This window comes from Sapajus apella, unplaced genomic scaffold (assembly GCF_009761245.1).
Source record: "Sapajus apella isolate SASKATOON/1434 unplaced genomic scaffold, GSC_monkey_1.0 scaffold22, whole genome shotgun sequence".
Lineage (NCBI taxonomy): Eukaryota > Metazoa > Chordata > Mammalia > Primates > Cebidae > Sapajus > Sapajus apella.
The window spans coordinates 1998992-2063769 of NW_022436962.1; the positions used below are offsets into that span (position 1 = coordinate 1998992).

A 64778-nucleotide genomic window follows, 5' to 3' on the forward strand; every position below is an offset into this window, starting at 1 on the left:
TCTCTCTCTCTCTCTCTCTCCCTCCCTCTCTCTCTCTCTCTCTCTCTTCTTTCCTTTTGAGTTTCACTCTTGTTGCCCAAGCTGAAGTGCAATGGTGTGATCTTGGCTTACTGCAACCTCTGTGTCCTGGGTTCAAGTGATTCTCTTGTCTCATCCTCCTGAGTAGCTGGAATTACAGGCATCTGCCACCACACCCAGCTAATTTTGTATTTCTTACTAGAGACGGGGTTTCTCCATGTTGGTCAGGCTGGTCTTAAACTCCTGACCTCAGGTGATCTGTCTGCCTCGGCCTCCCAAAGTGCTGGGATCGTAGGCGTAAGCCACCATGCCCAGCCAATTTTCTTTTCTTGTTGTGCTTTGTCTTAGTTTGGTATCAGGATAATGCTGGCTTCAGAAAACACATTTGAAAGCAGCCCCTCCTCTTTAATGTTTTTTGGAAAAGTTTGAGAATAATTTTCATTAATTTTTCTTTAAATGTTTGATAGAATTCTTAGTGAAGCCATCTGCTTCTGGGCTTTAGTCTTTTTAGAGCTTTTGGAACACTTATTCAATCTTCTTACTAGTTCTAGTTCTTTTCAGATTTTCTATTTCTTCATCATTCTCTCGTGGTGGTTTGTATGTTTCTGGGAATTTATTTATTTATTCTAGGTTATCCAGTTTATTGGTATATTATTTACAGTCATCTCTGCTAACCTTTTTATCTTTATGGCATCAGTTCCAATGTCTTCTTTTTAATTTCTGATTATATTTATTTGAGTCTTCTGTTTAAGTCCAGCTAAACTTTGACAATCTAGTTGGTGTTTTGAAAATAATCAACTCTTAGTTATGAATTTTTCTACTGCTTTTCTTTTCTTTGCTTCACTTATTTCTAATCTTTTTCTTTTCCTTCTTCTACCTTTGGGCTTATTTTGTTCTTTTTTCTAGTTCTTTGAGATATAAAATTAGGTTGCTTACTTGAGATCTTTCTTTCTTTTTACCATAGGCTTTACTGCTATAAACCTTCCTTTTAGTATGTTTTTGGTGCTTCCGGTATGTTTTAATATGTTGTGTTTTCATTTTTTTTTGTTTTAGATTTTCCAATTTCGCTTTTGATTTCTTCTTTGACCTATTGCTTACTCAAGAGTGTATTGCTTAATTTTCATATATATTAGTTTTCCTTTTGCTCTTTTTAGTTTTAGTTTATTATGGTTGAAAAGAAACTTGTTATGATTTCTACCTTCTTAAATTTATTGACTTGTTTTGTGACATAACACATGACATTTCTTGGAGAATATTACATGTGCACTTGAGAATAATGTGTATTCTGCTGCTGTTGGATGGTTTGCTCTCTACATATTTATTAGATCCATTTGGTATAGCATTGTTTAAATCCTATATTTCCTTAATGCTGTCTATTCTTGATGTTCTATTCATTATCGTAAGTGGGTATTGGAATCTCCTACTGTTATTGTGTTGTTATCTATTTTTCCTATCAATTCAGAGAATGTTTGCTTAATATATTTGAGTGTTCTGATATTGAGTGCATATATATTTATAATTGTTCTATATTTTTGGTGAGTTGACCCTTTTATTGTTGTATAATTCCCTCCTCTGCCTCTTGTACAGTTTTTGACTTAAAGTCTATTTTGTTGGATGCCAGCATGGCTAATCCTGCCCTCTTTTCATGATCATTTGCATAGACTCTTGTTCCATCCTTCCACTTTCAGCCTATATGTACTTAAATTTAAAGTGAGATTTTTGTAGACAATATTTACAGTATAAGCTTTCCCAATTCAAAAATTCAGAATTTGAAAAGCTCCAAAATACTCAACTGTTTTAGGGCTGACATGATGTTGTAAGGAAATGCTAACTGAATCGCTAAAGACTTTGTGTTTTTAGATTTTTAATGCTTACCTGGTAAGGATAATGTAAATGTTCTGAAATCCAAAATAATCTCAAATTTAAAACACTTCTGATCTTAAGCATTTTGGATAAAGAATTCTCAACCTGTAGTTTCATCTTGTTTATTTTTATCTTATTATCTATTTAGTCACTCTGTATGTTTTAATTGAGGAGCTGAATCTATTTTCATCTAACATAACTGCTGATAAGGAAGGACCCATACTGCTCTTTAGTTAATTGTTTTCCCTGTCTTGTATTTTTTGTTCCTCTTTTTCTTTCTTGCTGTCTTCCTTTATATTTTGTTAATTTTTTGTAGTGGCATGCTTTCATTCCTCTTTTGGATTCTTCTATCCTATCTTCTATCGTATCTTCTGTAGGTATTTTCTTCGTGATTACCATGGCCCTTATAGAAAACATCTCATAACAATCTATTTCAAGCTAACAACAACTTAATGTCAATGCCAAACTCTGCTTCTACTACCTGCACAAACTTGATGCTATTGATGTTACAAATTACATCTTCTGATCTTACTGATGTTACAAATTACATCTTTTGATCTTACTGATGTTACAAATTACATATTGTGTACCATTAGCATATTTTTATAGTTATAGTTTGTTTTTCTATACCTTTTTCTTCTAACTTCTATACCATAATTAAAATTTATTTATACACTGCCAATACAGTATTACTGTATTCAGTATTTGTTTATGTATTTAGTTTTATTTATGCTTTCACATAGTTTTGTATAGCTGTTTAGCATACTTTCATTTCAACTCGAAGAACTCATTTTAGCATTTATTTTAAGACAAGGCTGGTGGTGATGACAAACCCCTAGCCCCTACCAGCTTTTGTTTATCTGGGAACGTCTTCATCTATCTTTCAATTTAGAAAGGCAGTTTTCCTGGATTTAATATTCTTGGTTTACGGTTATATTCTTTTGGTTCTTTGAATATACCATTATAATCTCTTAATATTTTCTGGCCTGAAATATTTTTGCTGAGAAATTGGCAGATAGATGTACAGGGGATACTTTGTACATGATAAATTGCCTTTTTCTTTCTGCTTTCCAAATTTGCTTATTTCCTTGATAATTAAATATCAAGGAATTGAAGCACATTCAATTATAATGTGCTTAGGTATTGAGTCCTTTCTATCTAGAATTCAGATGTCCATTTTCTTCCCCAGATTTGGGGAGTTTTCCAACATTTTTTCTTCAAATAAGCCTTCTTCCCCTTTCTCTTTCTCTTCTCCTTCTGAGAATGTATAATATGTATATTTTTTGCTTGATGATGTCTCATAAGTCCTTAAGCTTTATTTACTCTTGTTTTATTTTATTTTCATTTTGTTTCCCTGACTAGATAATTTCAAATGATCTGTTTTGTGATCACAGATCACTTCTTTCTTCTGGTTGTTCAGGTCTGCAATTGAATGTTTCTAGTGAATTTATCAATTTAGTTATTGTAGTCATCAGCTCTAACATGTCTGTTTTGTTCTTTTATATATATATTTTATCTCTTTGTTGCCATCTTGGCTCACTGCAATCTCTACCTCCTAGGTTCAAGTGGATATTCTCATTTTGTTTGTTCATCATTTCCCTAAGCACATTGAGCATCTTTATAATGATTATTTTAAATTCATTGCTAGGTAATTCACATATCTTTAGAGACAGTTTCTAGAGATTTATTATGTTCCTTTGACTGGGCCATGATTCTGGTTTTTGCATGCCTCGTAGTTTTGTGTTGTTTTTGTACATTAATAAAAACAGCCACCTCTTTCAGTCTTTACAGATTGGCTTTACAGAGGGAAAGACCTTCACCAATCAGTTTGGCTAGAGATTCTGGAGACTGCTGAAATCTTTTCTGTAGATGCATCTTCTCTACATTTGTGTGCATGAATTCCCAATTAAAGTGATTGGCTGGTTTGTTTTTTAGGAACTCATACTCACTTGCTCCCTCTGAATTCTGTCTGCAATACTGCAGATTCTCTGAAGCTATTACAAGCCAGTCAGCTCTCTTTGTTCTTAGCAGCCCCCAGGCATCCAGCATGTGCTGGGTCCTCTCAACATCCCAAAATAGGTGAGATAAAAACTAGTCCCTTGGGTAGACCCCTAAAACATGGCTATGTTGGACACATATTCCAACTGTTTCCCTCTACAGAAAGAAGCCAGAAGTGGAAGGTTTTTAAACCACTTATTCTATGCTCAGCTGGGGGAGGGACTATGACAGGTGAATGAAGGTTAGTCTAAACCATTACATTTGTTCTCAGAGGCCCCCAATATGATGCTGTTTTCTGACAGCACTTAGATTTAGGCAAGTTAGAAACTAGTTTCTAAGGCAAGACTCCTAAAAATTCACAATGATGGATGTGCAGTCCAGTCCTCTCTTTCCTTCCCTAGGGAGAAGCTGGGAACTAAGCATTTCTTTCCAGCTGTGCTACATTGTCACAAGGGGAAACTATGGCAAGTAAATGCCACAGATTTTCTTACTGGCTTCAATGTGGCTGCTTTTGTGCTTGAATCGGGTACATGAGTCTCTTAACTGGTTCTAGATTTCTCACAAAGAGAAATGGTCTCTGTATTATTGTTACTGTTATTACTGAGTCAGTGTCTCCACTGAGGAAATGAGAGTCTAGGACCTCCTAGTTCTTATCTTGCTGACATCACTGCCTTGTTTTAAGCTTCTTTAAGGACACAAAGTATGATAAAAACCAAAGTCAGTAATTAAAAATACATATCTTCCAATTTGATCTTTGTGCTTTTTAGCCAGCTGTTGGAACTGATACCTATAGTTTTATCTTTAGTTTAATCGTTATTTTTTATATTTTCTTTGAAATATATTATTTTAGTAATCCCTAATATCTTTTCATTATCTTCTGTTTAATTAGATTTTAAGTCTTTCTCAATTACAGTAAATCATTCAATAGAGACACTTCAATTGCCATCATTGACTGATTTCTCTGCACTATCAGTCGTCATGATTGAAACAAAGAATAGTAATTAAATGAAGCTTGTTTGCTTATATAAAATGCTTATTGTTTTAAAAATACCCGATGCTATGAAAGCTTTTCTATATGCACAATACATTCGTTTAAAATATCTATGTGACTAAATCGTGGCCTCTAAAGCTTTATATGTTGAAGCCCTAACTCCCAGTATGACTGTATTTGGAGAAAAGAACTATATGGAGGTAATTAAAGTTAAATGAGGTAATGGTGATGGAGTTTTGATACAATAAGATTAGCATCCTTTAAGAAGAGACATCAAAAAGCTTGCCCTTTATCTCTATGTGAGGAAAGAAAACGTCATTTGAACTCACAGCAAAATGGTGGCTGTTTGCAAGGCAAGAGAAGAGGCTTCAGAATGAAAGCTGCCTTACTGGCACCTTGATCTTGGACTTCCCAGTCTCGAGAAGTCTAATAAAAAATGTTTGTTATTTAGGCTATACAGGATATGTTATTTTGTTATGGTAGCCTGAGCAGATGAAGACAGGATCCATTTGTAAACAGTGAATGTTCAAGACAGAATTTATAATATATATATTTGAAGTTTCTTTCTTTCCCTACTGCTGTACCACTTGCCTCTTCTTAGAGGTTTCTTACATTAGTAGTGTATTTCTTGAGACTCCTGCAGATGGTGAATGGGGCAATACTACTGGAAACTGTATTTCAGAATAGATGCTCCAAGGATTGGGGGTTAACTTTTTAATTATAGCAATAGCAAAAATCATTTCTAAAAGATACCCACATCTATAGGTTTAAAAAGACAAGTATAAGTTTTTAAATATCATCCTATATTTGTGTTATAATGAACAAAATAATACTACAATGCTTTTATTATAGTACCATTTCCCAGAAGCCCAAAGCTTTTAAGAGAAGTGCTTATATATACCCTTTGAAAGCAATGGAAATGCTGAAGGCATGGCATTACGGCATTAGGGTGATACTCTGCTAGCTAAAAAGTTGAACTAGATATATGACTGCCAAGGTTCTTTGCCATGCAGCATGCCATGTCTCAAACAAGAGAGGGTTTTTTAATGTTGAGTAACAAAAGCTCAGATAAAGACCTCCTATATGTCAGGTACTGGTTGGCCAAGGGACAAAGTCTACTTTTCCTGCGAGGTAAGTTAAATTTATAACTATTTTACAACTTGTTTAAACGTAAAATTCATGTTTCTGGCATCTGTATATTTTTTAATTTATTTTTTTATTTTTATGGGTACGTAGTAGGTATATATATTTATGAGGTACATGTGATATTTTGATATCGGCATACAATGCATAGTGATCACATCAGAGTAAATGGGGAATCCATCACTTCAAACATTTATAATTTATTTGTGTTCCAAACATTCCACCTGCACTCTTTTAGACAATTTTAAATGTATATTAAATTATTGTTGACTGTAGTCACTCTTTTTTGCTATCAAATGCCAACTCTTATTCATTCTATCTAACTATATTTTTTTACCCATGAATCATATCCACTCCTCTCAACCTTCACTATGCTTCCCAGACTCTGGTAACCATCATTCTACTGTCTATCTCCATGAGTTCAATTGTTTTAATTTTCCTTCTCCCACAAATAAATGAGAACAAGTGAACTCTGTTTTCCTGTGCCTGGTTTATTTCACCTAACATAATGTCCTCCAGTTCCATTCATGTTGTTGTAAACGATGGAATATCACTCTTTATTATGGCTAAATACTACTCCACTGTGTGTATTTTCTTTATCCATTCATCTGCTGATGGACACTTAGGTTGCTGCCAAATCTTGATTATTGTGAATAGCGCTGCAATAAATGGAAGAGTGCAGATATCTCTTTAACGTACTGATTTCTTTCTTTTGGGTATTTACTGAGCAGTAGGATTGCTGGATCATATAACGGTTCTATTTTTAGTTTTTTGAGTTGTCTTGAAACTGTTATCCACAGTGGCTGTACTAATTTACATTCCCATCAAGAGTATATGAGAGTTCCCTTTTCTCCACAACCTCATCAGCATTTGTTATTGCCTGTCTTTTGGATAAAAGCCAGTTTAACTGGGGTGAAAAGATACCTCATTGCAGTTTTGATTTGCTTTTCTCTGATGATCAATTATGTTGAGTACTTTTTATATTCCTGGTTTTCATTTGTATGTCTTCTTTTGAGAAACGTCTATTCAAATATTTTGCTTGTTTTAAAATTAGATTATTACATTTTTTTCTGTAGAGTTGTTTGAATTTTTGGTTAACAAATTCCAGTTATTAATTCCTTGTCAGATGGATAATTTGCAAATATTTCTCCATTTTTTGAGTTGTCTTTTCATGTTTAAAATTCTTTCCTTTGCTGTGTAGAAGTGTTTAAAGTTAACGTGATACCGTTTTTTCCATTTTTGCTTTGGTTGCCTGTGCTTGTGGGGTGTTACTCAAGAAGCCTTTACCCGGACCAATGTCCTGAAGAGTTTCTCCAATGTTTTCCTGTAGTAATTTCATCATTTAAGGCCTTAGATTTAAGTCTTTAATCCATTGTGATTTGATTTGTATATGTGGTAAGAGACAGGTGTCTAGTTTCATTCTTTTGCATTTGATATCCAGTTTACCCAGCACCATCTATTAAAAAGACTGTCTTTCCCCGAGTCTATGTCTTTGGCACCTTTGTTGAAAGTGAGATCACCACATAGACAAGGATTTGTTTCTGAGTTCTCTTTTGTTTTATTGGTCTATGTATCTGTATTTATGCCAGTACCTTGCTGTTTTGGTTACTATAGCTCTATAGTATAATTTGAAGTCAGGTAATGTGACTTCTCAACTTTTGTTCTTTTTGCTCAGGATTGCTTTGGCTATTATGGGCCTTTTGTGGTTCCACATAAATTTTAGAATTATTTTTTCTATTTCTGTGAAGAATGTCATCAGTATTTTGATAGTGATTGGGTTGAATGTTTAGATTGCTTTGGATGCTATGAATGTTTTATCATGATTGATTTATCCAGTTCAAAACATGGATATCTTTCCATTTTTTGGTATCCTCTTCAGTTTCTTGCATCAGTGTTTTATTGTTTTCATCACAGAGATTTTTCACTTTTTGGTTAAGTTAATCTCTAGGTATTTAATTTTATCTGTGGCTATTGTAGATGTGATTAATTTTCTGATTTCTTTTTGGATTGTTTACTGTTGGCATATTGAAATACAATTGATTTTTGATGTTGATTTGGTATCCTGAAGCTTTACTGAATTTATTTATCAGTTCTAGCTGTTTCTTGGTGGATTCTTTACATGTTTCCAAATATAAGATTACATCATCTGTAACAAGGGGATTATCTGACTTCTTTCTTCCCAATTTGGATGCGTTTATTTGTTTCTGTTGTCTGATTGCTCTAACTAGGACTTTCAGTACTATATTGAATAACATTGGTGAAAGTGGGTATTTTTGCCATGTTTCAGATCTTAAGGAAAGGCTTTCAGATTTTTCTCATTTGGTTTACTAGCAGTGGGGACTGTAATATGTGGCTCTTACTGTATTGAGATCTTTTCCTTCTATAGCCAGTTTTTTTAAGATTTTTATCATGAAGGATGTTGAATTTCATCAAATGCCTTTCCAGCATCAATTGAAATGATCATAGAGTTTTGGTATTTCATTCTGTTGATTTGATGTATTGCACTGATTGATTTGTTTATGTTAAACCATCCTTGCATCCCATTGATCATGATGAATGATCTTTTCATTCATCATGTGTTATTAAACTAAGTTTTTTCATATTTTGTGTTATTAAACTCAGTTTTTTAGTATTTTGTTAAGAATTTTTGCATCAGTGTGTATCTGGAATATTGTTCTGTAATTTTCTTTTTTGGATGTGTCTTTGTTTTCGGTATCAGGGTAATACTGGCCTCACAGAATGAGTTTGGAACTATTCTTTCCTCCTCTATTTTCTGTAATAATTTGAGTAGGATTGGTATTAGTTTTTCTTTAAATGTGTGGTAAAATTCAGCAGTTAACCCATCAAGTTCCAGGATTTTCTTTGCAGGGAGACTTTTTTTTTTTTAATTATGGCTTCAATCTCATTAGTTGTTATTGGTCTGTTCAGGCTTTGGATTTCTTCATTGTTTAATCTTACTAAGTTGTATGCTTCTAGGAATTTCTCCATTTCTTCTAGGTTGTCCAATTTATTGGCATATAGTTGCACAGAGGACTCTCTAATGACTCTTTGAATTTCTGCAGTATCAGTTGTAATGTCGTCTCCTTTTTTATATCTGATTTTGTTTATGTCATTTTTCTGGTTTTTTAGTCAGTGTGACTAAGATTTGCCAATTTTGTTTATCTTTTCAAAAAGCCAACTCTTTGAGTCCATTTTACATTGCTGAGATACTACCTGAGATAGGGTAATTTATACATAAAAGAGGTTTAATTGACTCACAGTTCTGCATGGCTGGAGAGGCCTCAGGAAACTTACAAGCATGGCAGAAGGCAAAGCGGAAGCAAGGCATGTCTTACATGGTGACAGGAGGGAGAGAGATTGTGTATGGGAAACTGCCACTTTTAAACAATCAGATCTGTGAGAATTCTCTCAGTATCATGAGAACCGCATGGGGGAACCACCCTATCCAATCACTTCCCACCAGTTCCTTTCCTTGACATGTGGAGATTATAACTTGAGATAACATTTGGGTGGGGACATAGAGCCAAACAATCTCACCAACAGTTTCTTTCATTGATCTTTTGTATTTTTATTTTCATTTTGATTTCATTTATTTCTGCTGTGATGTTCATCATTTCTTCTCTTCTGTCAGTTTGGGTTGGGTTTGTTTTTTTCTATTTCTTTTATTTTCTCTTGTTAACACATCATAGCTTTATTCAATAACATAGAGTAGAATATTTAATACAGAAAAAATGAAGAAAAGTACCTTAGAATGACCAATGAGCTCACCAGCAAGTTGATGTTTCAGGAAAAAAAGTAATACATGACAGAAAATTCAAGAAGAAATGCATGATATGAAGAATGAAAACTTCCCTCTCTTTACTTTCCCCTACCTAGTAATCCCTCTCTGAGCATGTCTTTTTTTTTTTTTTTTTTGAGATGGAGTTTTGCTCTTGTTGCCCAGGATGGAGTACAATGGTGCAATCTCAGCTCACCATAACCTCTGCCTCCCGGATTCAAGTAATTCTCCTACCTCAGCCTCCGGAGTAGCCAGGACTCAGTCCTTCTTTTCAAGGCAATGAGTTCCCTTCTCGCCCAGGGTATGTCTAGAAATGTCAATCAGGAGCTAGAACCTAGAATAGGAGCCTGGACTCTGCCTGGTGCCCATTCTACTGTAGCCGAGATGGTATCCAAGTTATAAGACAGTTTTCTTTACACTTCCCTCTCCTCTCCTCAAGCAGAGGGAATAAATGTCACCCAGAGCTGTGGTTTGTGTTGCCTGGGGTTGGGGGAGGAGTGATACATGCACTAGCTTGGCCACCCCAGCTGGTGTCTCAGTAGGTCATGTGTACTACAAGTCCACTGGTACTGAGCCCAGCACAGGACCAAGACTTGCCTAGGAATTGCAGTCCTTGTGGCCTTGATGAATTTCAAGATTATTTAGAACCCCAGAGCACATTAACCTGCAGTGTTGGGGCTAGTCAAAACTTGGGTTCTGCCCCCGGGAGTGGGTGATTCACCTGCAGCTAGGGTTGGTCTAAATGCTTCCTCCATGAGTGCTGGCTGAATTCTGCCCCATGTTGGTTTCTGCTGTGACAGAGCAGCACTGAGTTCCAATGCAATGCTTCACAATAACTGTGCTGTCTCTCCTCCAAGCACACAATTCTCTCTCCACACCATGTGGCTCCTACTGAGCGATGGTGAAGGGGTGGTGTCAGCAACAAGACTTTTTCAACCATCTTTAGTGCCTCTTTCCTTGATATGATGTTAAAACCAGGCACTGTCATTGCTCGTCTTAGTTTTCGTTCTTAGGAAGATAGTTTCCTGTGTAGATAGTTATTCAGTTTGGTGTTCCTGCAAGGGAAGTGGTTGTCAGAGGCTTCCATTTGATCAGCTTGCTCTGCCTCCTTATGCATCTGTTTTTTACATTAAAAACCTTATTTTTATAGTTTTCTAACTTAATTTAGACCTTCATGTCTTTGTGGGAAATCACTGACTTGGAAAATGTTTATAAACTGTGCACTGGCTAAGTATATAAAAAGCAGCATATCTGAATATTTATTTAGTTTCACTGCCTTTTTTGGCTTTTCTTTCCCCTACCTATTTGGTGAAGGAAGTGAAATTATGTCTATGCACAAGCATTTGTTCATTAATTTAGTCATTTGTTCACTCAACAAATATTTTCTATATTTACAATAAATACTATGTCAGACTCCATTCTGAGGTGTATGGGGTACTTAATCATGAGGGCTAATTTTTATTTGCTGCATACAATGTATGACATTTTGCTGAGTGTATCATATGTATAATTATCTTTCACAATAATTCTATAAAGTAAATACTATTTTCTACATTTTTACATTGAGAACAAGAGTTAGAAATTGTATTGAAATAGAAAAATGGTAAATCTGGTCTTGGTAACTGGAAACCAAATCTTGATGTCACCACTGGATCAAGCTTCATCTAAACTGAATTTGATTGCTGGTAATTTTAGTTATCTTGGGCCAAGAAATTCCTTCTATCCTTTGAACTATTTTCAATGGGTTTTAATGCCACCAAACCAAAGCATTATAACTGATGCCCTTCAAATTCTATGTTATCTTTCCTCAGCCATAACCAAAGCTATATTAAATTGCTTCAAATTTCACCAAGCCCAACATGGTTCATGTCCTCATGGACCTTATAGTTTACTGAATAAAAAACTGACAAGAAAAAAGATTGTTGAAGTGTAGCAACAGGAAAGAGCAAGAAAATATGTATGACAGCGCATATCACAACTACCCAAACTGATGTGAAAGAAGGTGGCCCGCTAGGAGGTAAGAACAGGCAAACCGAGATTTTGCACATCTCCAGTTTTTATCATCATTTTTTGTCTCTTTTTTCCATCTTGCCATTTTATTGAAAATTTCTAGGACATTTAATTAAAATGAAAAGTTTGAGGGAAAGCCAATCTTCCCAGTTTTCCAGTGTGAACCATTCTTGTCCCATCCTTGCGAAGGAGCCCTTTACTCAATTACCATGCACTGCTCATGTAAAAATTGAAAAATAAACACCATCTTTCCATACAGCATCCTCTTTTTTTTTTTTTTTTTTTTTTTTTTGAGACAGGGTCTCACTCTATTGACCAGGCTGGATTACAATGGGACAATCTTGGTTCACTACAACTTCTGCCTCCTGGGTTCGAGTGATTCTTGTGTCTCAGCCTCCCGAGTAGCTGAGATTACAGGCACCTGCCACCACATCAGGCTAATTTTTGTATTTTTAGTAGAGCCGGAGTTTTGCCGTGTTGGCCAGGCTGGTATAGAACTCCTGACCTCAGGTGATTTGCCCACCTTGGCCTCCCAAAGTGCTGGGATTACAGGAATGAGCCATCACACCCGGCTTCACTTTTCCATACTTCTGCTAAGCAGATAAACTATTGGACTTCTGACTTGAGAAGCCCTTGGGGAGTGAGCCCTTGTGGTATCCAAGGAGACAGTGAAATTCTTCCAACAGCTTCTTACCATAGCTATTACCACATTCTGTAGTTGCTCAGATTATTTATGGTTTTTCCCTCTGATTCCATAATCTCTACCCATTTAACCTACTTTTCTTTTTGCTACACTCCTTTTCTTTACATTAATCAAACAAAGATAATCAAAACATGCTCATCTGTTTAATATTAATAGCTATCATTTATCAAATTAAAGTGCATTTTATGGTTCAGGCACTATGTAGGTAACTTAAATGCAATAACTCATCACAACCATCTTACGAAGCACATCATTAGCCCCATTTTATAAATTAAAAAATCAAAGGATTATGTTCTTATTGTTTTAGGTGTTGGATCTGAGAATCAAATGTGAAATTCAGCTCCAAAGCGTACCTTCCCAGCACTTTCCCTGACTGACTTTATTTAGATCTCATGTGTTTAGAGATTAAGGAGGATTATCCTTGTTCAGTTTAAACAAAATCAACAAAACTTGGCTTTGTTTTCAGTCCACTTCCACAAAAACTTGCGTATGATCTATGATGTTATTTTATCATTGACTCTGATATCGTATGCTCTGTAATTTTCCTTTAAACCTGTTCTTCTTTTTCAGATGACAACTCCTAGTGTTATGCAGTAAAAAATTAATTTTGGTATACATATTCCATGAACGAAAATTGCTCAATATATAGACATCTTCCATATGGAATTGACTTTTCTACTTTTAGACCAAAGGTGTTTATTTCCTTTCTAGTGGTCCTCTGTAGTGTTCTGTGTTCTTAAACTTGAACCTTCTTCCCTTAAATTAGAAATGTTTCTAGCCTATTCACTTCTGTCCCTCCTACCTCTGATGCACAGAAATCCTGTGGCTATTGTTCTGGCCTGATATAGGGAAAGGGAAGAACTCATTGCCGCGTCTGCAGGGCTGGATTTGGTGAGACTGTTCCTAGCTTTTGGAGTTAGAATTCAAAATTTTCACTTAAACGGTAGTTATATTACTAAGTCTTACAATCGTTTCTGAAAAAGCATGGACTCCTGCATCAGAATCAACAAGGGTGCTTGTTAAGGAGGCAGGTTCATGGACCTCATTCCAGACCAACTCAATTAATATCTCTGTGGATATTGTTCCTAAATCTACATTTTTAGAAGATAAATTTAAAACCCAGTGCTTCCATTCCTTCCTAGAATTTAAGAATAGCTTCAGCAGAAGGGGAGTTTTGTAGATTATCCTGAGAACTTGCGTAGTGTAAGTAGTTTAAAGTTGGGAGCTGGTTATTTAAAATCCCCCACTGCCTTATTAAAAGTTGACTCCTGGTATCTGCATAAATCTTTGCTGAGAAAAGTGATGGATGTGGAAATGTTATTTTTGGAGATAAAGCTGGTACTATATTTAATTATCCTTTTGATACAGGGCATATATTGGGGCAGGGAGTAGGCAGGGAGAGAGGGAAAGGAAGAAAATTCTCCAAGAGGGAAAAAGAGTAGGTAGCCGGTCTCTGTGTTATTGAGGGTAGCAAAGAATGATTGCTTGATGGAATAGCCAAGGAGATTCAGGGGACTGGGAAGAGGCTGGTGCAAAAGGGAACTTTCAAGTGAAATGCTGCATGTGACAGTGTGAATAATTGCTTTGACCCCATTGATATTCAGAAAAAGCATAAAGCCCATAATTCACTTGAAGAGGTAAGCTCTTTTGAGAAAGCTGGTGATGCTGTAAGATTCCTTCCAGGTCATTATAAGTCAAAACAGAGTCCACCTGCATATGTGAGATGGCAGCTGTACATCCTGGGGGGTGATCAATGTATAGACACTATGAGAATATATCATACACCTGCCAACCCTTCCAGATCTCCAAGCTATCTGTATTGTTTTGTATTTTGTGGTTGGGGGATGAGGAGAATCAGATAACAGCCTGGACAAGAAGGTATAAAAGGATTGTGAGGGAGACGACTGACCAGAAATTGGGAGCTGTGGTCAAAACGCTGCTGGGAACGAGAAGGTATAAAAGGATTGTGAGGGAGACGACTGACCAGAAATTGGGAGCTGTGGTCAAAACGCTGCTGGGAACGAGAAGGTATAAAAGGATTGTGAGGGAGACGACTGAACAGAAATTGGGAGCTGTGGTCAAAACGCTGGTGGGAAGAGGAGGTGTTGATTGAGTCAGGTAAAAGCAGACACAAAATTGAATTCAATAGGATTTGAATATGTTAAAGACATCCAGTGTAGTTTTGGTTTCTGCAGAGTATGACATGGACCTAATAATAGTTGGACCTAAGAAATGGATACAAACTGGTCTGGCTGCTGGTGTGAGCAAACCAAGATGTAAGTAAGCTCAGCCTGCTTCTGCAAGACGACTGACTCTGGTTCTCTCTTTGACTGATTCTTCAGAGTACCCACAGTCTTTTTTTCCTTCCTATTTCTCATTAATATTTTATATTCTTCAGCCTTCTTTTGGGTTCTCTTTTCTTTTTATATCCAGCCAGTTCTCAGTCAGGTCGGTTCTACCTGTTTGTTATTTCCTTCTACTCTCTTATCTCCATTGCTTCTGTAGATAAAGACCTACTCATTGCCCACTTGGATTACCACAAGATGCCCTAACAGATGCACTTGTCTCCTGTCTTGTCCTCTTTTCTCATCAATTGGCTGGTGTCTGATCATTGCATGCACAACTGTCATTATGTCAGTTTGCTGCGTTGAGTCGATCAATAGCTTCCCATTCATTTCAATTAGTTAACAAACTCCTTAGCATGGCATAAAGGAGTCTTCATAAATCACCCTTGTAACCTCTCCAACAGCAATTTTAGTCTTCTCCCTAAAGTAATCCTCTAACTTTCTACATCTGCAATATATTCTCTCCACCTCTAAGACTTTGTGCATGTTCTCCGGGCTGGAGGTAAACACACCCCTTCTCCACCATTCAACAGGCAAACCCCCATGCAGCCTCATATTTTGGGGTTCATTTGCCTTTCTGGCAAACCAGTAGAAGGTTCTAATAAATGTGTTAAGTTCTAACTCTATAAGATTCTATTGGCATGTTCATGAGAAGCTAGTCTTATATCATAATAACTATTGATTACTGTTAACATTAAGTTTGTTGAGCCAGGTGCGGTGGCTCATGCCTGTAATCCCAGCACTTCGGGAGGCTGAGCGGGCAGGTCAGGAGTTCAAGACCAGCCCAACCAACGTGGTGAAACCCTGTCTCTACTAAAAATACAAAAATGAGCTGGGGGTGGTGACACGCACTTATAATCCCAGCTACTCAGGAGGCTGAGGTAGGAGAATTGCTTGAAACTGGGAGGCAGAGGTTGCAGTGAGCTAAGATTGCGCCATTGCATTCCAGTGGTCCAGCCAGGGCAACACAGCAAGACTCCCTCTCAAAAAAAATTAAATTTGTTAATTAATCATTAACCATTACAATGTGCTCAGCATTAAGTTAGGCCTTGAGGAAAAGGATGAGCAAGAGATAGCTTCTGCCCTTGTGGAAATCACAGTAGAAAGTAATGAAAATGACTAAAAGCCAAGCAACATAGTAAGCGCTATAACAGAGCTCTAAAATCACACAGGAGGTAATGGCCAGGTTTCCTAAGGAGTTGGACATGACTTCACAAATTAGACAAGCCCTATACCCTACTATATTAGTCAGGGTTCTCTTAGAGGGAAGAGGGAAGAGGGACAGAACTAATTATATGTATATATATGTGTGTGGGTGTGTGTGTGAGTTTATTAAGTACTAACTTACATGATCACAAGGTCCCACAATAGGCTGTCAGCAAGCTGAGGAGGAAGGAGAGCCAGTTTGAGTCCCAAAACTAAAGATTTTGGAGTCTGATATTCGAGGGCAAGAAGCATCCAACATGGGAGAAAGATGTAGGCTGGGAGAATAGACCCGTCTCTCCTTTTCATATTTTTCTGCCGGCTTCATATTTTTTGGCAGCTGATAAGATTGTGCCCACCAGATTAAGGGCGGATATGCCTTCCCCATGCCACTGACTCAAATGTTAATCTTTTTTGGAAACACCCTCACAGACACACCCAGGATTAACACTTTGTATACCTCAATCCAGTCAAGTTGACAGTATCAACCGTCACACCTGCCTTAAAGAACTAGTAGGGTTTGTCAGGCAGAGAAGGAAAGGAAAGAAGTTTCCAGGCAAAGGGAATTAGCATATTATAAACACCAGCCTTAATATTATTGTTTTATTTTTGAATGCTGCTGCTATCACTGTTGTTTCAAATGTCTCACCATTAGCAAGGCCTTAACTTGACTTACTGGGAGTGGTGTTTGTTCATTTTTGCTAGACACATTCACTCATTTCATGGCTGGCGTTGTGTTGGTTTATATTTATTGCCTGATGATCCCTCTTTACTTTCTGTGGTCACACCCAATTTTGAAAGTCTTTTCACAAGCAGTGGTCTGTGCAAGTTTCAATCAGCAAAATCACAGTTCTATTAAACCTTGCTGATTCTGGTTTGTCACCATGAAAAGCTTCGTGCCTCTTTTGTAGATGTAAATGTGTGTAGTATTCAGTGCTCGTGGTTTCATTTGGAGTGTTTGGATATATTTACATTTTTGCTTAGGAAAGCATCTTTCTGAACTGTCACTACAAACTGTGAATTCCACTAGGAAACGGGTCTTCAGAATATTGGCAAGGTTCTCATGTTCACTGTTATCTCTATTTAAATATCTTTGGGGTTTGTCTGTGGAACACACATGCTCTTATTAATTGATTACACATTAATAAAAATGATAACAAGTTAACAGTTGTAGACACTTTTTCAATGGAAGTGCTAGCATGATGAAATGGGCTCCGTGAAACTTCTGTTCCATTGGATTCCACTTAACTGAACATGAAGAAACAGTTTAGTTACCCTATTTTAAAAATAAGGGAATTTCATAATGGTCTACTTAAACGGTCTGCAAAAAGAAATTATAGTGATTTTCTGGCATTTTCTACCTCATAAAGCCCTTCCACACTCATTTTGTCTTTAGATTAGCCTATTGGCTCAGTTCTTTTTCAACTATAATAATAATTACGATTATTATAGACGCCTGTATTTACTACTTATATATGAATCAAAATAGTCTAGACCCAGGGATGGTGATCTTAATTACTGTGTTCAACTATGTGTTTAATCACAGTATTAAATATTCTTTATGTTTACATTACCTATTACAGGAGTTTAGTTTATTTGATGACACAGAGAACCCCAATGCACTAAAAATATACCTTATCTTAAACTGGAATTGAGGAGCTGGGTTACTGGAAGTGGTAGGGGTAAAAATACAGGACTTGTCACTTTCAGTAATAGCCATGCCTGTATTTCTACTCCCAATCTCAAATGCCTGAGATCACGGAATTCAACAATTATGGCTGAATACGTGAGTAAATGAATAATTAATATTGCATGGGACATAAGGTCCTCCAGTCATTTATGTCTTTGATAAGTAGCTTTTTCAGGTGACTCTTGAAAGTAAGCAAACTCACTATGCTAGTAACTCCTTGCATTGCCAATATTAGGCAGTCCCAAGAGAGCTGAGATGGAAGAACAGAAAATAGGCGCATACAGTTATCAGCAGTTATATTTCTTCAAGTTGAAAAAGTAGAATAATTAATTTTGTAATGAACTCTATGCTTAGATTGCTATCTTTCTTTTTAGAGCTTTATTTCCAATAGCTTCTTTTTCTTTAAGTTTAGGTACATAGTAGTCTTACAAGCAGAATTATTTCAGTTCAACTTTAGAGTTAAAAGACGTAGGACAAAGGAGCTGATCTCAGGGCTTTGATGATGAGTTTAAAGGTGAAGTCAGACCACCTGCAACAAAGCAACTCACTATGACCAGAGACAAGCACACAACTGACTTAATCTCATTTTAAAAGTATGATAATAAATCTCATTTAGACATTCAATGCTGCTTGATAATCCTATTACACTTCCCTGGCATCATAATCTTACCTTCTAAAATGACCATTTTACCCTTTCCCTTCTCCCCTTAAATTACTCCTCATTCTCAGTTGATCGTTATCCTTGAATTGAGTTTGAAAATAGCGGTAATAAGACAGGACTTTCTCATCTTTCTACCACAAGATCTACGTACCTACTTGTATCAGTCCATGCGCGTGGTCATCTCCCTGTGAATGTGTCTCTGTTTGTGTTGAAGGCTAATTCTTCTGCTTGGGATCTGAATTCTATGCTTCCTGCCTTCTCAAGGACTTTGCTTCTGCAACAGTTCCCCTCTCTCTTCTTCATAGAAATTATTTCTCCTCTAGAAGAGTTTCAATCAGCGTATGATTATGCTGTAACATTTCTAGTCCAGACAAGAAACACATGCTTGACACACATCTCTCTCAAGCTGCAGCCCATTTCTCTCATCATTTTTAGAGTTGTATAGTTATCTATAACTGCTATCTCTTGCTTTTTCACCACACTTTCTCTCCTCAAACTCCTCCTCCACATAGGTAAATCTAACAGTCACCTCTCTGTCTTATTTTACTTGAACTCTTGGCAGCATTCAAGACAGGTGGTCACCCTTTCCTTTTCAAGGCAATACTCAATCTGTACAGGAGTTAGCTAGTGCTTCATAATGCATCACCCTAAAACTCAGTGGCTTGAAATGTTTACGTGTGCTCATGAGTCTGTGAGTTTTCCAGGTGGCTCATAAGATGTCTTCTTTGTTCATGCCTGTGTTCATGGTCGTCGGCAGGTAACGTGGCTGTGCTGATTTAGGCTGGGCTCTGACATGTTGGGGGTTGGCCAGATCTAGAATGGCCTCAGCTGGGATATTTCAAAGATGGCTGCTTTCCACACAATCTGGCCAACTCTCTTTTACTAGCTCTATCCATCTACAAAGTAATGGCTGTGAGGCACTGATGACAATTTTTGACCTTGTGTGTATTTGTGTGCTAATACAGGGAATAAAAACCGAAATCCTTGTATTCCTTTGCAAGTCTGTAAATTGCATGGTTTTGTTTTTAGGTGCAATGGAAATGAGTAAGAATTCAATGGAATAATTTTTCATATTGTAGTTTCTGATTGTGCAAAGGATCAAAACAAGGGTAAAGGACAATTAAAAACATGCTAAGGTTATTACATTTCTGTTTGGAGATCTATAGGAGCAGAAAAAGCCTTTTAGTATAAGTACATGTACAAAAAAAGTCAACTTTTTTATGTGACTGAGAAAGCTATCATAGATAAGCGAGCTAGCTCTGAAATACATAAAACCTTTTCATATGTAAATAAAGTAAAACCTGGCAGCTCTACCATCTGTGAGGGTGTGAGAGTTCTTGGAAAATGACTCATTCAGTTAGGCAAAGATGTGAAACAATATTTGAATATAAAAATATGCAAACTACACAGAATCTAGGATACTGAGGACAGCAATAGCACATACAGAGTATTTAGAATAGACGTGAGATTGTTGAGAAATTGACAAATACTACAGTAATGAATGAAAAATCTAAAAGTAATAAATACTGCTTTTGAAAAATTCTTCTGACTTAGTAGGTAAAAATAAGTGTTAAAGGACCTGCAGAAATCGTTTATTTCAACATCATTTTGCAGATTAAAGAACTAAAAAAATCTTCGGCCCAGAGAGGTTGAGTGAATTGCCTATAGGACATAGGAAGCCTGTGGCGCTGGCAGGACTGATGCACAGTGTGCTGAGACCCAATTCTCCTCTTCTTCATCCAGGCCTGGAACCATTTTACTTCTGAGAAAATCCTTTACTGACTTTAATGTGTTTCTATAGTATTTAGGGCCTAAAAGATTATCCTTTCTTTTGTTCAGGCTCAGGAATTTATTATTAACTCAAGTGCTCCATATCCAGAAAAAAGCTTTCACATCCAGAAAACTGACATCTTGATGGTTTTCATGAGAAAACCATTTTCTTATATAAGGCAAATCACAATGCTGTTTTTCAGAATGATTTTTTCACATGATAACTCCCCAAATGTGCAATTTTACTCATTATTTTAGTCACCTAAACTCTGCAGGATATAGTGATCGAATTCTTCAATTCTGTGCTGAGTGGAAATCCTCCAATGCTGTGGTAATGTCAGGGAGACAACTTTAATTGATGCCTTCCCCGCCACTCCCTCAAAAAATGGGAAACAATGTTCCTAAGAATGTTTGGTATCTTTCTGTTCTTTAATTGGGAATCAATTTTCATTCTAGTAAATAGGGAAAAATATGACATAAAACCAATACACTGTTTGATTTTCCTTGCCCCAAAAGTTGGGAAAATGGGGAAACAAATAGAATTCAAATTTTCCTCCATTTACCTGACATGAATGTAAAATTGACTATTTCTGAGACACTAAGATATGGGGTAAAATTTTAACTTTTTCTCCTAAAAAGAAACAATGATACTGGTAATTTAAAACAGGGTCCCCAATGCCTGAGGCACAGACCAATGCCCGTTTGTGGCCTGTCAAGAACTGGATCGCACAGCACGAGGTGGTGGTAGCTGAGCGAGCATTGCCACCAGAGCTTGGGCTCCTGTAAGACCAGCAGTGGCATTAGATTGTCACTGGAGCGCGAATCCTGTTGTGAGCTGTACATGTGAGGGATTTAGGTTGCGTGCGCCTTATGAGAATCTAACGCCTGATGATCTGAGGTGGAAGAGTTTCATCCCAAAACCATTCTATCCTTGGAAAAATTGTCTTCCATTAAACTAGTCCCTAGTGCTAAAAAGGTTGGGGACCACTGATCTAAAACAATGATCAGTTAAAATCATTTCAGTTTATAATTTTAATTCCAGTCTAAACAAATATTAATTATTGTTACTAAACTATACATGTCATCGAAGATTCATATAATTGAAGATTATGTGAATACTTTGGTAACAATAATTAACTTTTCTCTTTTTTTTTTTGAATACTTTGGTAACAATAATTAACTTTTCTTTTTTTTTTTTTTTTGAGACAGAGTCTTGCTCTGTCACCAGGCTCCAGGCTGGAGTGCAGTGGCGTGATCTCATCTCACTGCAACCTCTGCCTCTCGGGTTCAAGCAATTCTCCTGCCTGAGCCTCCCAAATAGCTGGGACTACAGGTGCATGCCACCATGCCCAGCTAATTTTTGTATTTTTAGTAGAGACAGGGTTTCACCATGCTGGCCAGGACGGTCTTGATCTCTTGATCTTGTGATCCGCCGGCCTCGGGCTCCCAAAGTGCTGGGATTACAGGTGTGAGCCACTGCGCCCAGCCATTAACTTTTCTTTAGGCTGGAATTAAAATTTATCTGCATATATTACATGAAAATCCAAGATTTTATAGCACCCATGTTCTTACTAATACAAATATAGGAACAGCGCGGGTAAGTAGTTCGGAGAGAAATGAAGAGTGTGAAGACTGGAGTCACATTGCCCAGCTTGAAGCCCCGGGCTGTCACTGTTATCCAGGCGTCTCCAGGCAGGCTCCTTTGTCTTTGCCTCTCGTTTTGTAAAACAAGAGCACTAATAGGGCTCTCGCAGTAGGACTGAGATAATTTATGCATTGCACTAACAAAGTACTTAGTATTTAACAATAATTTAGCTTAGCTGTAACTAGGAGACTGGGCTAGTGGCACAGTAACCTACTATATTTCCTAATTTTCTTTGTATTTCTTTTCTTTTGTTTCTTTTTTTCAAAGCTCCAAAATCTGTTATCAGCTTATCTATCATTTACTTTTTTCTCTTAAAAATAATATCAGTTTAGTTGAGGTCAGACAGACAGAATGATTATAAAACCCATCTGTGTTTTAAAATGGCTATATAACCCATAATTCTTTATTTCTGTCTCTCTGTCTTACTGGTTTCCTCATTGCTTACTGAAGTAAATAAAACCCTTGACATATTCATTTTTAGATCTGTTGAAAAGTCATAAGCATATCCTGCTTAAAGATTATCTTTTAGCAAATTACCTTTTAACAGAATTGAGTGTGTTTTCAAATTGATGAAAAGGAGAAGAAATAAAAAAACCCAACACCCACTAAAAAGCTGTCATGACCATGTTTTTCTTGCAAGTGTTAAAAAGCATGTTCCTCTTCTGCATTCTTGACTTATTCCAAGTTAAATTATAAGGTCATAATTATTACTAGAAAGATATAGCAACAGTTGTATTTTGTTTTGTTTAATGCCATGCCAAAGTATGAGTTATGTCACATTTTCTGTAAATGTAAATTTAAGATTTACATTTCAAATTTCTTAATATAAAAACATGAAGCCATAAGCAACTAGGTGGCACTCACACACCTTTTCTTTTTCCTCAAAAAATATGATGTACATTTACTTGGTGGCTCTGTAGTTCACATGGATTTCTGGTTTCATGTCACAGACCATGCTCAAGAGCTGTTTCATCACACATTCCATACACTTATTATAGTGTCCATTAAGTTCTTGTATCTTCCTTAGTGTTTGTTCTTCTATTTCATCTGAGAGATTACTCTGAGAGCCCATTATCTACCAAAACCAAACAGAGAAAATTCACAACGTCATAACACAATTTATTGTTTTACAAGTTAAATTTGTCTTAGCCTGTTTACTGATGATTATCCTATGGTGCACAATTATGTACTCCTTATCTAGAATTTTTTTCAGAGAACAGACAAGATCATCAATGCTGTGAGTGGGAAGGATGAACTTTCATAAAATATTGAAGCTGGTCATAGCAGATTACTTTCACTTTTAACCGACCTCTACATGGTACAAATTGAATACACATTTATAAGCATGAAACTATGCCCAGAAGTCCTTTTCCATCGTATTTTTCATGTATTTATAACAGTTTCCATATCTTTCCCATTATTTACTTTCTGAATTATAAATGGAAAATATAGTTGAAAGATACCATTAAACCCACTTTTGCTGTTTTTTTTGAGTGAATAACTGGTTTTTCTATTTTTAAAATACATTATCTGAACTGACCATGTCTTGTTTATCAGGAAGACAGTCACAATATGCCCTATAAGATACTTTTATATTCACAAGTGTATTTCCTCCTTATTTTTTTTTTTTTTTGAGACAAAGTCTTACTGTGTCACCCAGGGGATTCAAGCAATTCTCCCACCTCAGATTCCCAAGTAGTTGGGGCTACAGATGCGTGCCACCACACCTGGCTAATTTTGTATTTTTAGTAGGGACCGGGTTTCACTATGTTGGCTTGGCAGGTCTCGAACTTCTGACCTTGTGATCCTCCTGCCTTGGCCTCCCAAAGTGCCTTGGCCTCCCTCATTACAGGCATGAGTCACCGTGCCTCACCGTACAAGTGGATTTTTTTGGATAATAGATATTATCATGAAAATTTTAGTGTAAGTTGTGTTTCTTTCAAATTGAGTATGCTTGTTCATTTAGTTACATTATAATTTTAGACAGTGTAATATATCTTTCTAATTGCTCTTTAATTGGCAGTGATTCTCAGTCTTTTCCATTATAAGCTCTTTCCTCATAGCTTCTTTATCCAGAAATGATTTGATCAAAATATAATTTCATCAGGGGAGTTAACAATTTAAAGGAATTCTGCAGTGAAACACTTTGAAAGTTAGCCTTTATTAAAGCAAACAATCAACTCCTAATGTATCACCTTTGTAAATTCAGCCTTTCTTAAACATGGCATTTTAAAGGCAAGAAGACTGTTTTACGTTTGTTTGCTTTTTCCTTCTGTGAGTGTTTAGGAAAAGTATGCATTTAATTTAATCCAAGAGACTCCACTGACTTCTACTTCAGGATTGTTAAACTATTCTAAATTCTAAAATCTGCATGATCTTTTTGAGTCCTAGGCTTGAAATCAAATGCCTCTGAGGCTCTTGGGTTCAAGTTCTTTTCTGTTTACAGTCCAGGCAACAGGGTCTTCTCAGTTCAAAGAAAATAATTTTGAGAAGTTGCAGCTTCTAAGACATCAAATAACTTTTGCAGAATAACATTTTGATGAGTGAGTATACAAGAAGCAGAAACATATGGATCAAATTTCCCTTGCTAAGAAGAAATTTTAAAATAGAAGAGAACTACTTATTGAAATGGTTCTACCAAGCTCAAAATTTTTCTTCTAAATTTAGTATCTTAAATGGGATTCTACCAAACTTAAAAAAAAAAAAGATTTTCTCTAAATTCAATGTCCTCTAGTGGCAAAAAATTAAAAGCAAACTGTTGTGAAACTATTAAAAATAGTTGTCATTAGGACAGTATTAAAAATAGTTGTCATTAGGTTAATTTAGTGTAACCTTTCTGAATGACTTTGGAAAAGTTAATCTCAACCTTATTTTCTCTATTTTTTTCTTAATAGGGATAATATCCCATTTGGTAAGATACTGTAAAATGCAAACCAGATTCACTGGTAAGTGGGCAGAGCAGTTGTGTCTAACAAAATTATAATATGAGCCACAAAGGCAACTCATATACATATCATTATAAATTTTCTAGAAACCACATTAAAAATGTAAAAGAAATAGTTATAGTTATTTTAATATATTTAACCTCATATTCACATTTTAACATACAATCAATTAAAAAATTATTACATTCTTTTATTTCATACTAAGACTTTAGAATCTGGTATGTTACACTTGCAGCACATCTTGATTGGGACTAGCTACACTTCAAGGGCTTAGTAGCCACATGTAAAGTGGTCACCATTTTGGACAGTGCAGCAATAGATGGCAGCTGTTAATATTAGTTGAATTCTTAATGTGGCTTGCGGAGACACCATAATCATTTTCCAGAGAAACTTATAAAGATGACATGTGGCACAGAAGTTTAACTCTGCGGCGGCTCACACCTGTATTCCCATCACTTTTGGAGGCTGAGACGGGCAGATCATGAGGTCAGGAGATTGAGACCATCCTGGCCAACATCATGAAACCCAGTCTCTACTAAAAATACAAAAATTAGCTGGGCGAGGTGGCACATGCCTGCGATCCCAGCTACTTGGGAGGCTGAGGCAGGAGAATCACTTGAACCCGGGAGACGGAGGTCGCAGTGGGCCAAAATTGTGCCACTGCATTACAGCCTGGGTGACAGAGCAAGACTCCATTTCCAAAAAAAAACCAAAAACAAAAAGAAGTTTAACTCTGAACAAGTAACCCGTATGTGTTAGTGATTATAATTTTCACTGACTGTCCTACTTGTACTTTTCATACTTTTTCAATCTGTTCTGTATTTTCAGAAACATTGTAATACTCTTGCAATACCCCCGTAATCCTGTTTCATCCGGCATAAACAAAATATTATTTCTGAGTTTATTTGATACCCAGTGATTTGAGTTTCTACAGTGTTTCCTATGCAATACTGTAACAATGACTAGTCATACACTATTTTAAATGGTTTTCCTAGGGAAGAATTCCTTATCTTGGTATCTGCAGGCAGAGTATTGATTTAACCCATGTAGGAGTTTCAGTGAAGGAATGTAAGTGACACGAAGGCAAGAATCAGTGCCGGCTTGTTCCTTGATGTATTATAAGTGCCTTAAGCACTGTGTGGCACTTAGTAGACGCTCAATACACATTTTTGTGTTGAGTGGAATGATCAGATCTCTTGATACTACAGAGAACTCATTACCTGTGTTCTGTTGCTCGTGTTGGTGGAAACCTGTCACCTGAATGTTTGGGACAATGTACAAATTAGTAGTTGATAATTCTGTAACGTGTAATGATACGTTTTGTCTAAGGGTGACATGTGAGAACTTCTCCATGTTAATTTTCAAAATGTCAGCTTTGAAACTGATATATAGCTTAACAGCGTAATGACTGATGGTGATGGAAAATATTTAAACATTCAATATGTTTCCTTGTAAGTTGTTTAAATGTTCAGATCCTTCTGTCATATGAAAAACACAGTTTTGTGATCTCAATTTGTGATTGCTTTCAGGAAATAAAATGTTCTTGGGATATAAATTCAGGAAGAAAGAGTAAAGGTATAAAGATCTTCAGTGTGCCCAAGGCAACCATTTTCAGGTTCTCTATTTAGATTCATGATCTATCTGAGTTTTACTTGTATTAACAACAGATTTAATTTTTCTACTGTAGTCCAGATTTCTTTTTAGCAATGTAATATCTTCTTTAGTAGAAGGTGTTATCTTGGATAGCAATAAGGAAGGGATAAATAGATTTTTGATGAAACAATATTTGCTCATGTACAGCCCACATTAGTATACCTGCTTCTGTTGAGAAGTCAGGCACTTGAAAAAGTACATGTATTAACAAGAGCTAAAAAGCAACAAAAAAGTAACATCAAGATACAACACCCACAGCAGACAGGAAGCTGGTTTTTTGGGTCTCCTCCCAAACCTCCTAATTGCCCTGGGTTAATGAGATGAGATTTAAGTGAAATAGCAATATGCCTGACATATGGAGGTCATGCCAAGGAAAGAAGATCTGTGCTAATGGTTTTACAATATGCTTAAAATAGACGAGGCTTAAATATGCTGACCTTTCTATGTGAGCTTTTGATCAAGTAGCTGTAAAATTGGCTTGGACTGCTAATTATGAGAGCTATGAGTTTTAATTATTTAATTATTAACCAAAGCAGAGAACAAATAACCTGAACAAGATATATATCTGATAAGATTCTTCTGGAGAAATAATGTTTGGAGAGATTTAACACAAGCACTTTCTGAAATTATAATCAGTTTTGTCATTACTTAAAAAATGGAAATAATTACATCAGAAATATCCTATATAAGATAATCAAAGTGGGATAATGTTAAGGATGATTATTTTCTCAGGTCCTAATAAATCATGGTTAGGACACGATTCAATAAGGAAGCAAAGCAAAAAAAAAATGTTATTCTTTCAACAAATGTTTATTACATATCTACTGTGTGGCAAGCACTGTTCTAATATCTAGGAAAACAGAGAAAAAAAACAAATAAATGGTTCCTTTGGTGTTTAAAGTCCCAGAAGGAAAGATAGGCAATATGCAAAAAAAAAAAAAAAAGTAAATATAAAAAATGTGAGATACTGCTAAGTGCTATGAGGGAAACAATGGGCTACAACAGGTACGTATTTATGACAGACACGATTTTAGATGAAGTGATCAGGAATAGGCGCTAACAATTGAACAGAGATCAAAGAAACATGACTATCTGAAGAAAAGAAATGCAGAGTGTGAGAATGGTACATGACAAGGCCCTGTGGTAGGGGCATGTTCTGTCTTCTTGAGGAAGAACAGAAGGCCAATATGGCTAGAACAGGACTAATAAAGAGCAGGATGGTAGGAAATGTGGTGAGAGAGATAGCCAAAGGCCAATCGTGGAGGGCTGTATGAACTTAGGACTTTAGGATTTCTTATTTTCAAACATTGATAAAAATATTTATTTTTGCTGAGTGGTCTACTTTATTCTAGAAAGGACTTTATTTTATTTGATCAGAAAGATTTTATGATCATGTGGTCCTATTTACTTAATCCTACATGATCTCCTTATCCATTAGCACTAAAGTGAAAGTTGTAAATAAAGAGGATTTCCAAATTGCTTATAATTTATTTGCAATGTCAGACTTCTGCACAGAGCTTTGTTTATATTTTTACCGAGGGCAAAATAAAATCTCATATAAAATTTAGTTATGACACATGGAGTTGAGCACTTTCTTTTAGACCATGTTGCAACATGGAAGGGAGGATTTTGGCTCCAAAGACTTCACGCATTTATAATTTACAGTAAACTGCAGATATTTAAAAATATGCCAGTGTAGGAAAAAGCATTTGTTTATCTCTAAAAGGAAGATTTAATGAATGAGTCAGCCAGTTGCAAAGATAGTCAGAAAATACCAGAAGGCTTTTCAGCAATTTGTAACAATATCTACTTTGGTCCTTTGTAAATCTTGGAAATGTTAGTTGTTTATGTCACTGGCCATATATATTTATATAAAAACATGTTCTCTAAAGTTTTTGTTTGCTAAAATATGTTAGTCAACAACCGGTGGCAGGAAGGAGAATTTAAGAAATCCTTTCAACTCGTATATTTGGAAATATGGTTTTTCATATATACTATATATTATATCATAACGATTGATTGACCCTTTATGAGACAGATTAAAAATGCCTTGAAAGTGAACATGTAAAATCAATAATTACTATGATTAAGATTTAGTTTGATATTCAGCTTTATTGAACTGTATCTGCTCAATTGCAGCATATTTTTTCTCTCGATATTCCGTGTTACGCCTTATGAATAGGAAGGTCTTATCTCTTCTGCATAAGAAACTGTGCTGACTTTCTTACTCACCTTAGATTGTTTTAGTCGAAACTCCTTATCTCTCTGCATTCTGTACTGGTCAATTTCTACCATTGCTTCCTCCTTGGCTTGCTTCAATCGCTTTCCTTTTCCTGAAAATTAATAATGACATATATATATCATTGTTAATATTTCTGTCCCTATATAACAAAGACATATATATATATAAACAACTATGTGTGTGTATGCATATATATATATATGTATGTGTTGCACACACATGTATATGGAGCTGCAAGCTTCGTTTTTAAAAAGTGGGTACATTCTTCATTATTTTTTGATGATTTTTTTTCTAGAATGGCAAACTTTATTAAAAAACAATAGACCTTGAAAATTGTGTAATTTTTTTCTATTGAATTCTTTAGGACATGTAAATGACAACTTTTTTTCACACTTAGATGTTTAAATAAAATATCTGTCCATTTACTCACAGCAGTAATGCCAGAGAACAGATTCTAACTGTCACTTACTCAAAAAGACATTATTTGGTCAGATTTTCGGTCTTGATTTGCTGCCAGAATCCTTCAGTCCACACCAACTGGATCCTATTTAACACTGGCAGATCTCCAAAATCACTACAAACATTCAACTCAGACTCTATCAAACTAATTTACAATTTTTAGAAACATTTTATTAGGATTTTTTTCTTACCATTTGTTGACTCTACAATGTTTGATTAAGCCTCACAATCATCAAAGTTTTTTTTTTTTTTTTTGTAACTTTCTCTGAGGGCAACTTTCTTGAAAGTGGCTATAAAACCAATTGTTTTTAATGATTAGGAGATTTAGTTAAGTAGCCTTTTTTCTTTTATTAAGAGCAAAGGTGTAAGCCTTAAGCTAGCAGACAACATAAACGAAAGTTTTAAACGAACGCAATGCTGTGGTAATCATTAGCTGAGCACATGAGTTTTTTGATGACCGGAGTAAGTTTTGGGGGTTATAGACTGATATTAATTGGTGCTATGCTCTCTCCACCTACCACCTTGAGCTTAGCTACTAATGCTTCATGATCATTAAAACTTTAAAGAAACTCTGAACTACATTAAAATTCTTTTTTTCTATGAATCTATTGTGTTTTGATTTCAGTAAAATACCTCAATTATTTTGCCCATTAATAGTTTTTTTCCTTTAATAATGTTTCTTAAGTATTGTTTACAATTTTTGTCAACCGTTTGTTATATTGTAAAGGACTCTGAACTAAAAAAAAAAAAAATGTGTTCTCATTAAGTAGCATAAAAGAAAACCTGAGTGTAAACTTTTATCTGTCTGCCATTTACCTATGTATGTATCAACGTTTGCAGCATTTGCACAGAGATGTTTCTCAATTTCTCTCCCGTCTAAGTATGAATTGCTTCACTAGTCGCTGTATGTATATGGAATAAAAATAGAGTCACTGCATTACAAATTGAAATGTGACTCTTTTAATGCATACCACCCCTGAATGGTCTGGAAAGACCTCATTTGGAACAGACATTTTGCTTTGCCTACACTTTCTTTAAAATCCAAGGTCAGGTGAAAACTACTGCTCTTCTGTTGCTTGAGGCTTAATGGAACATTAATAGTAATGCTTATCTTTTCCTTAATTAATGCTAATTACCATTTTATATATACTGATTCCTTCATTCTCTATAGTTGTAATCATTTCCTGACAGCTACACATATGTTATTCACAGAGATTGTCCGTGAACAGAATAAACCAATGATATGTTGGGAGGAAAAACGATTCCTTGATCTCCAACCCACCTCCTTATCTCTGTTTGTCATTTATGTAACTAACCTTATATATTTATATAAAAACATGTTCTCTAAAGGTTTTTTGTTACTAAAATATGTTAGACAGCAATCAATGGTAGGAATGAGACTTTAAGCAAAACCTTCAACTTGTTTATTTGGGAATCTGATTTTTAATATATACTATATATTACATAAAAACTATTGACTGACCCTTTCTGAGACAAATTAAAAATGCCTTGAAAGTGAAAATGTAAAATCAGTAATTATTATGATTAAGATTTAGCTTAATGTTCCGCTTGATTGAACTGCATCTGCTCAATTGCCACATATTTTAGTTAAAAAAAACTTTAGAGAATATGTGTTTATATAAATATATATGGTTAGTTACATAAATCAGGACCAAAATACAGAATGTTAAGTTATTAATTTTTTTAGTAATAATGGGTTGTAAGATACATAATTATTTTACAAAATAAATCACTTGCCTCATTATTCTCCATCTTAATTGCATAATAGTTAAAAATAGTGGTTTTAAAGTTATGCCTCTCCAGCACATAAAAAAAAATCATAGGAAAGGCCCTGTGTGCCCTACCCGTAAGCAGAATTCAGCGCTTCACTAAGAGGCTGTATATTAAGCTCTATCACAGGGTGACAGGCTCAGAGAGTGTCTGTGATTCCCTTGTCATGGCACCAGTCACCTGCTGGTTCTGATTCAATTAAACGCGAGAGCCACGGGGAAATCGCTGCTGGCACAGCAATTTTCTGGATAGACTCAGCAGCTGCTGCTGTGTGAGAGCCTGCATATGCTCCACCTGATTTAATCCAGTGAAAAAAACCGAAGCCTGAAGCCGACTGTTCTGTTAGAGGTGAAGCAAAATGGCATGCATCAAATCCACTTGTATTAACCTGGAGCTTGCTTCTCTCTCCCTGTAAGAAGGTTGCCAAATTCTGAAATTATACTTACTTCTTCGTAAGCATTAAAAACACGCCTGCTGCGACCAAAACGGGGGAGAAAAGGGCATTTGGACTGATTTTTAGGTGATTTGTGGGAAAAGGATTTAAAAAATCAGTTTTGGGCAGGTTAAAACTGAACTCTTTGTAGGAGACAAAGGGTAATGCTGGAAGATGGAAACTCCCTGGCCTTCTGAATAGGATAGGCCAAGTGAGCTGACTGTCCCCAGATGCAGTACATTCTTGAGATGCAGAGAAATCTCATTTTATTGCTTGGATTGTTAAATTTGTTCTAGACTCTTCCTGACGGAGAAGACAGGATTTCATTTATCATCGAAGGGAATCAGAATCATGCAATGGCGTCACTGCAATAAAACATTAGAAGCTTTGTAACTTTAAGCAAGTTACTGAGACTGAGTTTTCTCATGTATAAGACAAAGTTAATAATCTACTATAAAAACTCATTGGAGGGATTAGAAAAAATGTATATAAAATGTTTGATAAAAGTAGTTCTTTAATTATTTTAAATCATTATTAGGAAAACAGGTCCAATTCCTGGGGCCTTTTGCTCAAAAGGAAGGCCAGGAGTAAAGCATCATTTTGAGAAGTCCTCAGGCTGTCACTAGAGAAACCTCTGTAAGCTTCCCGGAGGATATTTAAGTGGAAGCGTGCAGAGGAGAGCTGGGCAGACCAGATGCAGGAGGAAGGTCTGAAATGAAGACAGAGGTTTGCATGTTAGCCATTGGGTCCTGTATCTATGCTACTTAGAGCAATGGGATATAGACAGAAATCAAGGGAGAGTGTACAGAAGGAGGAGAAAAGAAGGTTAAGTTCTCAGCTTGGGGGATGTTAACGCTCAACCTTCCAGAAAAGGAGGAGGAAGCTTGGAAGGAGCCAGCAGTAATCAAAGAAATAGGAGAACCCAAAAGACAGAAGAGTACATTCCAAGAAGGACATAGCCAACAGTATCAAGTGAGACAGAAAACCAAAATAAGAGATATTTAACCAACATTACTAGCTGTCTATTCTGTGCCACACACTATTGTAACTCTAAGGATATAGCAGCGAAAACCACAAACATTTTGTTTCATGGAATTTGTGTTCTGAATGTAGCTGGGGAGATAAAAATAGAAGATGGACAATAAGTATATAATATGACAGGGATGATGATGAAGAAAGAATTAGGGGTAGAGAAAGATGGTGGTGGATTCTACTGCAGACAGATCGGTCCTCTCAGATGAAATAATACATGAGCAGAGACCTAAAGGAATACGGCAACTAGTCATGCAGATATCTGAAAGGGAAGAGTGTTCCAGGCAGAGGGAACAGCAAGAGCAAAGGCCCTGAGGTGGGAGGATGTTTGCCATGCTCAAGGAAGAGCAAAAACACCATCCTGGCTGGAACAAAGAGAACAGGGTGGTTGAATGTAAGGAGATGGTATTAGAAAGACAGCAGCAGGATCAGGTCATGTAGACCTCACAGGGGTCATGGTAAGAACTTTGGTCTTTGGAGTGCTAAATTCAGGAAGGGTTCTTAGCCAAGGTGTGTCATACTACTACTTGTGATTTAAGAGGATTTCTTTGGCTGGTGTGGTGAAAATACATTGTAGGGGTCAAGGAGAAGCAGGAAGATCAGTTTGAAATTTTTTGCAACTGTTCAGGCAAATGTTAATAATTGCTGGAAATAGTAAAGTAGGAGTACAGCTGGCAAGAAGAGGGTGGGTATATTTTGGAGGTGGAGCTGGTACATGAGCAAGAGACAGGGATGAGACAATGATGACACCATTTTATTTGGGGGATGGAGTCAATACCGCAATTTCATTGCTATGCCTATTCAACATCCTATAATGATGCTGATGTTTATATGAACTTAAAGATCAGGGAAGCAATGAGTGCTGGGAATATTAAGTTTGGGAGTCATCAACATGGAGCTGCTATGCAAAGACATGAGATTGGATGAGATCACCTCAGAAGTACTTGCCAATATATCAGAGAACATCCAAATTGGGGTCCCGACTTTAAAGATCGAGAAGACAGGCCGGGCGCAGTGGCTCACGCCTGTAATCCCAGCACTTTGGGAGGCCGAGATGGGTGGATCACGAGGTCAAGAGATCGAGACCATCCTGGTCAACACGGTGAAACCCCGTCTCTACTAAAAATACAAAAATTAGCTGGGCGTGGTGGCGCATGCCTGTAGTCCCGGCTACTCGGGAGGCTGAGGCAGGAGAATTGCTTGAACCCGGGAGGCGGAGGTTGTGGTGAGCCGAGATCACGCCATTGCACTCCAACCTGGGTAACAAGAGCGAAACTCTGTCTCAAAAAAAAAAAAAAATCGAGAAGACAACAGAAAGCCAACCATGAGGGGAGTGTTCCAAAGTCAAATGAAGAAAGAGTTTCAAAGATGAAAGGAGGATCTAATTGTGAACGAGATACTGAATTAACATTGGGGTTAGCAATACTGGTGATCTTGGCAAGAGAAGCTATTGGTGGAGTTATAGGAAGAGATGTTCAATAGAAAATGGAACAAAAAATTGTAGACACTCGGAATATAGGCAACTTCTTTGAGAAATTTTAACAAACAAAGGGGAACAAAGAAAATAAAATAAGGGCTCAAGGTGGTCAAGTGGATTTGACAGTTAGAGGATTTAATTGTGCTGCCCGAAAATATATGTTGCAGTCCTAACTCCTGGTACCTGTGAATGTGACCTTACTTGGAAACAGGGTCTTTGTAGATGTAATCAGGTTAAAATGAGGTATAAAGGATTAAGATGGGTCCTAAATCCACCAGCTGCTTCCCTTATAAGGAAAATTTGGATAGAGAGACATAGAGTCAGAGCGGACACACAGGGAGAAAGGCTGTGTAATGATGGAGGTCTAGATGAAAATGAAGCAGCTGCAAGACAAGAGTGCCCAGGACGGCTGGCCACCGCCACTGACCAGGACAGAGGCATGGTGTTTCTCCCTCAGTACCTCCAGAAGGATCCAACCTTGCTGGCATCTTCTGTTTGGACTCCTGGCCTCCAGAACTGCGAGATAATAAGTTTCTGCTTAAACGCACCTCGTATATGGTAATTTATTACAGCATCCCTAAGTAACAATGCAGAGAATCGGCAAGGAGCATAGAGAAAACAATGCTAGTTGAACATTGGAGGCAAAGCCAGATACCCTCCCGCTGTGGAAAGAATACGTATGAAAATGAATGTGCCACCTGACAAACATATGCACGAACAGTTCAGAAGCCATTTTTATTTGCTATATAAGCAAAGGGTACTTTGGTAATGTTTGAAGATTTCTGTTAGTAACAACCATTTTTGATCTATTCTTTCCCTTAGAAAACAAAGCAAAACCAAACCAAACAGAACTTCTTGGCTTTGTTGGGCGGTTGTCAATGCTATGATAAAACCAATCTGATTCAAGGAATGCTATTATTTTTCTCAGCAACTACAAACATTAGGAAAGAAATGTCACCAGAAAAACAAAGAGGCAAACTCTGCTTTGCTGACTGTCACTGCTAGAGCTTCTCACACTAAACCTACCGCCTGTCAGATGGTCACTTCCTGGGTTTTCAATTGCTTTTCTTCTACTTATATTTTCCTTATTAAATATGTAACAAATAGTTTTGTGTAGCTCCTTGACTGAATATAACCAAATGCTATTAGTAGAAGAAAATGCTCTGTGGTTATTATTTTAATATTACCTACTTGAAGAAATGAAAGCCCAATGCACTCACAAATACTCTGTTAGTCTGTGGACTATAAAGGAAGAGGAAGTATTTACAGGCCTACAAAACATGCAAGACAGGGCCATGAAATTCTTATACAACAACTTTTATTAGTTTATTAAAACTCTTGTCTTTATGAACAAAAGCATCCCCTTGCATAGTGAAGAATTTATTAAATCAAGGTGCTTGTTGAAAGAATTCAGAATATATGCATATTTGGAAGCAAACAGGCAATTTGCTGATTGAAAAAATTATGGATGGTAGGCATCCTATAGACCCACAAAAATAAATCTGCATTACAGTATTATGTGATGTAGTGTCTAGAATGAAATATTTTCTTAAGTATTTATTTTGCACCAAAGTGTAACTCAATGAAAGACCTCATAGAGGACCATGCTTAAGAAATTTCCAGAACTTAACTATCTTGCTGTTTTTTTCAACAAAATTATTTTTATTAGACATTGAAATAGTATTAATAGCTAAAATTTGTTGAGCACCTCCTCTATGCCAGGTGGTGTTTTAAGTCTTTTGTAAGTGTTAACTCAGTCAATCATGACAACTCTATGAGGTAGGTACTGTTAATATCTCCACTTTGAGGCCAAAGAAACAGGTACAGCAAGGTTAACAGGTAACCCGCCCAAGATCACACAGCTAATAAGAAGCAGAAGTTAGATGGGGACCCAGGCAGAGCAGCTGTAGGGAATGACCACTGACCATACTATTTTGGGAGAAAACTAGAGTGGTATGTTCTTCACTTTTGTGACGGTTGTCCACAGCTTTTAGGACATTTTTAATATAGCTGCTTGTTCAATTTTTCTCATCTCCAGGTTGGAAAATTTACGATTTATTTTTTTGCTATTTCTTTCTATCTATATCCCATAATACAATCTGTAGTTTTTAGTCAAACAGAAATGCTACTTCCTGCAGCTTCCAAAGTAAATAGATTGAGTGTTTATTTGTAGGAGAGTTTATCGTGTCTGCTCAGAAATGATTTGGGAATATGAGTTCTTTATGTGATGCTGAATTGCATGCATTTGAATATTTCAGAACAGTGTTCATGCAGAGCTATAGGGTTTTAAAAGTTTGCAATGGGTGTAAGTGAAGTCATGACTAAAAGTAAAAATGCAACATATTTCCGAGAAACAGAAGTCTTTTCCTCCTGTTGATAGTGGTACTCTGAATTTTTAATCTAGATCTGATTGAAGTTTCAATTCAATACCCCAAACCTGGAGCTCCAGGGAAAATTTCTGATGTTTTAAAAGGTGTTACCTATTAAGAAGGTAACTTGCCTTGGACCAGCACACCCACTTTTATGTGCTAATTAATGAACAATTTATTAAGTAAAGAGCATTGAATCTAGGTAAGATAATTTAAAGTCGTGCAAACTACTGTGATTTCATCTAAATTCAACCAAAATAGGCAGTTTTGCACATAAAAATATGTGACAGCTTTAAATAATAAATACAATCTGTAATCAGTGGATAAAGACAAGTGTTGGAACATTTCTAGTCATCTTACCCCAGAAGCAGTCCTGGTCTCTTTGTTTTAGGAAAGGTAAACCCAGAACTTACAGCAGAGGTAAAAACAAATGGAATGAGATCATTCTAGTCTGTTTCATTCTTCTATTGTTATTACTTATAGTAATATACAAAAATATATAACCTAGAGGTTTTAAAAATCAGAAAAATATGGGCAAGATAGTAAAGCAGAATACACACAAGTTATTTTTATTTTATTGTTTATATATGCTTGTATGTGTATTAGGACTTCTATTTTTATTTGCAGAAAAAGTCTGAAACTCGAAGATGTTAAATGACATTAAAAATCATAGATTTTCAACTTAAGCCAAAGCTTTTATACTCTGCTACTTCCCAGTCTGAATTCTGAAGCCTGTCCACAATCCTGCCCATGTCCATGTCAGATTTCCTTTCTCTCAGTAGCTGGTGGATTTCTTGAGAGCAGAGACCTGCATATCCAATTTCTGTAGACCTCGTGGCCTTCTGAAGAGCTCCTGATACATCAGTTCATAATCCCTTATCTGTATCCCTGAAAGCAAAACACTTAGACCATATACTGCATTATGTAGCAACTGCACCAGGCTCTGAGGCAGTTTTCCTTAATGGAATATATTAACATTCTTGCAGCATAATATATAAATAACTTTGTTAATCTTGTATTTTCCTGAAGCGATTAACATGTGAATTGCTGTTTTCTTTCTCTTTCCCTCTTTCTCACCCTTCCTTCCTCCTCTCTTTTTCTTAAAAATAATATATTCAAGGGTCCTGTTTTACACTCTATGCCTAAGTGTCTGAGAGTCTTTCAAATAAAAGGACTTAAGAAAGGAAATGACACAGATTGTCTGCAATGGTGTTCACTATTGTGACTTCTTGGTCCTCATTCTGCCTTAATGTATCAGAATTTCAAATGAATCTTTTTATGAAAAAATAAAGCAAAAATATATGGGTTTACTAAAATGATAACTGTTTTTACCTCTCCTGTCACCATGAGTCCTTTTTCTTTTTAAAATAGTCATTTGTGCATTTATCTCACTGGGAAGTTCTTTAAGGAAAAGCTAGTTCTGATTCATCAGTGTAAACATCAAAATGGCTTGGAATTAGTAGGTACCCAATAAATACTTCTTCGATTAAGTAAACAAATGAAACAAAAACTACTGAAACATTACAGAAGTTATAACATACCTAGATATAAAGTAATATTTCTATTTTGCCATAGATTGCCTATGTGAGTAAGCTGTTGTAGCTATAAACTGTAACACCTGCTGACAGCTTTAAGAAAACAGTTTCTTTCCAGTTAAAACTGACCTCAAAACCTGTGCTTTCTGAGGCAAAGAGGACAGGCTGACATTCTCCGTAAAACTGAGTGCAGAGGTTAGTTGTTGAAAGTCAAATATTTTCCAGAATGTCTTTAAAGCCTGGATATTTATTATTACTGGCTGAATACCCACCTGAATATTCATAGTCCACTAAGATAAAAGTATGCAGGTATTTTAAGTTACTGGTAAATGAAATGAACATTTTTGTGTATAAATAAAACAATATGAGCTGGGTGTGGTGGCTTACGCCTGTAATCCCAGCACTTGGGAGGCCGAGGTGGGCAGATAGCGAGGTCAGGAGTTCGAGACCAGCCTGGCCAACATAGTGAAACCCCTGTCTCTACTAAAAATATAAAAAAAACTAGCCAGGCATGGTGGCAGGCCCCTGTAATCCCAGCTGCTCAGGAGGCTGAGGCAGGAGAATTGCTTGAAGCCTGGGTGACAGAGAGAGACTCTGTCTCAAAAAAAAAAAAAAAAAAAAAGGCAACATGTACTTTTCAATACTGAATTCTGAGGAAAGATTGCCGAAGGACAGTGTATTCACTAGAGGAAAGGAAAATAAATTTGGCTTTTATTTTTATTCTGAAATTTGAAGCAGGTTGTCTTTACTGGTTCTCACCCCAAAATAACTTGCATGATTAGCAATACTTTTATTCTCTAATGACTTGAAAAAAGGAGAAATAGCTGGTAAAAATGTTTGAATTATACAATAATATTGATTAATATGGACTCAATATTTCATTTTGTATTCTCCATAATGAGGAAGCAAAGGCAACATAACTATCACGTCTTTAAATTATCTGGTCTTCTGTTCTGAGTGTTTTAAATATTGTTAAAGAAGTTTTTTAAAAGGCCCATGTGGTGGCCCATGCCTGTAATCCCAATAATTGGGAGGCAGAAGCGAGTGGATCTCTTGAGCTCGGCAGTTTGGGACCAGCCAGGCAACACGGGGAAACCCCCGTCTCTACAAAAATTGGCCAGGAGTGGTGGTGTGCGTCTGTGGTCCCAGCTGCTCTAGAGGCTGAGGTACAGCTTGAGCCTGGGAGATGGAGGTTGCAAAGAGCCCAGATCATCTGCAATCCCAAACTCTGCCAAAAAAAACCAAACCCTGAAATGTTTTCAAAGGGCAAATTCTCTATGCTGTTTCAACCACAGGTCCTGAACTGCTTTGTTTCTCTAAAAGTACTCTGCATTCATATCATCTTGCAGCCAATTCCACACTTGGTTGTAGAAAAAGAAATTGAGAAATAGGAAAACTTTGTCTTCACTGACTTTCTTCCTTTCCTCTTCTATCAGCTCCACCTGGAGTCTTTCCTTTTTTGTGGTCGATGCCCATGTTGCTGAGTGTTCAGGAAATCTATTTATCTTAAGAAAAGAAAATGATTTTACCTGTGGTTGAAAACCTTAGTGTACCTGCTTTCTTGCTAACTTCCTTTCTTGACTTGTAATATATTATTTCTTCATTTCATTACATTGAAATAATTCAGTACCTACTCCAATCTCATCACTACATTCATTCAAAGAGTCACATAAGCAACATTTTAAAGATACGGCCCCTGTTTTGCCAGACTGAATCTAATTGCAGAGGCAAGACAGACAATCACAAAGAGAGTGAATGACGCTACAAATTATTGTAGATTGAATAATGAGGTGACACGAAATGGGACAGTGAAATAAAAATGTCTTGGCTTTGGGAACCTGAATTCCAGTTGTAAATCTGAGACATGTTAGTTTTTTTATTATACAAATTGTATGAATTTTATGAAGTGCAGTGGTTAAGATCTGGGCTTGGATATCACAGCTCATCTAAGTCTTGTCTCTACCATTTACCCTCTGTGTGACATTACACAAGTTGTATAATTTCTCTAAGCATCACTTTTGCATTTTCAGTAAAGGTTGTAAGAATAAAGATAAGCAATGAGCATGGTGCCTGGAACATTTTTTTCTATTTTTTAAACTATATCCTTGAACAAATCACTGGCTCTGTTCCTGCATACATTGGGAATTATATTAATATCCTATTCATTTGGCTGCTGTGAGTATCAAAGAGAATAGGAAGGGGGTTGGAGTTCACTGAGAACATTCTATGTGTAAGTACATGAATGCATGACCAAATGAAAACAGAGCTGAGTACACTGGCAAGTGCCTGTCGTCCCAGCTACTTGGTAGGCTAGGACAGCAGTCTCTCTTAAGTCAGCAGTTGGAGTCCAGCGTGGGCAACATACTGAGACTCCCATCTCTTAAAAATAAATTAATAAAAACAAAAACAAAAAGAGAGGTAGAAAATGAGAATCAAACGTAAATATTTTAAAATATTAGATATTAAAAAGCTATTGAGGGGGATGAGAATAAGCTATTATTATTCCAATGTTATGGAAATGGAAACTGATGCTTATAAAGAATAGATAATTTGCTCAAGTTTACTCAGAAATAAGCAGATTCAATCTGGAAGCTGGCTATCTCTTAACAATGGTGAGAAAACTGAGGCACAGCATAGCCAAGGCTTAAGCCCACGTCTCTATGATCTTAATGTCCATGAGCTCATGGCCTCTCAAAAGGAACTGAATGAGGAAACTTCTTTCCTACACTAGACTAAGGGATATACAGCTGGGCAATTTTAATGAATGGGCAAATGTCTCACAGGGAGTACAGAAACCAAAGTTTGAAACAAGGTCTGCCTCGTCCAAAAGTCTGTCCTTATCCCCGCATTCCACTGCTTCGTTTATTTCGTGACAAACCCCTCACAGGTGAAACTTACTCCTCTTGGCTTCCTCTAGCTTGTCCTTGGCCCGTTTTTCTGCCTGAAGGAGCTGATGGATCCCCTGAGTCTGGCTGGTCATGGTAGCCTGCTCCGAGGAAGTGGCTCCTATGAAATCTGGGAAATAATGGGTTCACGTACCCTTTTAAAAACGAACATATAACTCAGATTGCTGTGTCAACAGTGAGTTCTAAACGCAGCTGTTTGTTTCAGACTGGCTGGATTAGGCTGGATAGCTGGGTCCCAAGGAAAGCCCAAGGTGGAATCTAGAAAAACAAGTAAAACCAGTATGAAGAAATCGAGAACTTACCATTTCTGCCAGTGTTAGCTCTTCTGTATGAAATAAGGAGATATAAATGAGGTGTTGCCTCTACTTATAAATAATGAGTAAAAGTCCTTGTAGAATATTAGTTTCCTATTCTTCCAAGAATTCTTGACATGTTTACTGAATTTTTCTTTTAAGAAACAGTATCTTTCTTTGTTCTTTGTCGGTGCAATACTTTGTTTCAGGTCTTTTAAAAATATGTTTCTAGCGATACAGTTATCTGCTTAGAGAAAATGTATTAATCCTTTGCTAAGAAAGAGGTTCCCCAGCTTTGTGCATAGATGGTGGACTAAAGGCTTTTTTTCCCCCACGGTCTCAGGTGACAGGAATGAAAAGATTTCTTTTGGGCATTGTGGTGCTCTTAAGTAATGCAGTAGGCTGAGGTTCCAGGGACATCTTAGTGTGGTGGCTAAACAGTGAGTGATTTTAGTAGTAGTAAGCGTAATATAGATTGATTATAACTGTGTGTTGGGGGTAAGGGAAAATAATTTAAACATGCATTTTGTATTATTCAGTGCTTGTGCTGGGTATTGTTCTAAGATAGTACAATAAAATCCATCATACTTGATTTGATTCGATTCAGTAGCAATCGGACAAATGAGAATATTGGTCACAGAGAAGAATCATAAAGCATCATTTATATGTATCTAAAATTTTTATTTGAAGTGAAAAGCTAATCTTTTGACTTAGAATAAAGCCTTTTCCTCTGACATGATTTGCAGATTGGAGTTTAACATATTACTGCTTTCATAAACTATACCTCTTTTGCCTCATCAGTAAGTGCCAGGTTCATTTTCTTTAATAAGGTGTTGAGATTTAAAGACAACTGTAAAACAATCTGGGAGCTAAATCTTTTATGGTTTTAATGATTATTTTCTCCTAATCTTTTCATCCATACCTACATGCCTATATTATGTGTGCATTACCTTCAGCAAATATTTCCAGAAGGAAAAATTTTTCCAAGTAAAAGGATCACTTTTACTTCTTTTGCAGTCACATTTAATCAGCTTACAAAGTACTTAATTTATAGTGCGTAATTACAATAACTAGTGCAACTGGGATAAACCAATTTTTGGACAAGCACAACTCTTGTCTGATCGCTCTGGACAAAAAGATACAAAGTGGCTTAACAGGAAGAAGCCCTGGAGAGGAATAAGGCTTTGGGAAGAACCCAAAATGGAGAATTAGAATGAATTCCATCCTCTCCTGACCCTCAAAAATTTACTTTCTCAGTGAAAGTGAGGGATAGAAAAATCTACCCAGAAGCAGAGAAAGATGCCAAAGAAGCTTCTCATGTCAATCTGGGCTCTGGGTGGGGGAAAAAAAGTAATCACACTCCCAAACTTATGTGGGTTTAAACTGCCACAGCCTTCTGCAGATATAAAACCATACTCAACACACTCTTTTTTGTTTTGTTTTGTTTTGTTTAATGTATTTTAATAGCAAACTTACAGGAACAGCACAGAAGACAGACAAGGTTAAAGACATGTACTTGCATGTAGGACAACTCAGAAAAGTATAGTGAATGGATGGAATCTACTGTATGATAAAATGCTACAAACACCATTTAGTTGCCGTCAATAAGAAATTTACTTGTTTTAAAAAGATCCAAATGCTGGCATTGTCCAGAAAAATTTAACAGGTTTATTTATAATTATTATAAAGTTGAACCGCTGAAACTTGTTCACTGAAGCATTTTAACTTGCATTAATGCTTTACGTCTCCGCATTTATATTAAAAATTCACACACAAATGAAAATGGAAAAACTGCCAATACCTGATTTCTGTCCCCTATTTTTCCACTTGCAATCATATACTTAGGTACCTTTTGACCCCATGGAAAAAAAATTATCTAACGTTCAGAACTACCAGTAGCAGGAAGAAGAGAATTTTTTTTTTTTTTTTTTGAGAATGAAATGTTTCCCATCATAGTGGATTCTTAAGCACGCTCTCCACGTATGCGGCGTGCTAGCTGGATGTCTTTTGGCATAATTGTTACACGTTTGGCATGGATAGCACAAAGGTTGGTGTCTTCAAAAAGGCCAACCAGCTAGGCCTCACTTGCCTCCTGCAAAGCACTGATAGCTGCGCTCTGGAAGCGCAGATCTGTTTTAAAGTCCTGAGCAATTTCTCGCACCAGACGCTGGAAGGGAAGTTTGCGAATCAGAAGTTCAGTGGGCTTCTGATAACGTCTAATCTCACGGAGTGCCACAGTACCAGGCCTGTAACGGTGAGGCTTCTTCACCCCTCCAGTAGAGGGCGCACTCTTGCGAGCGGCTTTTGTAGCCCGTTGCCTCCTGGGTGCTTTACCACCGCAGATTTGCCGGCAGTCTGCTTTGTTCGAGCCATGGTGTGGAGACCTCCTTACTTACCCCCTTCTCCTTCGGCTGGAGCTCGGCGAGCGAGAGGCGGCGCTGGTGTTGGTGAGCTGAACACACTCTTACAATCTAAATTGCAAAACAAATGAAAAAGTGAAGTTGAGGAGAGGTAGACAGTGTAGCAGTAGGTAGAGGTAAAAGCCTGGCTGGAGAATTTAAGCTTTATTATAGATCCATGGATTATTATCATACAAATGGTTTACCTGCTATAAGAATTATTCTTTTGTTTTGATCAAAGCTGATTCCTAATGTGACTTTTCACTGACAAACTCAAACATTTTAAGGGTAATAGCATTTCAAAAACTTCTACTTATAGCAAAGATTCTGAGTTTATTCTTTAAATGTTTTATATTACTGAGCATCAGTAAGAGAAGCTTTTCTTTTTTTATTCACTAATGAAATATCTAGGTGCTAGAAACTGGGTACGATATTTTACAATTATGTATATTTCCATATTTAATTTGGTTCTCACATGGGTGTTATTATTATGAAGCACACCAATCTTATCAGTAAAGAAACTAAAGCTCCTGTAAAATAAGCAAGATGAGTGGTTAGGGAACTGCGGCTCAGAAAACCTGAGTGACAGGTCCAAGGTCAGGTGGCTTCTAAGTAGAAGAATTGAATTGGTCTCATGGTCACTGTTCTGGCTGCTGAACAATGCTGTCTCTCATTCCAGGAAAATTTTCTTGCAGTTTCTCTTCTTTTTCTGATTAAAAATATGGAAGAAAACAAAGAATATCCATTGACATTTCACTCTGTGTAAAAATATTAGATCTACAAATCACTTTAAACGCTGTGTGCTTGAATAATTAATAGTAAAAATATCAAAACAAAGTGAAATTTGACTTAACCTAAGTCTCCTTGACTTTTGAAAATTCCTGAAGAATTAACATTTCAAACAGCAAGAGTTTTTCCTATCCCATTTATTTTGTATTATTTGTTTTGGTCTTACTATTTATTATAGTCTACTTTATTTTTTATATTTATATACCTAGAAATTAAAACAAATAATATGATTGCCTTCTAATTTGAGCACTGTAAGTCATTTTTTTGTTTCTCTGTTAATGGAATATCAATGTTGATGGTTTCTATGTGTAGTAGATAAACACGATTTATCAATATTATTGTTGTTTATTATTGGTGTTATATTATGATTTCAGTTTCAATGATAAACTGAGAATTAAGATATATTTTTTTATAGAAATCTCACAATGTACAGAGGATTTGTTTTTTCAGGTAAGATAGAGAAATGGATGTTAGTCACAGTAGCTGTATAAAAAAGGAAGTATAAGACTCAGTATAGTGTATATTTAGGTCACTGCTTTTTGATTCTCTTTCTTAAATTCTTTCATATTTTGTTTTTATCAGTGAAAGTGTAAAAAAGTTACTAACAATGATAAAATCCTAAAAAACACAATCTGTGCTTTTTGGAAAAATTTTGAATGTTGAATGTTGAAAGATCATAGTGAAATATACCTCTTATTTTTGCATGTCCTTAACTTGATAACTTATCCTCAAATGTTTTGAATAGCTGTAATTATAAATTTGGCATATGTTCAGTATATATCTTTTGGGTTTCTCTTTTTTTAAGTTTCATTTCTGCTCAGACTTCGTCTTACTATTTATTCTGTCATTGCTCCTGTATATTTCAGTTCATCATATGATCCTTCCTTCTTTTGCTCACATTGGTTCAGCATTTGAGTCTGAATAATAGTGAAAAGTAGATGAAATTCTGGTTTTCTAAAGGCCTGGAACTTCTAGGTATCTCAAAACTGCTAAATTCAATCTTTAAACAAAACCCTAAGGCTTGGTCTGGGTGTGTCTACAGAACATGGTATCCTTCTTCATTTTACTTACTCATTTTAGCTGAGCAGTAATCCATAAAAGAAATATACAGCAAATATTAAACATTTCAAATTTTCTCATGTCATTTTAAATTTTCTTATACATAAAATAAATACACATCAAATATCGAACATTTATTTTCTTTCATTTCCATTTGAAATAAAGAAATGACTCTCCTTCTTTTTGCCTCTCATCCTCTGATTTTCTCTGTGCCTTTCGTCAGACTCTTCCTTATCGCTGGGACACCTGTCTGACTCTTGCTTGCCTCGAAAATAAATCATTCAAAATCCATTTCCAATGTCTACTTGAAAGGATGAAACTTTCCAGATCCTCTTAGGCTGATCAATTCCTTCTTTCTCTGATACATCTCAAAACTTTTCATGTATACCTGTCATAGGGCATTTCTCAAGCATCACTTGTGCTTCTTAACCATAAACCATGAGTTATTTGAGGATAAATATTGTGCTTTGCTTGTGGTTGTCTCTGGAACAGTGCCTTGCACACAGAGGGCAACAAATCATTTTTGAATATTATGTTGATTCTTTCAGCTGAAGGACAACAAAGAACTCCATTTACTACGAGAAACTTAAATGAAGATTCTGCTATATCTCATACTGTCATTTTGAAAAGCAGGGCACTTCTTCTGTCTAAGGAACAGGTATGTATTTAGCAATTAGTGTGGCAAAAAAGTAATAATGATGAAAACATTTTAGTTAAATATGGTAGCTGCTTAGAGCTGAAAGAACATATCTGTAGCTATTCTGAGATTATGCAGCTTATTTTCCAGGTAGATCCTACCATTGTCTGTGGCCATTATTGGATTATGCAGTCTTCCATTTTTCTTCTACTGTTCTTGAAGAGCACATTGCATCTTCATTCAGTGTATTTTTTTCTCAGTGTCTGCAAAACCTACCCCTCATTTATGCATTCTACAAAAAGTTTAAATACCTAAACTATGCTGGATAACTAATCATTATGAACTTGAATAAGACTTCCCATTCTTGCCTTCAACTTGTATTATAAAATAACTGTAATGAAATCTGTACTAAAGGGATTACAAGAGGCATTCTAAATGTAATAGAAATGTTGGACTGTGCAAGTGATAGATTCCATTTCAACTGATAATATTTCCTTATTATTTTCATAAAGTGAAATAATTCTGTCACTTTAGGTGCCAGTTTTGTGTTTCTTTTATAGTAATTAATGGCTTCCCCATCTCTGATGATTAATAATATTGCTTTTTGTGATATAGATTCTGCGGGAAATCTGTGTAGTTCTAGCATAAGAAAGTTGTACAATTGTATAGAATTTTTCATCTAATTGCCTACACTTTTTTCTACTCCTTGTTCTACCAAATTTGGTACAACAAGTTCCACTGAGGTATCTGGGTATCTACTCAAGAGAATGGATAGTATAATCCTAGATATACAATGTTGTTTTGAAGGGTAGGCATGGGCATCTCTGGAGTTTCTGTTATTCCGTATAATGTGTCCACCCTTAGTTGAATCACTTGCAATGTTCTTTCACAGATGCTGCAGAACACCAAAACACTTAATTTTCCTTCTGCTTCTCTGGCTGCTCCCATTCAGTCTACTTTTCTGGTTCTTCATAATTTTTGTTTGTGTGGCAAATTTTGAAGTTGCCCAGGATGCAGTCTACAGATCACCCCCATTTTAAATCTAAATTTACTCCCTGAGTAATCTCATCCTGACTCATAGGTTCAAAAGCAAACTCCATGCTGATGTTTCACAAATTAAATCTCCATCTTGCACCTCTCCCCTGAATGCCAGATTCATACCCACCTGGATGTGTGAAAGGCATCATGAACTTTTCCACTTCCACTTGCTGAACACCAACACGTTGCTTCCTCTCACAGTTTTCCCCAATTATAGGGAATAGTAGCTCCACTGATACATTTGTTCAGAGTGAAAACCTTAAAGCCATTTTGTATCTTGTTCCTTATAGCCAATCCTTCAGAAAATCCTGTTGACTTCACCTTCAAAATAAATTCAGAATTTTATTTCTCACCATTGTCTTGTTACCACCCTGGTCAAAGCCACTATGATCTCTGGAGTAAATGATATTCCTTAGTCTCCTAACCTGTGTTCTACTTTAGTTCTTGTTCTAGTTGAATCTGCTTTCAATATAGCAGTCAGAATAATCTTTTTCTTTTTTTCTTTTTTTTTCTGAGACAGAGTCTTGGTCTGTCACCCAGGCTGGAGTGCAGTGGTGCGATCTTGGCTCACTGCAACCTCTGCCTCCGAGGTTCAAGCCATTCTCCTGCCTCGGCCTCCTGAGTAGCTGGGACAACAGGTGCCTGCCACTGCACCCGGCTAATTTTTGTATTTTTAGTAGAGATGGGATTTCAACTTGTTAGCCAGGATGGTCTTGATCTCCTGACCTTGTGATGCGCCCGCCTTGGCCTCCCAAAGTGCTGGGATCACAGGCAGGAGCCACCTCACCCAGCCCAGAATAATCTTTCTAAAACATTCATAACAATGTCACTCCTCTGTCCAAGTCTTATGATGACTTATGCTCAACCGACTTACAGTAACAGCCAGGTGGATCCTTACCAAGGCATCAAAGGCTGCCACTGTTTGTTCCACTCAAGTCATTCTGGCCTCCTTGCTGTTGTTCCAACATGCCCAGCATGCTGCTGCCTCAAAACTTGTGGACTCTCTGGTGGCCCTGCTTTTCTCCACTATCCGTATAGCCTGTTCCCTCCCCTTCACTGTGCCCTGACTCAGAGAGGGCATCTCTGACCATTTCATGCATAAAGATAATACTTTAACCTCATTTGTGAAATGTTATAGATAAAACATTATGTATGTCAAGGTATGTTATGAAGATTAAGTTGGATCAAATATAAAAAATACTATTATTTATTATATAGTACATATAAGTAGTAGGTGCTTAATGGATATTAGCTCTTGTTAAACATCACATTAAGCTGAGATCATAGCAAAAATTATCATGTAACCTTCCTGTTTTTTACATAGTATCAATTACTGAGTGATTTTTTTTTTCTGTTACCCTCTGAATTGTGCAGTTGGTTTTCCCCTAAGTCAGCGACCTATAGTCTAAAATCATTTGTGATGTTATATTCTGTTAAACCAAAGAAAATTCTTACTGGGCCAGTGAGGATTTTTCCTGTTAAATACTTCATTTGTTCATATTGGCCATGTAACTACCTGATCAGTTATTGCTAGAAGGCTGTGAGGAGCACCACCAAAAGCTTAAACTTCTTGCTTTTTGTTTGTTTTTTTGTTTGTTTGTTTAGAATGCTTTTACTTCCTCTATGATTTAAAGAAAGCAAAAGCATAAATCAGTATGGGCACACAGCGTATAAAGATGCAATCTGTGACAATAACTATGTAAAGGGAAAAGCATGGAGATGTATGGGAGCAGGATGTTTACAATAGAAACTAAGTTGGTATCAGTCGAACTAGGTTGTCATAAGTTTAAGATATTAATTTTAATCCCTAAGGTAACAACTAAGAAAATAACTAAAAAATATACAGAAATGAGAAATTAAAAATGGCTGAAATGGATGAAGTGAAGAACAAGTAACATAAAAATACAAAAAAGTATATAGATAAATAGCAGAAGTGTGTCCCTCCTTCTCAGTAATTACTTTAAATGTAAATGTATTAAAATCCTGCAATTAAAAGGCAGGGGTTGCAGAAAAGATAAAAAAAAAAAAAGATCTATCTATATGATGTCTACAAGAGACTTACTCTAGATCTATAGACCAAAAAAGGATTGAAAGTAAAATGACAGAATAAGCTATTCCATGCAAGTGGTAACCAAAAGACAGCCGGAGTGGTTTAATATTATTGGATCAAAGAGATTGTAAGGAAAAAAGGTTACATGAGATAAAGAAGGATCCTATATATTGATAAATAATATAATCCATAAGGAATATATAACAATAATGAACACATGAATATCTAATACTAGACCCCAAAACATATGAAGCAAAATTGGCAAAATTGAAGGAAGAAATAGAGTTTATAATCATACTTAGGGACTTCAATACCTCACTTTCAATAATGGACATAACAACCAGCAGAAGATCAATGAGGAAATAGAAGAACAACACCATAAATCAATTGATTATATGAAATATATATATAACACTCTACAAAACAACAGAAAAATATGTATTCTCAAGTTTATATGAAACCTTTTCCGGGATAAACCATATGTTAGGCCTTAATCATTGCCAGTATAATTATAAGCACAATGCTCTACCAATGTAGCTCTCTCATGCTTTCAGGTCCAGTTTAATCACGCGAATAAACAGAAAACACTACAAGTCTCGGTCCACTTATCGCAGGAGAGAATTCTTTTTGAAGCTTTTACTCAGATAATCATTACTGTGGTGCATCATGTTGAAAAGTCACTCATGTTGGATTCACTTTGGGTTTAGGATTTGACTACATTGCATTGTAGACACATAACCTCCAAAATGTTGAGCCTCTGTTTCTTCATTTTCATTGGTTATAGTTATACCTACCTTTTAAAATTTTTTGTCAGTATCAAAGATAATAAATAAAAGATGTCTATTGCAATAACTGGCATAGTGAAAATTCCCAGTAAATGGGAGTTACCAATGCCAGTTTTTGGAGTGAGGGAAGTAAGGAAAATAGTAGTAGCAGCTATAAGTAGTCTTACTGATAGTCCTGGGGTCAAACTTACAACTTATGAAGGCATCTTAGGTTCTGAAGTCTATAGCTTGCCTATGTCAAGATACAAGTGAAAACCCTTAGCAGCTCTGTAGGGTCTGATTTAACCTGCATTTGCTTGTAAAAATCTGTATGCAATAATTTTATGAGTTTTAAAGTTTGAGAACCATTTACATAGACTGAAGAAAGGAAAAGAAATCAGCTTTTCAGGTTTTCAGACAACTAACAATTCCTCAAGAAGTTTAAGAATAAAACATTTATAGGTTTTCTCAGAAAAGCCTGGATATTCTGCAATTACTTTGGATTGTTTCTATGTGGTAGAGGTGGTTTGAAGTGAACCATGGCATCCAAACTTTTCTGTGGGTGTCCATCACTATTAGATGCTGGAGTTATCTTCTTCCTGCTTTTTTACTGCCTCTGTCAAAGCTAAGAACTCAGAACATAAGCTTGAAATAGAATCTGAAACTGCATAAACTCAGAGATGGTTCCTATAGGTAAAAGGAAATTGAGACATCCCAATGCCAGAATCATTGTTAAGGTATCAGTGAAACAGTCCTCTGGTCACCACGCTCTATAATTGGAGAAAAAGCTGCTTCTTGGTGACTTAGGTCATCACAAGACTGGGGAGAAGAGGGTGTTTTCCAGCTTGTCTTTATAGAGAACTGAGATTGCTTGTCTATGAGCTTCTTTCCATACACTCTCTCAATAGAAACTCTTTCAGGGAGGGAAGGAGGGGGTGGTGTTCCTCTTTCCTTTCACCCTTCCCCCAGGCTACCCTTTTATGAATCTTTTTATTCTTTTTGGACAGCAAAAATTCTCCCTTAACCTAGTTATTTTGTATGGGTATATGGGAAAGGGAAGGAGGGACCACTCAGTTGAGCCACCCATCGATGACCCTGGAGAATGTTCAGGAAATGTCAATTAAAGAGAGATAAGTTATCAAAGAGAAGGTACTAAGAGCCAGGCCTAGTGGAGCCTTTTCCCTGGCATAAGTTCTGTCCTCGTACACTCTTTCTATGTTCTGGGATACTTCCTGTTTTGTATCCCAGATATTCCTGTTTTGGCTTTAGCCTCAAAGATGCAATCTTTTCATGGCCAAAAACACCTCACCACAGTGGATGTAAGAAAGCATACTAGGAGAGCATTCATAGCCAAGTAGAGCTAAGAGAGTCTGCTTCAGGAGCTCAAACAAAAAAGAAAGGTTGGTAGAAGAACAGCTGGGAGCAGGGGGAGCTGCACAACCAAGCACATGCAAATGGGTGGTAGCGGGAGAAGGAGGAGGAAGGGAACCTGATGTTGCAGAGTGAAATGATGGTACTTGGTGAAATGTTGGCTGGGCTCATCTGTGTGGACCTGATTCCCAGTCCTATCAAAGGTAGGCAATCTTTAATTGTCTGCTTGTGCTTATGATGCACCTTCTGAAGTCAAGATAGACATAGATATATGCATTTCTATTCAGACCTCATGTGTATTTGTATAACACAGGTCCACTATGTTGATAAGCAACGTTCATAATTGTAATGAATGAGATTGATTAATGTCAGGCACACACACAAAAATGCTCAGGCTCTTAGGCTGTGTCGTACAAGATAGTAGCTGCTAGTAACATCTGCATACTGAGCTCCTGAAATGCAGCTGGCTAGTGCAAAATAAGATATTGTATAAGGTGTAAATAGATACTGAATTTTTTAAATGTAGCATGCACAGAAGAATGTAAAAGTATCTCATTAATTTTTTTATTATACTTTAAGTGCTGGGATATATGTGCAGAACATGCAAGTTTGTTATATAAGTATACATGTGCCATGGTGATTTGCTGCATCCATCCCTGTCATCTACATTAGGTATTTCTCCTAATGTTAGCACTCCCCGATCCTCCCACCCTCTGCAATCCCTTCCTTAGCCCCCGCAACCCCCAAAAGGCCCTGATCTGTGATGTTCCCTTCCCTGTGCCCATGTGTTCTCATTGTTCAGTACTTACTTATGAGTGAGAACATGCAGTGTCTGGTTTTCTGTTCTGTGTCAGCATGCTGAGAATGATGGTTTTCAGCTTCATCCATGTCCCTGCAAAGTACATAAACTCATCCTTTTTTATGGCTGCATAGTATTCCATGGTGTATATGTGCCACATATTCTTTATCCAGTCTATCTTTGATGGGCATTTGGGTTGGTTCCAAGTCTTTGCTATTGTAAACAGTGCTGCAGTGAACATATGTGTACATGTGTCTTTATAACTGAATGTTTTATAATCCTTTGGGTATATACCCAGTAATGGGATTGCTGGGTCAAATGGTATTTCTAGTTCTAGATCTTTGAGAAATCTCTACACTGTCTTCCACAATGGTTGAACTAATTTACACTCCCACCAGCAGTATAAAAGTATTCCTATTTTTCCACATCTCCAGCATCTGTTGTCTCCAGATTTTTTAATGATTGCCATTCTAACTGGCATGAGATGCTATCTTAATGTGGTTTTGATTTTTAAATTAATTACATGTTGAAATAATATTTTAGATGGCTTAAATAAATAAATTGCAATTTATTTCTTTAGGATTATTACTAGAAAGTTTAAAATCACATATGTGGCTCATGCTGTATTTGTCTTGGACAGTTCTGCTCTTAATCCTAATTCTGCCATTTATTTATTCTGCATCTTTGTGGAAGTGAATTAACTTCTCTGTATCTATGATTCCTTAACTGTAAAAAAATTGATGAAATGATTTGATATATGAAAAGCACTGAGAAAAATATCTGGGATATAAAACATTGAGCTATTATTTATCTCTTTGTCTTTCTAGCCATCTATCCATCTAGCCATATAATTAACAGCTGTAGCAAATATTGTATGTTACAGTAGCACCAAAGTGACATACAAAAATCTGGACTATAATAAAGTGTTCTCATCATAGTTTTTCCCCTTCCTTTCTTTCTTTAGAGAAAACGTTTCAGTGAACTACTGTTACAAACCAGTGATGAACCCTATGAAAATAGTTGAATAAAGATGTGTTTCTGTACTTCTAACCAACGCTTGTAACTAAGAAAATCTTCTGCCCGGCGCGGTGGCTCAAGCCTGTAATCCCAGCACTGTGGGAGGCCGAGGCAGGAGGATCACAAGGTCAAGAGATCGAGACCATCCTGGTCAACATGGTGAAACCCCGTCTCTACTAAAACTACAAAAAAAAATTAGCTGGGCATGGTGGCGCGTGTCTGTAGTCCCAGCTACTCAGGAGGCTGAGGCAGGAGAATTGCCTGAACCCAGGAGGCAGAGGTTGCGGTGAGCCGAGATCGCGCCATTGCATTCCAGCCTGAGTAACAAGAGTGAAACTCCGTCTCAAAAAAAAAAAAAAAAAAAAAAAGAAAATCTTCGGCTGTATTTTGCTGTCAGTTAAAATAATTATTCAGTATTTTTGGAAAGCAGTATCATAATCTGGTAGAAATCCGAACTCCCCTAAAGCATCTTTATTTTTTGACTGCCAAGAGAAGAAATGCACAATGCAAGTAGGGCAGTACTTTTGTATAAATAGACAAATGCCATTGGTTGTTTACTACAAATAAGAAGGAAATACATCAGAATTACTGATTTGTTAAATTCAAAACTGCAGCTTCTTTGTGTGTGTTTGCTTTTGCTAGTTTCTTCTACTAAACTAGTTTGGGATTTCTTAGAGGTGAACCTATAATCTATAACATGTGAACACTTCTAAAGACAGGAAAAATCTGAAAGCTGTGATGAGATTGGAGGACTGCGGTTAAAAAGAGAAAGAGGAAATAGAAAAATTATACTTGCTGTAATTTAAGGGATTGCTAAGGCATCAAGAATATTACATGTGATTCAAGAATTGCTTGTACAAATAGCTGTTCATTCACATAACCCGGGGATACATAAATGGTGAGAGAGTTCCCCTTTTATGTGATATGTATTGTTGTTCCAATGCTTTCTGTAGAACTGCTTCTAATTTTGGATTCTATAATTTAAAGTGAATGTGATGGATATAGGGGAACAACAAAAATGATCAAAAGATTGGAAAATGGTCTGAGAATCGAGGATTTCAACACAAAATTTTTAAACCTGAAACAAAACCACAGTTTTTAACCTGAAAAAGGCATGAATGACAGTTTACTAGGAATGGAAATGACAAATGAGGATGAGACAATGAGTATAATACATGAGTAAAGACATTATCATATGATAATCTCAGTGGAATCTCTACATGGAATCCATCAGAGTACTTTTAGCCTGGTGTCATTTTAATTCATATTATTTGTTTGACATTTTTGGAGAAAGAGGATATAGATCTCTTTTGACTGCATGTCCACAATACCATGTACATCTCTCTAAAAGGGTGCTAAGCCCTCTGTGTTATGATCATTAATTTATGGGTGGGTCTTGCCAGCTCTTTTAGGATAGGAACTCATGCCTTATTTTTCCATATCATCCCAGAACCTGGCAATACCTTTGACATACAGTAGGAGGCACTTAACAAATCCGTGATGCCTGAATGCATGAATAAACATAGGACAGTTTGATTTTGTCACCACTGGAGCCATTATCAAATCGTTCCTTAATCGTCCTTGATTTTAAGACAGGATGAGGTGGAATGAAGTTGCACGGCTGTAAGAGTTTTAGAATCAAACAATTCTATTTCTTGCATGGGCAAATGGCATAGCCTTTCTGAGGCTCATCTTATCTGTAAACTGTGTAGTGTGATATCTACACTATAGACTGATTGTAAGCTTTTAATTTAAATGCAGCGACATACAAAAAGTAGTTAAATGTCTATAACAATGTAAGCACCACATTTATTCATTCATTCAACAGGTATTTATTACAACACAACTGGCACTGGTCTAAGTGTTAAGAATATAACAGAGAATGAGGTTCTTATCATAATTGTAACCTAAAGAATATGAGCAGATAAAACTACCTGCCAGTATTCTTCTGTCTCCAATTACCAGGAAGCCAATTTCTGGGGCTGCTGTTATGGAGCAGTAAACACCTATCTAAGGTAAAGTGTCAGGACTGCAGGTGACTCTGTTCATTCATCTGCAGCCTGAAGGATTCATGAAAACAGTGTGGTCTTGAGCCTGACTTGAGAATTTGAGTTCATGCTTTAGAAGTCTCCCTGTGAACCCTGAACTTCCACTGTTGAATAGCCCTCCTGATTCCAAAGAGCTTGTACACTATTCGGACAGAAATTCCTAGCTTTGGTTTCAGCACAGAAATGCTTATGAAAATTTAACTTTGCCATTTCTACAATCTGCCATTTCTCTTAGAATTTAGATTTATTAAAGGAAACTAAATATTTATTTGCTAAATGAAAACAGACTTCTTGACTGTGGTGTCTGCATCAGTGAATTTGCTTTCACAACCCTTAATTCCTTTGCAACTTCTGGGTCTGTTACCAGAATGAACTTTAATTTCTTTTTAATTTTTTTTTCAACTGTGATCCCAGCAGGGAAAAGGAAGCAAACTGAAACACATAATAACCCTCATCGCACAGTGTGGAAAATTCAATAAGCCCAAATTAAAAATCTAAGAAGCGAAAAGAAACCAACATGTCCCTTAAATTAACAAGTCAGAAAAAGTAGCAGGCCTAAAGCCAAGATGGTTCTATCCTTTATTTCTTTTCATATCTTTCCTTGATTTTTTATTCATATGAGTCTATCTGGAGGGCTATCTCTGAATGTTTTCATCTTGTAGAGATTTTTCTCTCTCAATTTCGAGAAAAGAAGAGCTATAAGAAGAAATGGTCACAGGCAGAAAAGGTCACAGGCAGAAAAGAGGAGGTTGCATTAAAAATGTGATCAAAGGCAGATTCTGATTTTCTAGGTCAATTAGAAAATTTAAGTTTGGTGACTTTGAAAGACTAATGAAGTCTAAATTGAATAGCAGAATAATATTATTTGTTAGGGAGCTTTGTGTCTCTATGGATTAATGATTTCATTTGATGTGTGATACAGGATTAGAGGTTACCAGAGGTTGAACATCACGAAAGGGATTTTTCTCCCTTTCCTCCTGGGAATCCTCTCCTCTCATCTCGTCTCATCGCTTCTCTTCTTTTTGATGGAGTTTTGCTCTTGTTACACAGGCTGGAGTGCAACGGCATGATGTCAGCTCACTGCAACCTCTGCCTCCCAGATTCTCCTGCCTCAGCCTCCAGAGTAACTGGGATTACAGGCACCTGCCACCACGGCCAGCTAATTTTTGTATTTTTATAGAGACAAGATTTCACAATGTTGGCCAGGCTGGTCTCGAACTCCTATCCTCAGGTGATCCACCTGCCTCGGCCTCCCAAAGTGTTGGGATTACAGGCATGAGCCACCTCGCCTAGCCGGAAGTTCTTTCTTATTCAAGAAAATGAGGTTGATTTTAGGACCAGATGGATATTTGAATCTGCCTCCAAGTTAGGCCTAGTGCGATTGGAATACTAGACTACTCACAGAAAATCCTCGTCTCAATTATTAGGCAGGACAGTATGTATTTCTCTCTAAAAAATTCTTGGTCTTGGGTTTGTTCTGCTGAACTTAGGCTGCAGATGTGCTAATATTATGGTTGACATCTGACAGATGAAAAGATAGTCACTCCCAAATGGAAGGCACAGAGGAAAAGAAGTTAATGACCATGTGTCACTGCCAGTCACTGTGCTGGGAACTATGTGCACATTGTTTCAAAACAACTGTATTAGGTGATTATACTACCATTTTTTTTTTTTGGTTAAAGAATTAGCATTCAAATAAGATAGAATTTTTTTAAAGGTCAGACAGCCTTTTAAAAAGTGGCATTGAAGGAATTTGATTGCAGGTCTGTCTGACCCAGAGTCAGGTTCATTCCTTTCCCTGCTCACACCTTCTCAGCGTGTGTGTGTGTGTGTGTGTGTGTGTGTGTGTATGTCCTTATATACACTGTCTTAGTTTCCTTCAAGATCATAAATATGTTTAGAACTCATGCGGACTGCGTTTTACAGATTAAATGATGTAAGGAAGCACAGAATTGAAGCTATGTGATTTAGGAAAGCAAATTCAAAGTTGAGTCAGGAAACCTTGAGTACCAAATGTAGGGAATCTCATCCAATTGAAGCTAAGCTGAAACTAACATCGGAAAACCAACATAACTAAAGAAAAAAAACGTTGCCTTCAGATGAGGCAGGATAAGCCATCTAAAATGGGGTAAGATTGGTATAAGAAAAAGAAAGATTTTAAAAATAGTTCATAAAAAGATTGAGCGATCTATAAATTGGTTGTACGTGTTACTGAATTTAAATTAGATGTTTTAAAATTAGCCCATCTCATGTGCTGTGCTGTGGCGGACATGCAACTGGAGTTGTAGATAACGGAAGTTGATAGAGGAGTGTAAGCAAGAATGCCCTGTGGATTCAAGACAATGGTCTTTGGGAGAGAACCCCACTAGCCTGGATAGTGGCATTGATAAATCACTTAAAGAAGCATTACTGAAATTTAGGGGATCATCTGTTATCCTTTTGCCAAATCAAAACTCCAGAGCTGGATGGAAAATAAACTTATCTTTATTAATGTATTTTATTGGAAGTGAAGATGGGATCGGAAGATGGATGCAGGAGAGGGAAACTGGAACTATTCCATAGGAACAATTTCTGGCTTAAATTGGGCTTCCCAATACCTTTACCTGTTCCAAAGCCTACCGCGTGAAAACAAAAGGCACGGTCAAAACTGCCCAGAGCCAGGCAGAAATGCTCAGAGCTGCCAGGGGTGTGGTTGCCTATGTTAATGGTATTTAGGGCTTCCTGTCATCTTAAGAAAAAGGAAGCGCAGAAGTGAGAATGTGTGTGTGTGCTAGTGTGTGAGATTCTCACTGTGTGTGTGAGTTTTGTTGTGCGTTTCCGGGTGAGGGAAGGGAGGCTGGGGGGAGGGTGCAGATGTGAAGGAAGTGCAGTAGATGTGGCAGTTTAGTCTATTTTGGAATCAGTTTGTGATGCTTCCATGGTGCTGAATATCACTCTCCATTGCTTCAGGTCTGGGAATGATTGTCTTAATTACCTGTTTGGTTTTACTCTCATATTTCTGGGATACCACATCTATTTTTAATTTTCTCTCAATTACAAAAGCAATATATATTGAATGAAGAAAATTTGGAAAATATAGAAGACAGGGAAAATAAAATAAAACTGGCTTATAATTCTGTCACCCTGCAATAACCACTATTAACATTTTGTTGTGTATCCTTCCAAGTCTTATTTAGATTTACAAAACTGGGCTATTACTCCACCTATTGCTTTATAATATGTTCATATCCCTTGACTTTTATCTCTGTTTTTTTGTGTGCCAAACCCGCAAATGTTCCCTGTACTTTAGTGTCTCACTCGGGCAATTCTCCATCCTCATGTGACTCCCCATCCATTGCCCTCACACGTGTTCGTCCCAGTGACTTCCTCCATGTCTCTCTGCAGAGTCCATGACTGTTCCATCAGAATCCCTTCTTTGCTTATACATTGAAAGTCCGTTTTGTAATCACTCTGATAAATCTCAACCTTCATAAAATCTAACTACCTTTCTTTTTCACATTGCTGGAGAAAACCATGCAACTGTGTTGAATCCTCAAAACGCTGTTCCTCAAACGTAATATCCCTTTAAGAAATGAAGTTGACTTCTACCTCCAGGCCTCTGAGTGTTCCCTCTGCCCAGATGTCTCTTTCTATGCTTATTCCTTTACGTTCAGGTCTTTCCTCTAATGTCATCACCGAACTCAGCAGACACCTATCACTGGCCTCAGCGCACTGTACTGAAGTGATCAAATAGCTGCTCTCTCCTTTGTTTCAGCACGTAGGCTCCTGGAGAAGAATCATACTTAGTGACATCTTGTCACATAGTAAGAGCTCAATAAATGTTTCCTAAATAAAATAATAAATAAAGGGGAAAAAATCCACTTTTTTTCTTCTTTTTCAGGTGGCAAAGGAATTTCAGCCACATTATCATATTTGATTCTTTAAAAAAAAACTGTGATATTGGTTTGATGACAGTATTTGGCATATATATGTATACATGGAGAGAGAGAGAGAGAGAGATTTTTAGCAGGACTTCAAGTTCACACCACTAGCAAGGGGGAAAGGTGAAGCTTGGTGTTACTTTCGCTCCACCACACTTGTCATACTTCGGCGGCACAGCAGTCCTAAAAACAGAAAAACTGTCCTTCCTGCCCGGTATGTGATGCTGTAGTTGGACGTCTTCTGCTGAAGCATGCCATTTATATTAAGTATACAAAATTCACTTATCTTACTATTATCTTTAACTTTGTACAAATTAGTGTACAATCCCGTTACGTGTTTGCTGCAGTATTATCTGTTTTATAACTTAACAATTAATTTAAAATTTTTGACTCTTCCCCTCCTTCAAGAAAAAATGCCACTCTGAAAGATGCCTCACATTCATCCCATGGCTTCCCAGACCTTTTTGCATAATTTAAATGTCTCCAGATAGCTGTATAAACCCAGTGTGGGAAATAACATGCTATGCCACACAGTCGTTCCCAGTTGTGGATTAAAGGCAGGACTTGATAATGTTGCTATTTATATGTCAGTGAGTGTAATAAGAAGCACCAACTCAATTAAATGGCATATATTTCCAATGCAAAGTTGCCGAGCAATATCCTAGCTCCAAGGGTTATCAGAGATGTATGATATCTGGATGTGTTTTTAAGACATTTTACGACATAGATGGAAAGCAACTCTTCTTGACTCCCCTAGACATATAGCCAGACTTCACTCTTCCCTCATCCGAACAACTAATGGACCTCATGTGGTTAACCATAAAATTTATTGCAAATATTTGCAAGATATAATGTTCCCCAGAGAGAAAAAAATTAATAAAAGTAACTAGGGAAGACAAAGTTTCATGTTACTTGATTCCTAGATACACCTGCTCAAACTTACAGAGTTCTGAGTCATAATAGAGGGATAAAAATGCAATATGAGAAGTATCAATGCATATTTTGATTGCATTACCAAGAGATTTTCATTTCACAAAGCAGAATGGAACAGAAACTCTTCAGTGATTTATGACGGATTATTTATAGGGGATAGAATGCTCAAAAATCTGGCTTTCTGCTTTATAAAATTATCTTCAAATGCAATAATCATACAGAAGTGCCCTACTTCCTATTGCTACTCATAATAGCCTTTTTGATAAATATTTTCTTCTATCACTAAAATTATCTAAATAACCTATTTGGATTTATTTGTTGAAAAAAAATCATTGTAAAATAGCAAGAATACTGTATTCTTGTGAGGGCATAAAATACACGAGGCAGGAATGAAAGCTCTAAAGATACAGTTCAGAAATTGAATATATGCTGGAGTTCCTTGTAATAGTCATCTTAGTTTAATAATTTTTTGTTTTTTTGGATTTTGATATTTAAAAAATTGATCCCTCTCTGCTGGTGATATTGTACGCACTGCAAAATTGCCAAGGTGTAGAGAATTCCAAAATTATAGAACACAATAAAAATTTAAATCCATAAACCAAATGTTTGAAATCTAAGAAATCCCAATCTGGGACTCTACCTCTTTTTAGCTTATGATACACACATAGGGAGATTCAGGAGTTCAAGAAAGGATTTTTAAATCAGAATTGTCCTCTACAATAAAGCCATAGTCTGAGCATTCTGACCTCAGGGTCTCTAAATTTATAGCTGTCTTTCAAAATACTGGTCGTAGAGAAAAATATACAAATACACAGACTCCAGAGAGGAAACAGCATTTACTCCCTTCCTCCAGTATCGGCTTCCTCACACCGCCCTGCTACGATGATGGCTGCAAGCCAATTCCTGTGGCAAGACATTTAAAAACAACTCCGTGGCTCCATATTGATTGGCAACACGCAATTTGGCTCCATAAAGTCTGCAGAATGAATCATGAGCTAATGCGGTTACCTGCCTGACTTCAATGTATCTTTGCTTACCACGGGAAAAACAACTCAATAACATGCAATTTACAATCCTGATTATAATGGGCCGGTGAGGTCCAGTTCTAGATGCACTGGCAAAACTCAGCCAACAGATTTGGTGGTCTTATTTATTTATTTATTTTATAAAGTTAGCTTTTAATGGCCCATTTGTGATTGAATCCAGAATTACATAGTCTACGGACTACCGACCTATGGTATACCAAGGAGCCCTAGATTTTGCCAAGAATTTCTGACTGCATCTATAAGACACCAGCGTGTCCAGATGAAAAATGTAATATACTAGCTCTTTTGTTTGTATAACAATTCTAGTTGCTTGTTTCTAAGTGAACCTGTCAATTTAACACAAACAGGGAGTGAACGTACATACCAGCTCCAAGTGTGCGGTGGGCCTTTTTACACAGGTTCTCTAGGAAAAAATTACTTGTTTCTGTTAACTTGTAAGATCTACATTAGAGAATAATATTCGTCTCACTTACTTGGAAATTAAATTATTGAATTTGTTGGAATAAGTAGGCTTATTAATGATTATTTTGGTATGGATCATGGTAACTGAAAATATCAATTTATCAATTGTCATTTAACATTAGGCTTTTTCTACTATTTAAGCTTATTATTATGTTCATAGATTTCTGCTGAATTCAGACTATAACTGACTTTGTTAGGAAGACATTGGAGGGAAGAGGTAACCTTTTTATTCTATTTGGGGCAGGGGGCTTTGTAAGAAATTAGACTCATTTAAAGTCATTTTGTTCCTTTATTTTGGTAATGTTTTCATCCTAGTCAAAAGGCACAATGATGATTTCTGAATCAGTGGAGAGCAAATAATCTAATTTGTACCAGGATTTGGGAGCATTTATTACACCATAATAAAAAATGAAATAGAAGTAAGACATAAAACATAGGGACATTCAGAAAGCTACTCCTTCAGTCTCCAAGTGTTTCATTTCCCAGGCTCTGGTCTGCATTTCTTCCTGTGACTCTTTAAATCACCTCCAGTTCCTTGGCGTTCTGCCATGTTCTCTTTCTTTCACACCTAAAGCATCTATATTTTAACACCAGCCTTTGGTACTACTTGTATTTTTCTGTCTTTTAAATATCTTTTTGCATTAAAAAAAGAAAGAAAGAAAAAAGGCTCAATGATACACAATTATCTTCTGCCTTTTTCTTTCTTTTTCCTTGCCTCCTGCACTCCCTGGAGAAAACAAGTTCAGATGCTTAAGATCAACATGCATTTTTAACCCAAATATGATTCTGAGTTTTCTCCTCTGATTTGGAAGAATAATATCAGATACTCGTGTCTCATTTGGGAACCAAGAAGGAAAGCTTTTAATACCTCACCATAAAATATAATGCTTCCTGTCATTTAAAAAAAAATCCAATTAATGAAATTCCCTTTTAATCCTAAGAGAAGGCTGGGTGCGATGGCTCACGCCTGTAATCCCAGCACTTTGGGAGGCCAAGGTGGGCGGATCACCTGAGGTCAGGAGTTCAAGACCAGCCTGACCAACATGATCTCTATTAAAAATAAGAAAATTAGTCAGGTGTGATGGTGCACGCCTGTAGTCCCAGCTACTTGGGAGGCTGAGGCATGAGAATTGCTTGAACCTGAGAAGCAGAGGTTGCAGTGAGCTCAGATCATACCACCACTGCACTCCAGCCAGGCAACGGAACAAGACTCAGTACCCCTCCAAAAAAAGAAAAAATGGAGTAGTACTGCACAGGTATTGAATTTTATCAAATGCTTTTTCTGTATCTATTGAAATGATCACATAACCATTTTCCCCTTTATTATGTTAATAAGGTGAATTACTTTAATTGATCTTTGAGTATAAATTCCTTTCTGGAATAAACATCTATAAGTGATAAACTCTTTTATTTCTGATGTAAGTTATTTTTGCCTTTTAAAAAGTAGATATTAATATGAGTTTATCCTTTTTTATATGTCTTTTTAAAGAAATAACATTTGGATTTGTTAATTTGTTCTTCAGTACATTTGCTTTCTTTCATTTCTTTCTGCTTTTACATTTATTTCCTGTTTTCTACTTTCTTTAATTTTCTATTACATTTCCAATTTCTTAAAATGGATTCTTAGATCAGTAAAAATCATTAATTAATTATTTAATCTTTCTGCTTTTGTGATATACGCCTTCTGCTATACATTTTCCTTTAAGCATGGCTTTAGCTACTTATCAAAGTTTTGAGTTTTGATATGTCATATTCTCATTGATAACATTAATTTTTTTTCTTGAGACAAGGTTTCACTGTGTAGCCCAGGCTGGAGTGCAGTGACACGATCGTGGCTCACTGCAGCCTTGATCTCCCAGGCTCAAGCCATTCTCCTGCTTCAGTCTTCTGAGTAGCTGGGACTACAGACATGCATCATCACACTTGGCTGATTTTTTGATTTTTTGCTATATTGCGTAGACTGATCTCAAACTGCTGATCTCAAGGGACCCTCTCACCTCGGCCTCTCAAAGTGCTGCAACTATGGGCCTGAGCCACTGCACCTGCCAACATTGCCATTTTGATTATTTATTTACCTTATGGATTATTTAGAAATATATTGTCTAATTCTGGAATATTTAGGTATTTTCTAGTTATCTTTTGATTATTCATTTCTAGTTTGGCACTGTATTGAAGGACATACACACTCCACCTACTTTAAAACTTTTGCAATTTGTCCAGCTTTTCTACTTTGTGCCTGTGGGAAGTTTGCTCTGCAACCATCTATCTGCTATTATAGAAGCAAATTATCACTGTGCTTTTATCTGCATTTTCTTGATTACTAGAGCAATTGTTCATTTTGGGATATTTATCTTTTATTCAGAAATTTTAAATTTTGACAAGGTGTAATTTAATACTTTTTCTTTATAATTTTGTCTCTTATTTCATGTTTCAAAATACTATTTTATAACTTGACATCCTACAGAATTCCTAGGCATGTATTTTTAAAGCTTTTGTGATAGTGAAAGAGCATACTACACCAAGCTACCAGGTTAACATGTAAACCAAAAGTGGTCTAAGTAAACTGATGTATACTATTACCCTATCAATAAGCCATTTTTTAAATTTCTCATTTTACTTAATTTGTTCAAATTGACTGAGGACCTTCTAATAACAATAGCCACATTTAATTTAATTCTCACAATAACCCTATGAGGTAGGCATTATCATCATCCTTGGTTTATAAATGAGGAAAGTGTCATGTAAAGGTAGGAATCTGGTAAGCAATAGAATCAATGTTAGAATTCAGGCAACCTTATTCCCAGATGTAAATCTTGGTCACGATGGAATGGTAAGGTCATTAGCAGCACACAGGTAACTGTGGTAATTCCTCCTTCCTTTGCTTTAGGGATTTCTCTTGGTTCTGCCTCTCTTCCTTTTCTGTCATCTGGTTTTCTTGTTTCCATTTCTTAGTTTTTGACTTAGACTCTGACTTTTTGCTTAGGTCTTCTGGATTGACAGTTCTATTTTAATGCTCTGCCTAGTTGGCTTTAGCACTTTTTATTGCTACATCCTAAATTTGGCTCCAATACATGGCTGTTCCTTGAGCTTTCATGATGTACAAGGCTAGGGCTGAGTCTATTTCTTGCTTAACAAAGATTACTAAAAGAGAAATATAGTATACTCTTCTCAGAACTCTAATAAGAACTTGCAACACATCCAATGCCTTCTGTAAACATCGCTTGTTCATTCATTTATCCATTCATTTAATTGTTTCCCTTTCCTTCCTTCCTTCCTTCCTTCCTTCCCTTCCTTCCTTCCTTCCTTCCTTTCCTTCCTTCCTTCCTTCCTTCCTTCCTTCCTTCCTTCCTTCCTTCCTTCCTTTCTTTCTTTCTTTCTTTCTTTCTTTTTCTTTCTTTCTTTCTTTCTTTCTTTCTCTTTCTTTCTTTCTTTCTTTCTTTCTTTCTTTCTTTCTTTCTTTCTTTCTTTCTTCTTTCTTTCTTTCTTTCTTCTT

At 36.6% G+C, this 64778-nt stretch overlaps 1 protein-coding gene across 2 annotated transcripts; it reads right to left on the reverse strand.

Annotated features, from left to right (window-relative positions):
* Positions 1 to 22432: 22432 nt before the first annotated feature.
* ATP6V1G3 (ATPase H+ transporting V1 subunit G3) lies at positions 22433 to 51908 on the reverse strand. 2 transcript variants are annotated; one of them, XM_032288639.1, is made up of 3 exons: positions 51870 to 51908; positions 28649 to 28749; positions 22433 to 22878 (listed from the first exon to the last, which is right to left on the reverse strand). In XM_032288639.1, exons 1-3 carry the CDS (start codon positions 51883 to 51885, stop codon positions 22720 to 22722), a joined length of 276 nt encoding a protein of 91 aa, XP_032144530.1. In that variant the 5' UTR covers positions 51886 to 51908; the 3' UTR covers positions 22433 to 22719. The 2 variants fall into 2 exon arrangements, with proteins under 2 accessions (XP_032144530.1, XP_032144529.1); XM_032288638.1 differs by lacking the exon at positions 51870 to 51908 and adding an exon at positions 40653 to 40814.
* Between the last annotated feature and the right edge of the window lie 12870 nt (positions 51909 to 64778).

Coding starts and splice junctions, on each gene's coding strand:
- ATP6V1G3 (XM_032288638.1), bottom strand. CDS start 40,734: ATGACCAGCCAGACTCAGGGGATCCATCAGCTCCTTCAGGCAGAAAAA. Junction 28,750..40,652: donor GCTAGAGGAAGCCAAGAGGA/GTAAGTTTCACC, acceptor ATTAATTTTCAG/GAAAAGGAAAGCGATTGAAG. Junction 22,879..28,648: donor TTCGACTAAAACAATCTAAG/GTGAGTAAGAAA, acceptor ATGGGCTCTCAG/AGTAATCTCTCAGATGAAAT.